The sequence below is a fragment of the Pleurodeles waltl genome, chromosome 9 (assembly GCF_031143425.1).
Source record: "Pleurodeles waltl isolate 20211129_DDA chromosome 9, aPleWal1.hap1.20221129, whole genome shotgun sequence".
Lineage (NCBI taxonomy): Eukaryota > Metazoa > Chordata > Amphibia > Caudata > Salamandridae > Pleurodeles > Pleurodeles waltl.
This window is the reverse complement of record NC_090448.1, coordinates 347,922,794-347,985,774: the sequence shown is the minus strand read 5'-3', so window position 1 is coordinate 347,985,774 and position 62,981 is coordinate 347,922,794. Positions and strand designations below refer to the sequence as shown.

Sequence of the window (62,981 nt, the reverse complement as noted above, 5' to 3'; positions counted from 1 at the left end):
CTAGTGCGGAATTACCAAGTCACACATGTATAAATCCATTCCCACAGATTAGGATATCTGGGTGCAATGCATTTGTAGTTCTTGCATTACCTAAGACTTTTTATTTATTATGAACTTTATATGTATAATATACTTATGTGTAGGGGCTTAAAGTAAATATTCTCAGCACCCCGCCCCAAAATCCTCTGCACCTCCTCCCACCTCCCCCAGCACCTTGAGACCCTCCTGGGTGAGTAGCCGTGCTTTACAAATCCCTGATTGATTGATTTCACTCAATGGTCTTTTATTGTGTAATTTACTTGTTTTCCACCCACCACATCATACAGCGCAGGCAGTGCATCCGCTTACTTCTACTGTTGGCGTATTTTTGCCCACTACATCATACAGTGCGCTGCAGTGGATCAGCCCGCTTCTGCTGTTTGCTAACGTCATTGAAGTGACGACATTCTGGCCTTTCACAAGAATCATATACACACACAAATCAGTGCCAGGGACTACTATGACAATGTGTGTCTTTTGAGACAGAAAATATTTTTGCCTTCAGCCAATTGTTTTACAATGATGAGGCAGCTTCCCAACAATAAAGTTCTGCAAAACCAATGACAAAACAAGCACTGACAAAAACATAAGATTGGTGGCTAATGCCAAACCTATTGAATTTCTCAATGCGTGTTTACCCTTTTAATAGTATATGACTACAAAAGTATTCATAATTAGTTCTTACATAAGATTTAAAAAGTAATTTTGTAAGAAGCAGTAAGATTTTTCTATGATTTTTATAGTTTAGGGTTCTTGAATGTTTTCTTGTGGCAAGTCTGTATGGTAGTTTAAGACATCGATCAGACAGCAGGACGCGTTGGAACTTTCTAGGAAATCTTTCGCTGACATGTCATTTTGAAGGGTGTTATATGGTAAATTAATATTTAAATGTCTTTTATGATTTTTGCTTTCATATAGTAAACCCACAGGATATTTTCCTACTAGTTAGGGTGAATGTGACTTGTCAGGGAAAATTACAATAGAGAATACTTTTTCTATATTTGTTCTCTGGCTCCTAAAATAATATGTGTTATTTAATATGCCTTGATGAAGGTGGTGTACACCATCACGATACCCACAGAAATGTCACGTCAACAGGAGATTTTTATTTGATGTTTTTTAATGCGATTGTACATGGACTGATATACAAATAGACCTTCGAATTTAGGGTTTTAAATTATGCTGTGTATTCAGGAATATACATATGAGAAGTATGAATGTATTGTTTTTAATCTGCAAAAGTATTTTCAATACAGTTATTAATGGTATGATCTTTTTGCCTGCAAATAAAAGATAATTTTATAGTAACACAGTGAGACAGAATTTATTAGAACTATAGCATTATAGTGTTCGGTGATGTATACAGATTTCTTGCCTTTTTCCAACCAAAATGACTAAGTTTTACTTTAATAGATGGTGGTTTAGGGTTGTACGGTTACAAGGGAAGCACAACACTGTATAAATACAAAAAGGAATTTTCTTTGTGACCAAGGAAGCAATAGATAGCTGTACTGGAAATATATGTTTTGCTGCTGGACTCTCTCAAACAAGGCCTGGAGCACTGGACCATCTTCCTTAATACAAAGGCATGGCCATGTCCGCTATTTATTGGGGTTGAAAGTTGACATGAGGTACTCAATTGTGGATTGGGGCAAATATTTTACTGGTGTTAGAAATGGAGTCTCTAGTTGGCAGTCGGTTTGCACCCTGTCCAAGTACGAACCCTCACTCTAGTCAGGATAAGGGAGATACCCGCTCAGATAACCCCTGCTCACCCCCTTGGTAGCTTGGCACGAGCAGTCAGGCTTATCTCAGAAGCAATGTGTAAAGCATTTGCATATAGCACACAGTAATAAGTGAAAAAACTACAAAAGGACACCACCAGTTTTCGAAAAATAGCCAATATTTATCTGTGCAAAACAAGACTAAAACGATAAAAATCCAACATACAGTGTTAAAGATATTAATTTTGCAAGGTTTACTCAAAAATACAGTTCCTTGAAGTCAATAGCTCCACCTGCGGCTATCATGGCGTTGTGATCAACAAAACCAACAGTTCTGGCCAGCCGCGGTGTTGCGGGCCAGCTACGGTGTCAGGAAGACCCTCAAAACAGTCCCTTTGGAATCGCAGGCCGTCGTGATCCTCACGGTGAGCTCCAAAGAGCGGCGTCGCTGGTGTTGCAGTGTCAGTTCTGGAGTTGGTGCAGGAGTTGTCAGGCCCTTGAAGTCACACGCATTGCAGATCGAACTCCGGGCTGATGAAGTCAGCAGCGCTGGCGTGGATGGCGTCGGGGCTGCGGTGCGAAGTGGGACGATGCATTGTGCGGTGCCCACAGGTCACGGTGTAGACAGTGGCTCGGTGATGGCGTCCAGTGGCATCGGTGAGACCAGGGCTGCGGTGTGAAGCGGGGCGGTGCGACATGCAGACAGTGTTGTTGCTGAAGTCTGTCGTCGGTAGGCCCAAGCCAGTGGTGTGGGACGGTGCTTCGTGACCCTCACAAGCAGTGTCCACAGGCCACGGTGCAGGCAGGGATGCCTGGTGACAACCATGGAGTCCATGGTGATGGCGTCGGTGGACCAGGGCTGCAGTGTGGGACGGGACGGTGCTTCGTGCTCCTCACGAGCAGTGTCCACAGGCCACGGTGCAGACAGCGGCACTGGTGTCAGCAGGAGCGTCGTCGTCGGGGAGGCCCAGACTCCGGTGTGAGCAGGTGATGCCGGAGTGCGGGGCCCACAGGTCGTGGTGCGAGCAGCGGCTCAGTGAAGTCATCTGATGACAGTGTCAGTGAGACCAGGGTCGCTGTGCGAAGCGAGGCAATGTGACTCCGTGCGGCAACACCAGGTCACGGTGCAGGCCAGCAGCGTCGTTAGCGGCGTCGCAGTGGTTTATCCTCTTGAGCAGCACAAAACACACAGTTCCCAGTGCTGCAGGTCAATAAAACTGAAGTCTTTGGTGTCCCTGAGACTTCTAACAGGAGGCAAGCTCTACTCCAATCCTTTGGAGAACTTTCTCAAGCAGGACACACAGCAAAGTTCACCTTTTGCACTCTTTTAAGGCAGAAGCAGCAACTGCAAGCCAGTCCAGCAAAGCAACACAGCAAAGGGACAGTACTCCTCCTCCAGCTCTTATCTTTGGCAGAGGTATCTCTTGATTCCAGAAAGATTCTAAAAGTCTGGGGTTTTGGTTCTTCTTCTAATACCCTGTTCTGCCTTTGAAGTTGGCAAACTTCAAAGCAAAGTCTCAAGTGTTTGCAAGATCCTTCCTTGTCCAGGCCAGGCCCCAGATGCACAACAGGAGGCCGGAGACTGCATTGTGTGAGGGCAGAAGGCGCCACTGGGTTCTCTTCAGACCTTTGCCTCCTGACTCTGGAGAGGATGGTTAACAGAGTCCCCTGGGGGGACTGGCCACATCTTGCCCCTCCTCCCGCCCATGATCCAGAATCATGACTAGTGCCGGCTACAGGGGCCTGTGTTTTGCTGTGGCCCTCTCATGACCACCGCAGGTTGTGTGGGATGAGGTGACTTTGGCCCGAAGACCCCAGTGTGTCGTGGTGCTGGGAGGGGTGGACATATTTGGTGCACATCAACTGTTAACTCTGTGTGAGGATGGCTCCCAACTACCTGGTGCAGTGCAATTGGGCTCACCTGCATCTCCCTACTCCTCTGACGGGGCACCTTGAACTTTTATCCACGACTGTGCCCTGCATCCTTTGTCACTGCCTAGCTGCTCATGCCCTCCCTCCATTTGACTTGGCTGGCATACTGTGGGGGGGGATTGAGGTGGGCCAGCAGTTGATGCACCACCTTTGTAGCCCTGTGGCCCCAAGGCAGACTATGACTGTGCAACTTGCCTGCTCTCCTGCTGTTGGTGACACTTGCTCATGCGGACCTCAAAATTCTTCCCTTATGGGCCATTCACATAGGCCAGCTGGTCTCCCAGTGTGTGTGACTACTGCAATGTCGTCTGACCCCCAATAGAGCTTTGCTGTAGCCCTTCACTCAGTTTAAAGTGGCCCTGTTGTAGGAAAATGGCTCCCTGTTGCAGTCACCCCCCACTGCCTGATACTGATGCTGACTTGGCCGAGAAGTGTGCTGGGACCCTGCTAACCAGGCCCCAGCACAATTGTTCTTTCACCTAAAATGTACCATTGTTTCCACAACTGGCACACCCCTGGCACACAGATAAGTCCCTTGTAAAAGGTACCAGTGGTACCAAGGGCCCTGTGACCAGGGAAGGTCTCTAAGGGCTGCAGCATATGTTGTGCCACCCTAAGGGACCCCTCACCTAGCACGTGCGCACTGCCATTGTAGATTGCCTCTTTCTCCCCACCAACACATACAAAGTCAACATGGCATCCCCCTCAGGATGCCATGCCCACAAAATACTGCCTGTGGCATAGGTAAGTCACCCCTCTAGCAGGCCTTACAGCCCTGAGGCAGGGTGCACTGTACCACAGGTGAGGGCATAGCTGCATGAGCAATATGCCCCTACAGTGTCTAAGTCTATTCTTAAACATTGTAAGTACAGTGTGGCCATATTAAGTATATGATCTGGGAGTTTGTCTAAACGAACTCCATAGCTCCATAATGGCTACACTGAATACTTGGAAGTTTGGTATCACACTTCTCAGAATAATAAACTCACACTGATGCCAGTGTTGGATTTATTAAAAAATGCACACAGAGGGCATCTTAGAGATGCCCCCTGTATTTTACCCAATCCTTCAGTGCAGGACTGACTGGTCTGTGCCAGCCTGCTGCTGAGAAACAAGTTTATGACCCCCTGGGGTGAGAGCCTTTGTGCTCTCCGAGGCCAGAAACCAAGCCTGCACTGGGTGGAGATGCTTAACACATCCCCCCTACAGTAATTGTAATACCTAGGAGTGAGCCTCAAAGGCTCAAGCTTCGTGTTACACTGCCCCAGTGCACTCCAGCTAGTAGAAATACCCGCCCCCTGGACACAGCCCCCACTTTTGACAGCAAGTCCAGGGGAGATAATGAGAAAACCAAGGAGGAGTCACCCACCAGTTAGGACAGCCCCGAAGGTGTCCTGAGCTGAGGTGACCCCTGCCTTTAAAAATCCTCCATCTTGATTTTGGAGGATTCCCCAAATAGGATTAGGGATGTGCCCCCCTCCCCACAGGGAGGAGGCACAAAGAGGGTGTAGCCACCCTCAAGGACAGTAGCCATTGGCTACTGCCCTCCCAGACCTAAACACACCCTTAAATTCAGTATTTAGGGGCACCCCAGATCCCAGGAAATCAGATTCCTGCAACCTTAAGAAACAAGAAGGACTGCTGACATAAAAGCCTGCAGAGAAGGAGGAAGACGACAACTGCTTTGGCCCCAGCCCTACCGGCCTGTCTCCAGCTTCGAAAACCTGCTCCAGCGATGCATCCAACAGGGACCAGCGACCTCTGAAGCCTCAGAGGACTGCCCTGGACTAAAGGACCATGAAACTCCCGTGAACAGCAGCCCTGTTCAAAACCAGCTACTTCTTTGCAACAAAGAAGCAACTTTCAAAGACTGCACGTTTCCCGCCGGAAGCGTGAGACTTCACACTCTGCACCTGATGCCCCCGGCTCGAGATCCAGAGAACAAACACCAGAGACGACCCCCCTGAACCCCTGCAGCGACGCCTGCAGAGAGAATCCAGAGGCTCCCCCTGACCGCAACTGCCTGTAACAAGGGACTCAATGCCTGGAACCAACACTGCACCTGCAGCCCCCAGGACCTGAAGAAACCGAACTTCAGTGCAGGAGTGACCCCCAGGCGACCCTCTGCCTAGCCCAGGTGGTGGCTGTCACTAGAAGCCCCCCCTATGCCTGCCTGCACCGCTAGAGTGACCCCCCGGGTCCCTCCATTGTTTTCTACCTGAAACCCGACGCCTGCTTTGCACACTGCACCCGGCCACCCCTGTGCCGCTGAGAGTGTGTTTTGTGTGCCTACTTGTGTCCCCCCCAGTGCTCTACAAAACCCCCCTGGTCTGCCCCCGAGGACGTAGGGACTTACCTGCTGGCAGACTGGAACCGGAGCACCCCTGTTCTCCATAGGCGCCTATATGTTTTGGGCACCTCTTTGACCTCTGCACCTGACTGGCCCTGAGCTGCTGGTGTGGTAACTTTGGGGTTGCCTTGAACCCCCAACTGTGGGCTGCCTATGCCCTAGAACTGAGAATTGTAAGTGTTTTACTTACCTCTTAATCTAACCTTTACTTACCTCCCCCAGGAACTGCTGATTTTTGCACTGGGTCCACTTTGAAAATAGCTTATTGCCATTTTTACAAAGACTGTACATGATATTGTTTTCATTCAAAGTTCCTATAGTATCTAAGTGAAGTACCCAACATTTAAAGTGTTTAATGTAAATCTTGAACCTGTAGTTCTTAAAATAAACTAAGAAAAGAAAATGTTCAATATAAAAAACCTATTGGCCTGGAGTAAGTCTTTGAGTGTGTGTTCCTCATTTATTGCCTGTGTGTGTACAACAAATGCTTAACACTACCCTCTGATAAGCCTACTGCTCTACCACACTACCACAAAATAGAGCATTAGAATTATCTACTTTTGCCACTATCTTACCTCTAAGGGGAACCCCTGGACTCTGTGCACACTATTTCTTACTTTGAAATAATACATACAGAGCCAACTTCCTAACATCTGTTCTATATCTGAGGGTCAGGATAAGTTAGACTTTATACTGAAAGTCATTGCAGATACACACACAGCGCTTGAAAACAAAGTTGATGCAGTGGGGCAAGACATGAGAATATTTCAAAAGAATCAACGTAAACTTTCAGAAAAATTACATGCTACGAGTACAACGCTGCAGGCCATTCAGCCCCAAACGCTGGAGCACACCAGACTCCTGTAGGACTTGTCGGAGTTCATTCGCCACTTGGAGGATAGAGCTGGAGATGTAGAGGGAAGGGTGCGCTGAAATAACATGCATATTGGGGCTGGCTGAGGGGCTTGTGGGCTGTGACCCTATAAAGTACTTTAAGATCTGGCTTTGGACAGAGCCCCCCCCATGCCTCTCCCTTTTTTTCACAGTTGCGTGTGATCACGGGTGCCTGCCAGGCGACACCCTAAGAGAAACACACCCTAGGCCGTAGTGGTCCCATATCCTGAACTAAAGAGACACACTGCTGCAAGCTGCCAGAAAAGCAGGCTGCTTTCAAATAGAAAATGCACAAGTTATGATATTCCCGGACTACATATACCCTCCCTGTGCAACATAAAAGATCCTCTTTCACTCAAGAAGAAACTGAGAGAGGTTGGTCTCAAATATTAACTTCTATTTCCTGCTAAGCTACGAACCGCGGTAGATCAGCGCACACATGCTTTTCTGGAGCTAGAACATGCTTGGGACTGGATTGAGTAACAGCAATCCCACAGTCGCATCAACAGAAGGGGTACGCCGCAGCAAAATCCGAGGGCCCGTACACATTAATGCATCAGGAAAACTGCGCCTCCAAGACATTCTAGTGGGGACGCACAACAGATTCCAGTGGAGTGCAGGGAGGGGCTCCTTGTCTCCAGTCCCTTCAGATTTATGTGAGTAACGCTACATGTTGCAGGTACGAAGTCTTGTGGGTGGAACATAGGAGAAGTCTGTCCCATGGGGGCTGGGTTGGGGTTTCATATTGGTCATTTTAATTTTGTTGCATCTACACTTCACACAGCCTTAGTGGCGTGTAGCCGAGCGGTGGCGGAAAGGGGACGTGGGAGCGTTGTCTTCGCTCCTGTCCCCCATACAGAGCCCATTACCCCGCTACTGGTTCGCACACTACCAGTTAATCTCCTGGAATGTCAGGCACTTAAATGCACCTACTAAGTGATATAAAGTCCACTTAGTGCTAATACCCTGGAACCCTCTAATAGTGTTCTTACAAGAAACCCACCTTACACACGCTGAAGGGGTTGGATTGCAGCGCCAGTGGAGAGGACAGGTATTTACTACCATATACTCGGCATTTGATAGTAGGGCCCTGCGCTGGGTGCAGGCTGGTGGTGGAAGAGTCACACATTGATCCGAATGGCAGATATGTTCTACTATATGACAGACTGGATGGCATACGATTAGTTCTGGGATGTGTTTATGCCCCGAACATGGATCATTGCAAATACTGGATGGGAGTTCCATGGATAGTGGGAGGAGAATTCAACTGTGTTCTGGACATAGCCCTGGAGAGGTCTATACCTCCTCTTCCATGGGCAGCCCTGGCACAGCAGCCTAGAGAGATATGAAGTTGGGTGGATAGCTGGGCCCTCGTTTACATGTGGCATCACCAGTCAGAATAAGCGAGAATACTCCTTGTATTACCCATCTTACAAGATTTTCACCAGATCAGACCGAGTTGTTTGCACATCTGGGGTACTTGGCTTCTTCCAGGCTGTGGAATACAACCCCAAAGTTATCTCAGATCATAATCCAATAGTGGCAACTCTGGGGTGGGGTAAGAATCTTTCACTGATTCCGACTTGGCGCATGTAGCTTACGATGCTGGAAGATGCCCCCTTTCAGCATGATATGAAGACACATATTGAACAATTCTTCTGCGGTAAAGAGGGAACTGCCTCCTCACCGTTGAGTGGGAGGCCTTTAAGGCCTTGGTCAGGGGGCTGTGCATCTTGACATCAGTGGGGGCCCATAGGACTCTCCTCGATACTCGACACAATCTGGAATGCAAACTGCATACTGACATGACATGCATTTCTGTCACGGGGTAGACTCCTGTAACACTTTACAAACTACAGAAGTAGAATGCCACTTGCATGAAAAAATTGAGATGCCTTGATTAAGCTTCTTATGGCTAAGACACATAAGGAGCGTGACAAGGCAGGCAAACCACTGGCACCTATGCTTAAAATCCTGCACTCACGCCATACTAATCTCCATTAGGGATCATCTTGCTAACCTTGCTACACGCAAGTGGATATTAATGCTGCATTCTGTACCTTTTATCAGGATCTCTATATGAGAGGCCCTCCTCCCTTTCCAGATTCAGTTAGTGACTTTCTTGGGTAGGCCCAACTGCCACGTTTGCTGCCTGATCAGCAGCAGGAGATCAGGGGCATCCTCTGTGAATTGGCATCTGGGAAAGTCCTGACTCTGTTGGGATTTCTCCTGAATTCTCCCCCACCTACCTAATTTGATTCATAAGGACCAAAGTGGGTTTATCCCCAGGCGCAGCAAGTCTTCAAATATCAGGAGGTTTTACTCAATGCTAACCCGCTTGATATCCCAATTCAGGTTGCCTTGCCTCTGACCTTGAAAAGCCGTTTGACTCCCTGGATTGGGCATATGTGCACTCAGTCTTAAACATGTATGGGTTTGGCAACCACATCCCCACCTGGGTCTGGATATTGTAGCCTAATCCCACTGCCCAGGTGAAGCTGTGCCATTAAATATTGGCTTTTTTTATGTTACCCCCCTGCTTTAGGATCAGCCATTACTGGGCGCAGGTAACTGACACAGTGGCAGCCGCAACTGTCACACCCAACTTGCATTCGCCTGAATCGTGCTTGCTGGGCTTATTTGAAAAAGACTAAGGGGAGTAGGGCTTGGCTTCTGCTGGTGGATCTTACTCTTTTGTTGGCCCAACATGCAGTCACCATGTTTTGGGAGAGTTCTGTGCCCCCGGCCATTATTAAACGGCAAAGGGCACCAGTGCAGTGGGTTAGAGCTGAACACACATCACTCTACACTGAGGAACTAAGATGGTTGTGCAAATACCCCATAGCACAGCAACGAGAGGAACTTCTAAAACAACTGCAGGCCCACATTAAAAATGACAACAACCACCCCCCCCCGAAGGCACATAGTGTAGCTGCATTAAGGTGTACACTCCCTTTGTTCATGTAGGGGATCAGGGCTGATGGCAGCAGGGAGCCACATATGGTCCTGGCCTGCATACCAGAACATAAGTAAGCTGGGATTCACAGCTTGTAAGGGGCTTGATAGGACAGGGCTCCCCCACCAGTATTCTTAGTTTATCATCTGAGTGCACACCTTGCTGATACCTGTGTCCCGCCTGTATTCCACTTTCTCATGGTCTTCCAGAAATGGGATCTACGCTCTTAGCCTCAATTTGTGGAAGAAACTTCAAGATGCGCTTAACTTCACATTAGTGTAGTGTCAGAGTTAACTCATAGTAGGAAATTGGTCGTACAGAAAAGAAAAGAGTGTTAGGTTGAGGAAATGTTAATGCTATAGTCTGTACAATGCAAGAGGTGGTAAGTAGGAGATAGAAGAGTATTGTGGTGGTTAGAGTGGTGTCATAGCTTGAAAATAGTGCGTAAAGGGGTCTGGTGAATAGGGGGATTTCTAGAGTTCACTGGAAGAGGTAATGAAGCAACCGAGGCAGAAATCAGAGAAGACTTTAGAGGACTGATCTGAGGAAAACAGTTTAGTGCGAGCATGACAGTGAATTAGTATCTATGCGCAAGATGGGACTTTATAGTTTTCTATTTTAATGTTGATGATTTGTGGATAATGGGATGGGAAAGAGAAACCAGTGCCAATAAGATGGCATTATTGGAATGTGTGAAAAGTAAGGGTTTTTGGTAAATGGTTTGGTCTGTTGTCTCTTTGTTAGACTAAGTGAATAAGGTTCAGGATGAAGACATTGATAGTCATGCCTGGTGAATGAAGGGCTGTGGGCAACAAAAGGCTGGATGTAACCATTGTGCGACCACCATGTTAAACACACATATCCTGAAATTGCAAAGGAAGAGTTTGCTTGAAGGGACCATGGGCCATATGCACGAACACTTTTTCCCATAGACACAGAATGGGAAAAAACCTTTGCTACATCTGGCCCCATGTGTCTGAATGCCCTGGGTGAAGGAGATGGAGATCTTAAAAGTGCCACTAAAGTTGACGTCTTGGGAGAACACTGTTAACAGAAACTGATGATGGGCTCAGACCTCTGACACAGACCACCTTCCATGTTTCTTTACAGAACTAGGCACCCTAGAGCAAATGTTTGTTAATCCAGTGGCACTGAGTGAACAGCTCAAGATTAGCATGCAGCCTGTCTGAGATTGGAACAGGACATCAGCCGATGTGTGGACAGATTGACAGGTTACAGCCTGTGTTCTTATCACTCCTGGAAAGTTAGAGGTGACATGGGAGTCCTGTTCTTCTTCAGAGCTTTGTTCTGTGATTTAACTCATTAGCATCAACTCAATAGATTGGCAGAGGTAGCAAATGTGAGATCATTCGTCTTTTGATTGCTGATGACTTTAGGATTAGCCTGCGTGCTCCACTCTTAGGTCCTCAACAGCCTCTGGTTTGCTGCTGAGAGGCTATGGATAAAAGTGAAAACTTCAGACAATATACAAGGTGTACCACACCCCACTTGCTGCTATGGTGACCTCCTGATGGTTCAACACCCACCTGATGTGGAAGTACATGCTCTTCAGGATACATCTCCTCATCCTGCATTAATAGTATCAAGACTGCAAACTTTGTAGGACTTACGTTATGGATGGCCTTTCCACACTTCCTTCTCTAATAGTATTTACATATAATCCTGGCCCCCTAATATACCTCTGTAAACAGGCAAGAAAAGACACTTAAGCCCTGATTTAGATCTTGGGGGAGGGGTTACTCTGTTGCAACAGTAACGGTTATCCCACCAGCCGAAATCTGAATACCATTGTTTTCTGTGGTGTTTAGATTTCAGTGGGAGGGAAATCTATCACCGTTTCGACTGAGTAACCCCTAAACTGCGATCTAAATCGGGCCTTAAATCCTGTTTCATATTCTGTACAAGAAACGTAACCAAGAGATGCCCAGTGTTCTTATCAAGGCACATATTCTTACAGATGATGACACTACGAGCAAAACTGGAACAAAGCTTGCTGAACCTGTGAAGTTTCTAAAAGGATTTGCTGAGATAGAGGAAGAATGTGACTTTAGGGACGTAGAAAAATACCTTGGGCATGTGTGGAAAACAAGTTATGACTGTCACACATTTGACAATCTTCTGTGCAGTGAGTTCAGGAGTTCAGTCCTGCTAAGTGACCTTCCACTGATGGCATATTCTGTAAAAGGATTAAAAAACATTGCTATTTTTTTTAATTTCTATTTATGTCTCTTTTTCCTCTATTATAGCTGTGATTTTGGAAAATGGCGGAAGGGTTGCTCTGAGGACTTATATTCTGTCTCTATAAGACTACTTGGCCCCCAAAACCTATGTTTTGACACAAAATGTAAGTATATAGGTTTCATGGTTCCTGAAATATTACATCATCACTGCAAGACATCTACCATTTTTAAAAATGTCTTCCAGAAAAATATCGGCCTGGATTAGCAATGTTTACCCAAGCTAAATTACTTCTCTAATGATACAAAAACACAAATCAAAAATGAAAATATCTGGACAACAATTTTTACGGAGGTATATCAAGGGGCCAGGACTAATAGGTCTTTCACATCATGAATGTGAAGGACGTTTGTAAGAAGGTTCAATACTTCTGTCCATGTCATTAGGTACAATCTTTCTGGTCTAGGGCTGTGATTTGACAACATAATGTATTCTGGGTGTTAAAATCTGATTGTGCTTTCAGCAGTGGTGCTAGAACAGGGATACTCTTAGTACGGCCCAGGGGCCGCATGCGGTCCTCCTGGTGTTTAATTTCGGCCCCCTAGTGAACAGTAACACTCAGCTGCTATTCACTTGACAGAGCAGGAACAAACAGAAAGCTGCGACACAAAATGATTTACTATATTTACATGTTAATTAAAGTAATGGTATAGAAGAAAAGGTGTCCTATAAAACTCTCTTTAGAAACACCTTTAGTTTTAAAGAAATCTTGAACCTAACATGCCAAAACTTGAGCAACTCTGCAAACTTTAAAAAAGTGTATTTTATCAACATGCATGACCATTTTACCTTAGAAGACCAGATTATATCACTGCATTAGAGGCATTAGCAGTGACAGTTTTCAAACATGATCTTGGAAACATTCATGCTGCCCCCATTTGGAAAACAATGCCATTATTGCAAAGTGCACCTTGTAGGTAGTCTTGTTATATGATTGGAACAACATTATAGTTTTGTACAGCACACATCCTGACTTTGTATGTGTCAAGGGTCTCTTTTATGTGGTAGTGAAGAAAAAGGAGGCAAAGTTAAATTAACCAATTGCCTAGGATCACAAAATTTGGTTAGGTGGGGATGCAAGGACTGGAAACCAGATTTTCTGGTTTCACATTTTGTAATTCACCCACCAGATGAGTGTCTCTTTCCCTCTCATGTTTAACAATATATGTTAATGCTTTGACTTTAATTCTAGGGGCATGAGAATAGAGCATTGATGGCAGACAGAAACCATGGGAAGGCTCATTTTGTTGTCCATACCATGCAACTGCTTTGCGTCCCCCTGCGCTAACCTTTCATCACCCCCAACTCTCACAGTGCTGGCATCTGTGCGTCCCTCGGGCATGCCACAGACAGAACTTTTCAGCCCCCGGGGAAATGTTTGCGAGTACCCATGTGCTAGAACGATTTTCAGAGTGGGGGTGCGACCATTAATGCTACATCACTGAAATCACAGGGATGTGAAAAACTCAAGTGTCACAAAGAATCTGAGTAGCAAACGTGCCTTGTCCATTCTGCTGGAGAGGTGTAAGGTGTGGTACGTAGCCAGGGGTGCACTTTGGAGCACACTGTCACAAATATGTTACTAAATCATGGCTTAGTATAAATAAGTCATTTACAGACAGAACATTTTCCATTGAAATTGCCATAATATTTGCACTGATATGCAGTCTTTCTGATAAACATATACAGCGCACAATCAAAGGATGATGTGCAGAACCTGGGTTTCAGGAAATATTTGTCATTTGCACATCACCAAGTAGTGCTTTGGATCGTCTTGAAATATTTGTTTCCATCACACTTCCAAATTTCAAGAAAATGTGATACATTTACGCTTTCTTAAATGCTGAAATAATTTAAAATATTTGACCAGTTAATTCACAGAAATGTAAATGTTGAGTGTTTAAAAAAACTGAGAATACTAGAGACTTTCCTTCCATACTCCCAGCAAGAAGATCGATTACTTTACAAAACCCTCTAATTTTACCGTCAGGGAAAGAAAAGGTAATACCATCTTCCATGTTAAACGAATTAGCAGCAATTCGCAAGAAGATGTAACCTGGCATTTGACTTCTATCTTCGAACGCACAGGAAACGTGTCAGCAAAATTAAGGCTTCTACACTGATCATTCTGCAACTCTCAGCAGCCAACGATGGGGTGCGGCGCAGCAGTTGGTAGGCCCTAGACTTTCAAGAACTACAAAACGAACAAAACACCAGATCTCTACTGGGAACTGTGTAAAACGTGGTTCCCACAGGCCCGAATCACTTCTCAAACGCAAAACTCTGAAAGGAAACCCGCCTCCGGCAGCAGTCTCACTCGCAGTATGAATGTGAGGGCGAGTGCGCAGGCGCAGCTGGTTCAAACGCTTTGTTGGCGCGGGGTTTACATTGTTAGGAATCGAGGCGAGATTCTTACTTGCCGAGACAGCGGCATTGAGTCATCTTCAGACCCGAGGGAGGATGGGGAAGAACAGAGGTGTTTAGGGTGCACCGGCTGAATAGGCCTTAGTGCTGCGGGTTTCTGTTCCACGGAGCTGTTGTGACCATTCGGGGCAGAACGGGCGGCCGCTGGGTGCCCTAGCTTTGACGGCACTTCTGGGAAGCTGATCTCAACCAACTTGGCCTTTCCTCGAGAGACTGGGAGTAAAACCCACTCCGTACGCAATGTTGACGAACTTTCTTTTCGCCATTGCTGGGCAAAAGGCCTACCAGTATTCGTGCTTCCAATTTTTAGGTTTAGTTTTGAAACTAGCGTGATCACCTCGTCCATATGACTATAAGCACAACTCCTAAACTATAAGTGATTGCTAATGTGTTCATCTAATTAGTTCACTGGAAGCCATAGGTGCGGGGGGGGGGGGGTTGTTGAACTCCCCAAAATAACCAGCCTTGAGTTCAGAAGGTGAATGGGCAAAAAAATACGTCTTTAAAATTGTTTATTTGCTGTCACATTTGTTTTGTATTTAAAGGTAGAGGGCCAGAGTAACAAGATCTCCTCTGTTTGCACTTTTAACATGGAGATTGCATCCATGTCAACATTTTCAAATAGGGAAGTGGGAGATTTAAAAAAAAAAAAAAAAAAGATTTGGGGGAATGTATTTTGCGCACTGGATTATATCAGAAGAGATGCAATTTTAGGTCGGAGACGCCCAAAACAAAGCAGTTTTTCGCTTACTATATCAGAAGTCCCCTGCCTGGATGGGTCTATTGAGATGGGTGTTTACTTTTTTTTCTTGACCGAAAATCAGATGATTTTGTAACATTAACTTTGTGACAGTCTTGCTGGGTGGGGTACAGGGAATGTGAAAGGAAAAGCTGTAGTATCCCAGCGTTTTTTTCATAACACAACAAAATGTAAACATTTGTAAATTAACTACACAAATTATTGCAACTATCTCAGCAGTGCGTAAAGTACAAAATGAAGAATTTTTTGTAATTCCGAAGTGTGATAGCAATAAAGATTTTGATACACTAAAATGAAATCAAGATTCTCTGCTTGGTGATTCGCTGAAACCCGCTTTCCACACATTATCATTTATGCACTGTATAGTTTTATCAGTAAACTATGTATGTTTTCTTTGGAGCTAGATCGAAGGGAAAATATGGCTGGCAGCTCCTGGGCCCAATTTAAGAGCAGCACCCTCTGCTTCGGCCCAGCTCACCCATGCTAAAGGCCTGCCCTGGATGGTACTACACTTGTCAATTTATCGAAGTATTGTGGGATGTAGGAGTGAGCCGATGCAGTGCTTAACATGCTTGAAGAGAGTTTTGCTTCTGTTGGTCGCTTCGGTTGTTATAGTTTTGTAGTGGAGGCTCCGAATTAATTGGAACGTTAAATCCATTTTTTTGTCACCCCAGCGAGGGGAGAAATCACAAAGGCTGAAAAGCAGCTTTAAGGCGCATGAAGCAAAGACATCAAATCTGAGGACATTGTTTTTTTAAAAAAAACGGTAGCACAATAGTCTCCGTTAAAATAAAAATAATCCAAGATTCCAACAAGTCCCACAACTTGGAGGCGTCGTTGCCCATCAACAACTGAAAATAAAAGATAAGATCTGATCTGCAAAGCGTAGAGACCGGAAATGCCTTTTAAGGTAACCAGTTCGGAAGTGTGGTTTACTTGGCGTTAACTGCTGTAATTTCTTGCTCCTCATTTGTCTGAATTCATTTCGTTTAGATTGTGAATAACAAATACCTGTAGTTGGCATAGTGCCAGTCTGGATGGCTTTGTGAAGTTCGGAGTATAAACGGACTGGGATAGTACAATGAGTACCTGATTGCACAAGCTTTGCACAAGCGGTCCTTGTCTGTGCTGTGTAATCAGTGAGAGCACTGGAATAATGGAGACCTGAACGGGCAACACCTTCAGGCGCTGTTTTCGTTTGTGCTATGTATTTAGTGACAGTGTTGGAACAGTACTGTGGGTACCTGTTTCACATCTCTTCAAAGAGCTGCGCTTTGGCTGTTCTGTTTCTTTTGTGACGTTGTAGTTTTACAGTGTGTACTTGACTGCACAAACCTTTCATGAGCTGTGTTTAATTTGTGCTGTGTGTTCAGTAAGTTTTGGAGCAGTACAGCGATTGTCTGTGTGCACAGCTTTTCCAGAGCCGTGCTTTGTCACTGCTGTTTATTCAGTGACCGTTTTGCAATACTAGCGATTGCACAAACCTTCCATGAGCTCTGTTTTGCCTGTGTTGTGTGTTCAGTTATAGTATTGTAAGCGTACAATGAATGCCTTGAGTACATGAGTGGACAACTCTTACTTGGAATGTTCTTCCTCTGAGCTGTGTATTAAGTGATACTGTTGAAATAATTCAGTGAGTATCCGCATGCACAGCATTTCCAAGAGTTGCGGGTTGTCTCTGTTGTTTATTTAGAAACAGTTGTGCAACACTATAGGTTGTGAAAACCTTTCATGAGTTGTGCTTGGTCAGCTGCGTGTGTTCATTTATAGTGTTGGAATAGTACATAAAGTTCCTGATTGCACAACTCCTCCATGAACTGTTATTTGCATTGAATATTTAGTGATAGTTTTATCAGTGAGTATCTGACTGAGCGACCTTTCATGCACTGTTTTTGTCTGTACTGTGTATTTCGTGACAGTGTTGGAATAGTAATGTGACTATCTGATTGCACAACACTTCCACATTCTGGGTTTTGTCCGTGCTGAGTAGCCATTGTTTGTGTGTAAGCACAAAGATAGACATTCTGCTATATAGATATTGTTGCAAGTTGTGAAGAATCACTTTATTTTATCAAGGGCTTTATCTATTCTAAATAAATATGGACAGAGTGAGGCTTGGGAGCTGGCAGAGATGCAGTGGCATTATTCTGCCCTGTGTTGCAATGGAGAGATTTTGTGAAGTGTCGTTTTTCTCACCTGGGTATTAGCACACTTCTGTAGAGATTGACTATGAGTACGAATGCAGGGTAGTGGTATTTCACACAAAAAGCAGCAGGGACGTGGTTTTGGGAGTAGGTGACAATAGACATCACCTGTCAGGTATGGCATTTAGTCAGCTTTCTGCCAGCTTTTCAAGCCTGAAAGCCCATTCTTTAACCCTTAAGTTCCCCTACCCATGCCTAGGCCATTGATGAAAAAAAGTGGCAGGCTTTTTGGTATGATGCAGCAACACACGAGTTGGATACGCTCCTCGATTTCCCCGTGTGACCACACTCTGGTACCCAGGAGATTTAATTGTGCAAAGTTGTGCACGTGATAGATGTTTGAGGTTGTGAACAGTGTCTGAAGTAGAAATATAAAAGTATAGCTTCTGTTTATCTCAGAGTACCTGTTTGCGCCTGAGAAGTTCAGGTACTTTCCCATTAAAAGTCTATTTTAAATAAATTCACACAATTTAACGTTATTTCCCATGGGATTCTATTTTAAGTGCCTACCTTCATTATTTTCTGTAGGAGGGTGTTACAGTACTAGTGGTTTGCCATTTGTGGTGCAACACTTACGCACCTCTGAACTGGAGTAATTTAATACTGTGTTGGGACCCTTTTAGCTGGTAAGTGCAGTTTGTGAGTAGGAATTGGCATATTCTTGTGTTGGTGGAAGCACATTCACACTAAACCCCCCAACACTCCCTTAAGCTCCTTACTACTCCCTAAACCCCAACTTTTTTAGGGAGTACTCTCTATTTTTCACCACCCTAAACCCTCCCGGATTTACTATTAAGTAGTATGTTTACATTTGTGAGGATCTTCCCATAGAAAAGATAGGATAGGTGGAAATTTACACTTGTTAGTTTGTAATAAAAGCATTTTGTAGTGCTTTATTAGTACTGCGTTAGTACTATTAAACATGCTACAAAATGCAGTTTGTAAATAGGCGTCATTCTTGCTACCTGCCCGTATTCACCCCATGATCCCTCCCCCACTTTAAATGTCATATGTCCCTCCATTTTCTCCTGAGTCCTAATTTCTTTACCCTTTTCCATTTAAATATTTACCTAATCTGTGTAGCTAGGTCACTGCTCACCTCACTCAACCCCACACACACCGTCACAGCTGGTTTATTCGCACCTCAGCAAAACTGGACCCCTAATTCCCTAAATCCCACAATAGGTTGTCTTCGGGCTGCGTTACCATGTACCCATGCCTGTCCTAATAATGGCAGAGTTAAGGACTCACCCAACAAGGTCCAGACAAAACCTCACAAAGTCCTAAAAATGTATAGTCACTCTTCACATACATAATCAAAACCTCATTGTGGCTGAAAGTGAAGAGAGAGCAGGCCAAATCCCTATCTAAGCTACAGCGTGCTGGGAAAAAAGGCAGGAGGGTTCCTCTCCACTGTCCTCTAGTCTTAAAACTTGTGATAGCCCTGCATTACACCTCACCTAACCTATCCCAATCTCCATAGCCTGTTAGGTCATGCCACTTGTGCTGAATCACCCTGTCGAGAACTTGCTATCCGTGCCATCCCCCAAAGCAAAAGGGCACAAATCAAGCAGACTAGTGACTGAGTGCAAAAGGACTCTTTATTAGAACACTGTCTGTCCCCGCACGCCCTTAAACCTTCTGCCAATAAACCTAATACAGCTTAGATCATCCAATTTAGTTATTCTCTTTCTGTTGTATCCACCTCTCATGCATTTGCCGATTCTAATGTCACATGTTCTTCCATATTTTGCGCCTCTCACCCCAATCCTGACCCCTCTAGCCTTCTCTATTTAAATCCCTCTTCTTGGTGAATAGCTTAATTCAGTCACCCTGAATGCCACCCGAGCACCTGAGTAAGTTGTTCCCAACCTGTCCTCAAAAGTACCCAACCCATTCCAACCAGTGGCAAAGATAAGAACTCACCGAACAGTGCACAAATTAGTCTAGCAAAGCCTCAATAAGAGCACCACCACTCTTCAAATAGTGAGTATTTGCATTTCCACATTCATATTTCAACCACTACTCCCTTCATACAAACACTTACTCTCATATAATCCATCCCGCCTTGTCTTGGCTAGCTCTGCATCCAAAGGCTGTTGGAACACAACCCTTGCTAGAACAGCCTGTGTGGAGACCTTACTCTTCCCTCTCCCTCGGGCACCTATTAGGAGGCTGCCTCCAGAGCTGTTCAATACCATATTGGTGAATACCAAGGTTGACCAGTTTAATTATATCTCAGGCCTCTTTGTTCTTCCACCCTGCAGTTCCTCTCTGTGTATCCCACTCGTGCAAGTAGATTTTCATCCCTGCTTTCCCCCATTTTCACTGTTTTCAATCTTTCTCATTGTAATTTCTACATTGTCTGCTTTTTGCTCACTTGCTCTTGGTTAAAGTCTGCTGATGAAAAATAGGTCCATGCCCCAACAATTACTGCTGGTCCCCCCCACCTGCCCAAGTTAAGCAACGCGATAATTTGCAGCATATACACTCCTAGATGCAATAAGGTTCCCTTCTTTAAAGAATGAAGGGTTTAAAAGTTATATGAACATGATAAATGAATGTAGGGACGCAAAAGTTTCCTCTGCTGCTAAAGAGACGGAGGGCACCCACCACCGCCCCCCGCAGGCCTACTACTGCATCCTCTCATTGAGCTCCATTGGGTCTCCCTGAGTCAGTTTGACTTGTGGTTAAAGTTCGGTTTAGGTTTTCGTTGTTAATCTGTGAGAGGTGATGACTCACCCGTGCATACTCATCTCCTCTCTGAGCAGAACGTGAGCCAGCCGCAGCGGGTGGGCGGTGGGGTGGTGCGGGAAGTGTCCTCATCCACCCATTCTGCTGGCTGGCTGCCTCCCAGGCACAGCGTGCTGCTGTGTTTACTTTTGGCCGTTTTCAGGGCTGGTTTGACAGTGTAGGTGCTGTTAGACCGTATGCAATCAACAGAAAAAGAACTTTAAAAGCAGTACTGAGAGGAGCTTTGACTTCACCTGCATGTTGATCTTCCTCTCTAACCGATTGGATTTGGTAGAAGTGTGCTTCCACCGAAAAAGAATGCTTGCATTGCGCTGATTGTGCTCAATATGATAGAACCTAGTTTGTTGTGATCACAGGCTAAAGATCAGGGTTGAAAAGCTATCCTCCATCTCGCTGGGTATGACTGTTCGGGCGGAAAAAGAGGAACAAACCACAGACGCTCGTCGTAAGGGATAAAAGGACGCTTTAATAGAACAGGTCTGGTATAAAACAATAACCTTGGCTTTTGCCTCACAAAACTAGAAACCTCACTATACAATATTTCTCTCCTAACCCCTCCCCCACCCTCTAAACTTTCCACTCCCCAAATCGCCCTTGAACAATTCCTTCCCCATCTGTCCTGCTGCCCACCTTCTGCAGTTACCCTTGCCTTTCCTCCCTTGTGCCCCTTGCTAAAACCTCCCTGCCCTCAAATCTTTGGTATCATCCCCTTCCCCCCCAAAGCCTTTCTGTGTATCACCCGCCGCACCAGACCTGCCTACCAGCGGCATTAATGAAACTACCCAAAATACTCAAGTAAACAATAAGTAACACTACATCATGAAAAACTTGTCCTATTATAGCCTAATTAAGCCACACAAAACAAAAACTTTTTTACCCAGAAAGAAATAAAACCACCCTTTTCCTACAAGAAAAACTCAAACTCGGAACAAAATCAAAACAACTAAATGAAGGGAGGGTGGGTGGGCCCAAAAAACAGTACCGCCTCCTGGGAGTGTACAACGGCCAAAAGAGGCCACCCACATCCAGCCCACCCATTATATACCCACCCCAAGGACACACCCCATCCTGTCAAATTACCCAATAGGTGTCCCGATCTCCCCGTGGCCCGTTCCACCCGCCCGATAAGCCCAGGGGGAGACCGGGTTAAACCTCGGCTCCCCCCAAGCCCCCATCGGGCGGAAAAAGAGGAACAAACCACAGACGCTCGTCGTAAGGGATAAAAGGCCGCTTTAATAGAACAGGTCTGGTATAAAACAATAACCTTGGCTTTTGCCTCACAAAACTACAAACCTCACTATACAATATTTCTCTCCTAACCCCTCCCCCACCCTCTAAACTTTCCACTCCCCAAATCGCCCTTGAACAATCCCTTCCCCATCTGTCCTGCTGCCCACGTTCTGCAGTTACCCTTGCCTTTACTCCCTTGTGCCCCTTGCTAAAACCTCCCTGCCCTCAAATCTTTGGCATCACCCCCTTCTCCCCCAAAGCCTTTCTGGGTAAATCCCCCGCCACCCAGGAAAACCCGCCAGGCGTTTTCCTGCCCCACCCCATGAATTAACGACCCCAAAGCTTCTCCCCCAACAAATCCGCGATCATAATCCTGAGATCCAATAAGTAGAGCTCGTTACCCATAAAAGTCAAATGAACACCATCTTGCCGAAACAACTCAACTGACGATGTAACCAAATTCTCATGCAACAAAAAGAAAAACCCCTTTTCCTGACAGAATTTCCTCATCTCCCTATTCACCTTTTTCCTTTGTTTTTCTATGCCTGAAAAAGAATATGCTCCTCTCCACACCCTCCTAGGAACCATACAAGTCCAAACTATGTGCGGACCTGCCCAACGCTCCTTAATCCTTACCAGATCCATCTTCATTGTCTTCAACAATCCTATGCCTGACAAGGAAACTAAATCATTCTCCCCAAGATGGATAACTAACAGGTCTGGGCAAATCCCTCTCTCAATCCTTCTCGAAAGAACCGACAACAACTCACCCCATCTCATGCCGCTCTTACCCACCCAAATAACCCTAATTCTCGCTCCATCTAAACCTAATTGCGTTCCAAAATGCCTGGATGCCGCTTGCTTCTCTGCCCACCGCACAAAAGAGTGCCCAACTATCCAGACGGAACAGCCTCCATTGGGTCCCCCGACACAACCTACAAGAGAACAGCGAAAAAACACACATGAAAAACCCTCAAAATACAAAATTAAGAAAGAAGGAGATAAAGAATAGCTGTAAAGAAGTTGGGAAAAAAGAAAAATAAGAATTACCAAAGCACAACAATGCACATAACCTGATAGAAAACTAACTACCCCAACAAACCTACCTGCATTACGCTAACAAATGTAGCACTTAAAACATTGTGATTTCTATCTCCCCAGACCCATAATAAAACCATCAGATTTACCGAAAGCCTTGGCTTCTGTGGCTGCTCCAATCCAAAATGAATGTGTACCATAGCACCGCAAATCCAAGCCCAACAAAACCAAGGACCTTCTCAAAACAGCCATCAATTGATTAGCCGTTAAACTTGAACCATCCTCATGAATGAACACCAACCTTGATGACGTCGGCAGAAACCTTACAAACAACCCCCACCACCTAACAGGACAAATGGAAGAGCCATTACCACCTAAAACTACCTCCTGTCCCCTCCCCAACTGATCAGTCTTAGATGCGCGCAACCAAAGAACAACAGTCCCTTGTCTTACCTGCACATCGGACTGTAAAATACCATCCTGTCCCTTCAGCCCCAAAAGCTCTGAAACCCGCACCGCTCCGTGAAAAAGCCAAGACATACAGAGCGAAAACAATTTAACCTCCCAATGAGAAAAACAAACCTCAACCAAAACCCCCAGCAAACCCTGCAATCCCTCCTCGCCCCCCCTTCCCTGGCCCAACCCGAAATCAGTCTTCTACAAAGCTCGCCCTCGACAGGATCATAACCCAAAAAATAATTCCCGTAAAAAGAAATACCAGACAACTTACCTGATATAGTAACTGCTGACAAGCCCAACTCAATTTGCAGCATTATAAAATGGATCGCATCCTCCCTCCGAATCTCACAAACCTTGACACCCCCCTCCCGTTTTACCGCACCTGACTGTAAAAACTCCAACCAGCCCTGCTCATAACTCCTCCGAGTGGACGGAGCTATGGACTGCTGAACCAGCTCCAGCATCCTCACTCTCCTAATTCCCATAACTCCCTGGGAGCCGCCGTCTTCAGCACATCCGCTCCCGGTGCCAGCCCAAGGAATCTCTGCCACTGGAAACGAGATAACGCATCAGCCAAATCGTTATTAACACCCGGAACATATTTTGCCTTGAACAACACATTAAATTGCAAACATTTTAGCAAACAGACTTGCAGAAGCCTCAGCACCTTCTCCTCCCTTGCCCTCTGTGAATTAACTAGATTAACCACTGACTGATTATCCACATTGAACAACACATTCCTGTTCGCAAAGGTCGAAACCCATGCAAACAGTGCGACCACTAAAGGAAAAAAATCCAAAAAGGCAATGCTATGCTTAGCCTTCATCCAACTTAAAGGCCAACTCTCCGCAGCCCAATGACCATCCCAAAATAACCGGAAACCATGGGCTCCAGAAGCATCTGAAAAAACTTGAATCTGCCAAATCCAATCAACATCATCAACCAACATGGTAACACCGTTAAACTTCTGTAAAAAAAACAATCCACATCCTCAAATCCTCTCTGACACTCGCCCGAAGCCGGATATGATGGTGAGGCAGCACAGCTCCTCTCATTGCAAAACCCAAACGCCTACAAAAAGCTCTGCCAACCCGAATAACTCTACAAGCAAAATTCAAAAGACCCAAGATACTCTGAGCCTGACATAACTCCAATTTCAGATTCCTAACTGCTTCCTCCAACAAAGAAATCAACAGCTGAAACTTCTCTCGTGGCAACCTCACTTCCATCTTAACCGAGTCAAATTCGATTCCCAAAAAACTCAAGCAAGTTGAATGCCCTTCCGTCTTCTCTTGAGCCAAAGGAACACCAAATTGAGCCATAGCCCTCTGAAATACTGCCAGCACCTTACCACATTCACCAGACCGAGGTCTGCCCACAAATAAGAAATCATCCCGGTAATGAGTAACAAACTTCGCCCCGCACTGACCTTGGATAAACCATTGTAAAAAAGTGCTAAACATTTAAAAAAGAGAACAAGATACCGAACAACCCATTGGTAACATCCTCTCCACGTAAATAGCATCTTCAAACTGCATACCCAACAATGAAAAATCCTCCGGGTGTACCGGCAACAGTCGAAACGCCGACTGAATATCTGATTTAGCCATTTCAGCACCATTCCCGCATCTTCTCACCAAAGAAATTGCATAATCCACTGATGCATAATGAACCACCGCATATTCAGGAGCAATAAAGTCATTTACCGATGCTCCGGCAGGCAGGACAGATGATGAATAAGGCAAAATTCCCCTTCCTGCTTCTTAGGTACAACGCCAAGTGTGAAATGGTTAGATTAGGTAAAGGCCAACTATGAAAAGGACCTACAATCCTACCTAAACCCAACTCTTTCTGGAGTTTTGCCCTTACCACATCCGGGAACTGTTTTGTTGACTTCAAATTATTGGCCCATCTCCTCACTCTCAGACCTTGATAACAAAGCTTAAAGCCTTCTTGAAAACCTCTTAACAAAGTCTTTGCCTCTTCTAAATGCGGGTAAAATTGCAACTAATAGCCTACCACCTCTAAATTAATAGGAGTAGGGCCCTTTACTTGCCAATTGTTGTCCGTGAGCCCTGCCTCTATCTGTTCCTCTACCCTGCATCCCTTGTCCTGTCCAATTAAATCAACCGAAACATTAGTAGGCCGGGTGCCTGCCTCCACAATTGGCACAATCATGTCTAAATTTGACTGTTGCCTGGTGCACAACGCACTGTTAAATGCCCTAGCATGCCCCGTTATGGGGGAACTGACCCCTGTGACTGAAACCCACCCCAAATTGGGTGGGACGGCCCTGAAAGGGCTTATATTGAACCGGTAAGCCACTAGCCGTATGTGTAGTAGGAGCATTCCTGGCAGTTCTTAACCACTGCATCCATAATTCGTTGTCAATCTCCCCCCAAACCTTCTCCGGATATATAGCTTTACGGGCCCGAAACTCCTCATCATAGCGGAACCAATCAAAGCCCCCATAATCCATCTGGGCCCTTCTCACTACAACCAAGTACTTGAACAAAGCCACACAAATATCCGGAAAACGTTCACACAATACACTTGCATAAATCAAAAAGGCAGACGTCCGATTCTCTATAGTCGTTGGCACCTTCGGTCTCCTCGCCAACTCCCGCTCCTCCTCCTTAGATCCTTCCTTTGCCTGTACTTCCCTATGTAATAATTTAAAAACATCAATAAATTCACCTTTCCACATTTTTTCCTTTAAACTCTGAGTGAGATGCGCCCCCAAAGGCATCGACACTCCCATATATGGCAGCTTCTTTCTCTTAGAACCACCTTGTCCCACCGCACCGACTCCCCTGTACTCACCTGACCCTCTACTGACTTACCCACTTGAGTAGCATTATGCAAACCTTCCGGCTTACTCTCAGTTACCCCGTCCCCCGGTTCCACCTGAATAGCCACATCCACATTCCTTGAATTAAGCCCCAATATTGATTCCCCCCTACTTGACAAACCTGCCTCCTTTGAGACCTCACCTCTGCGTAAACCGCTAGCCAATTCACGCCGTGATGACTGACTATCACCCTGGACCACCTGTCCACTCGATACTGCCTTCTGAGCCGACGCAGCCCTCACATCCAAAACCGGAACTTCGTCCTCATAATCCAACTCCTCTTCTTCAGTGACTAGACCTGAACTAGCGTTCCGGCTAGCCGGAATCATCCGAGTGGCGCGCAAAATAGGATCCGAAGACCCGTATCTTGAGCTGGTTGTCTCCCTCGCAGTCTGGCGAACCGCTCCGGCTTGCGCCCTCTCTTCAAACCGATGTACAGGAGGCGCCCTGACCTCCACCGGTACACAAAAATCAGCTGGCCGCCCGAACCGCTGATCCTCCGAGTCCAACCCATGCCACTCATGAACATGGGCCGCTTCACACCCAGAAAGGTACGCCCTTGAATCTTTCTGCCAAAAATCTAGCCGCACCAGCACAGAACCTGTCCTCCCATCTTCTCTGGTCACCCCTGAAATGGTACCCCGCAGCACCGAACACTGTTCATCCACAAACTCAATCTGCTCCCCTGCCCTTAAAACTGACTGATTGGCCACCTCCCATTCCTGCACTCTCCGCACCATGGGACTAACCACCCGGGGCACCCATTGTAATGATCTACTACCATTAGCACTCATACTTGCCTCCGACTGCTGAAGAATACCCTTCCCACCCAAGCCCTCAGCCTCCTCAATCTCCCCAATCTCCCCTTCCTCCTTTGAATCTAAAATAACAATTTCTGGATCCAACATTTTTTCTCCCCCCCTTGCTCATCCCCTAAATCCACATTATTTTGCTCCACGGAGCCAAAAACTGCACCTCCCAAGGGCGCGGCCATCTTGGCCGCCCCTCCTAATGTACTTTCCTCAGATAAAACAGTACCGCGCTCCCCACCGCTCTCTAAAGCGAGTGGGGCTTGTTTTGCCGCTTTCCGGGGCGCGTGCGCCTCAAACCCACTCGCCACCTTGCCGCGACCTATACCCGCCGACATGTCCAACGAAGAACCTCTACCCAGAGCAGCCACACGCTGCCTCAAAGACGACCCAGACCTCCTGAGCAAACGCGCGCCACCCCTGCGCACACCGCTCGCACGAGGTAATTGAAATGTTCCTTCTTCTATTAGGTCCGAACAATCCGGTGAAATGGAAACTTTTCTATCCGCCACACTCTTTTTTCTAAACTTCCTAAATTTCTTGGGGCTCTCGGGCGACGTGCAAGCCAAAACGACAGCAGACACTCGATCTGCTGAAGACCTCTTCGGTCGTTTCAGCCCCACCCACGCTTGCTCAAGAACACCCTCCTTTATTAAATCCTCCCTTCCAGCCTCCTGTAATACTCGCAACGCCTGCGCCACACTATTTGCTGCCATGACAACCACCCAAACAACCGAACACCTCTAATCAAATTGAAATAACTCCTGACCTAAAAACGCCCAGTGTGTACACCGGCCAAAAGAGGCCGCCCACATCCAGCCCACCCATTACAGTATATACCCACCCCAAGGTCCCACCCCATCCTGTCAAATTAGCCAATAGGTGTCCCGATCTCCCCGTGACCCGTTCCACCCGCCCGATAAGCCTGGGGGGAGACCGGGTTAAACCTCGGCTCCCCCCAAGCCCCCATTGAGAGATTGTTACCCGGCTCCCAGATCAAATACAGTGGGAAGAGTCTATCCCAATACGATGTCAAGAGGTTCCACATTATAAACTCTTGCAAATATAAGGAGAGGTTTTACATTGAACTGCTTGTCAAAAACCTTACAAAGTGGCTTTTCAATGTGAACTCTTTGAAAAGTACAATAGGTAGGGGTTTTATATTGTGGTCTCCTTGCAAACACCATAAACAGGGGCTTTACACTATGAACTCGGACAAATGCAAGCAGGAGCTTTACATTCTGAACACTGACAAAGGAAATAGGAAGGTTTTTTTACATTGTGAAGAATGACAAATGCAATAAGATCGGTGTTTGTCACGAACTGCAGGACAAACACCACTGGAAGAAGATTTACACGTTGACGTACTTGACAACTACAATAAGAATGCTTTTTTTTTACATTAGGAACTCTGACAAGTGGGAAGGGGTTTTGTACATTTATCCAGTTTAGGTCTGTCCACAGTAAATGCTTTCAAGTTTGACTTGAAGTCTTGAAATCCAGTAAGTATCTGTCATTTGTAATGGTAACTTTTTACTGTGACGTTATGCATTCATTACAGTCTTCTTTTTAAAGAAGCATTGGATGGACATTGATGTACTGTTATTTTTGTGCATTGCTGGATTTTGTTTTTCTAGGGCACATCACCTCCCTGAGTATTACCCTTTCTGCTTTTCCACATCACCTTGAGATTAAAAAGGGCACCTGGTTCCTAGTTCGAATGACTGAGGTACTGAGGCTCCAGCATGAAATGAAAAAGACAGCCTTTGACACAATGGGGTCTAGTAACCACCAACTGGCTTGGGGCATTCCAACCTGATGAAATTACGTAGTTGATTCTCAGTGTTGTGGTTTTAAAGACATCACTTTTATTAGGGATTTTGTGACTGTAATACCCCATCTACGATACAGCATCTGGTGTACTTGACTAGGACATCTCTTCTGCTTTTGGCATTCTGATGTATCACACATCGCACTACCAATATTCTTTGTGTTACATCATAGCAGAATATAGTGCAATATGCAACATAATAAACACCTCACATTGAAGAATAATGAATAAAATGCCCACTATTATATGTGTAAAACAAATAAAGTAATACCAAACTATATATATATATACATATATATATATATATATATATATATATATATATATATATATATATATATAAAACTAACAAAGAAATACCAAAAGAAATAAAGCATACAAGAAGCCATTAAACGTTGCAACAGTAATCGTGGTAATATACAGGAATTTTCACTACTCTGTTGCTTTTTTCTCAAGAAATCATTTGTAACATCCTCTGACACTTTCTTGTCTTAATGCACATCTGATTCCATGTTATGTTTGACCAATACGACCCTCCCTAAATTCCAGAAGGGAATGTCTTTCACCTTCACAACGTTACAGAATAATGAATTCAACTTTAATGGTGCAGAAAAATTTGACCCACTAACAACACCACCCGAATTTGTGATCCTGACAAGATCACCAACAGCAGAAACTTTGGTATGTTGCACGGTGTGCTTCTAATCAAAACACTTTTTCCTCTTGAGAATTTTTACACATTCCTTCTCCCTCCAGATCTGTGATTACTGGACCCAAAGCCTTCATTATTCATCTAAGCTAGACCGATCAAAAAAGTTAGGTCTCCTGCTCCTAACCTCTTCAAACTGTCATCAGTTATCTCAAATACAAAATGAAGGGGGTTTGCAATTTGAACTCTCTGATAAATACAGTAGGAAGGTAGTTTAAATTGTGAACTCAGCAAAACAACGTACAAAAGAGTTACGTATTGTGCACTCTGTGGCAAGTACAAAAGAAAGGGGTTTAATTTTGTGAACTCTCTGACATATGTAATAACAAAGGGGTTGCCATTTCTGACAAATACAACAGGGAGGGGTTTTACAATGTGAACTCTCCAGACAAGTCAATAAGAAGGGATTATATTTTGAAGACAACACAAATGGACTTTACATTGTGAATCTGACAAATGCAACAGAAAGTGGTTTTACATTTCGAATTCTGGCAAATAAAATTGGAAACAATTGTTCATTGTTAACTACAGGACAGACATCATAGAGAGGGGCTTTGCATTGTTAGCTACCTGACAAATATGACAGGAAGGAGATTTACATTGTGAGCTCTCTGAGAAAGGCAATATAAAGGGCTTTAATACGTATGTCCCTTTTCCTCGTCTGGAACTGAAAAATGTTTGATGTTTTGATAGAAAAATGTAATATTCATGTCAATGTTTACTTTGACTCTACCTAAATGATGGGTCTCTTTAGGCAGAGATCATGTAATCATGTTTATTTATTAGCGTGTTAATACTAACAGGCTTTCTTAATTGGTTATTAAAAGAGGGGACAAGAGCACTAGCCCTCTCATTTTGCATTGTGAATGACTTGAAAAGCATGTGCGCTTCATCTATTAGATTGTGAAAAGGCTATGTTTTTCAATAAGCACAAGTAGGACAATTGCAGTTTTTCTGTGATTAAAGCCAATTGGGGTGCAGTTAACCACCTGGTACCTGACAGGTAAGAGGAGCAAACCTAAATTGTAGGTTTAGGTGCCCCCTATGATATTTCTTTAGGGTTTGTGACTTGCACCATATTTAACCTGCAAGGCCCCTAAAGGAGGAGGTTCCCCGTTTTAGTTCCACCCAAATAATTGTCATTTTGATTAGAGTATTTATATATCTGTATATTAATTTTGTGTTCTAAAGTAAAGAAAGTAGGTGAGTATTGTTCTGACTGTATAGTCCAAAACACCTCCCCAAGTCAGCCTTGGACTGCTCCCCCTCATGTTTTACCATTTGCCAAATGCACTCGGAGCGGGTTTACATTGTAAACTCTCTGACAAATGCAAGAAGAAAGGGATTTTACACTGCAAACCTAATGTCCACTAAAATAATACCTTCCCTTTGTAAAATCCTCAACAAACATGCTAGGGAGGGGCTATACATTGTTTAACGCACTAAAAATGGAGGTGTTGATTCTAAGGAATCATCCTCAAACAGGAAACTCCATTTCATAGTCACTGTCTCTTTGCCTACTTCAGCTCTTGCTAATATGATAAAAAATGTTGGTACTACTATCAATTTTGATCTTACCTTCTTCTGCCTGTCAACACAGTCACTGGTAGGTGTCACTTCTTTTGAAGAGCTTAAGAAAAATTCTTCCTTGCCTCTTAGTTGAAGGGAGAAGGCTGATAAACCAGGGAGCCATCTCATTTTGTTTGGATTAAAGGAATGCAGTGTTACTTGGCTTACCTTAAAGTTTTATTTGCCATAATCAGATTGTTCAAATTGCATCTGCCATATCTAGTGCTTAATTTGTAAATTAAAATGTGCCGGCGCTCAAAGCCCTCCTCTTAAACATGCAGCTGCTGCAATTAAATGTGCTAACAGGGAATACTGAGGCAGCGTAATCCCGAAGCCATCTCGGGCCTCTTCAATCCATTTAAAGCCCCTCCCTGACCCTCCAGCTCACTCTTGCAGCTTTCTGCTTTCTCCCATTGTGAATATTTTTCGTGTTTCTCTTCCTCCGTCTTTCCCAAATGTGTATTTTGCTAGCTGTAAATGCTTGAGGCAGAACAATAAGCGCTGACCCTCAAAAATAAGTGCTGGTGCTTAGCACCGGTTTCAACAAGCACAAATTAAGCACTGGCCATATCTCTTACTTAATTCACCTCAATGTACTTTTGTTGAATCCTAAATGGACTTCCTCTGCAGGTTTACTAGTGAATAACCGGATCTTGTTTAAGACACTTTGAATGGTGCTTGCTGGCACTTGTCCTGAGTATCTCAGCTCTTGGCTTCTGCCCTACCTGCCGTTTCGCATACTTTGCTCCTTTTCTCATGCACTCACGGGTGTGCTCATTTTCCTTTGAACCAGAGCGGACAGACTCTTCCTGGATGCTCACTCATGTTCCCAGCACATTAGCGGTAAACAACTCTGCCTATGTTAGTTCTGGTTGACAGGTGTGCGTGTGAGAGTGCAGGGGGGCCAGCACACTAACGGCAGAACTATTAGCATTACCAGTGTTTTTTTTGGTTTCCTTTTTCAATTCTGGGAAAATGGTTGCAGTTCCTAAACCTGATCCGATGAAGAAAGAAAAAAGAAAACCAGATTCTGACGAGATTTAAACAATACAAAGCGAAGTGGCATTCCATTGCAGTCACTACTGTAATTTCAAGATGATGCTTTAAAAATAGATTTGTCTTTTTCCTTCCTCAGGACTGAGCATTCTGGGATTTGCAGTTTTATGGATGAACTTGACAATGCAACTATACTTAGTGTTTTTGGCCGAAAAACCAGCACTGACTGAAAGTCATCCACATGACCTGAGCCAGTTGAGAACTGTGTGGGTTCACAGATCGCACCGTTCTTTACCAAGTGCTCTAGTTTCCCAGTTCCATGCACAGATCTACTTTTTGCATTGTGGAATTGGTAGTTCTATCTATCACAGTATTAAATTAGGACTGCAAGTTCCAGAATGCAACGAAGGAATTTGGACTTAATGAGTTACGCACATATGGTCAAGGTAAACGCAAGAGCTCTTTCTGAAATGCTTTGCAGAAATACACTGTTTTGAGAGAAACTGGAGGAATGTTATGCCTCAAGTTCTTGTTACAGTATAAAACAGCCTACAGACAGGTTAGACTAATATGAACTGCTCTAAGTAGAGGGGATGTCTAAGGCAGAAGCAGAAAGCTAACTGAAAAAGGCCTGAGAAAAGAACAGATGTTCAAATTGCCTTTAATGTCACATTAGCCAAAATAACACAGGTATTAGAAGTGATGTCATATATATTTGTGCTCCAAACAATGTGACAGAGCTGACCTCTTCTCCTGCCCAGAGTCACTCAATAGAAACCTATTTGCTGCTGAGGGGCTAGGGTAAAGACAAAGGGCCTGATTTATAACTTGGTGAAGGGGTTACTCCATCACAATGGTGATAGATATCCTGTCCACCAAAAAAATCTAAATCCTATTGGATATAATGGAATTTAAATTTTGGTGGACAGGATATCTGTCACCGTCGTGATGGAGTAACCGGTCCACTGAGTTCTAAATCAGGCCCAAAGAGTGGAAATTGCAAGGTGTAAACATGGCGCTATTTATTATTCTGGCATTATCCAAGACCTTTTGATTTTACTAAAATTATAATATACTGTGGATGGCACCATAGGTACTGCAGTTCACTAGTGGCATTTAACGTCTAAGCCCATGGGTGCATTTTGTAGCATATAGTAGGAACTTGTAGACAAGTTAAATATGTCTATAAATACACCTATTAGGAGCAATGGGCCAGATGTATCATACAACCGATTCGCGATTCTCAAATAGCGATTTTTAAGAAATCACTATTTCAGAAATGCAAAAAGGTATGTATGATTTTTGCGATTCGGTAATAGCGATTTCTTAAAAATCGCAAATGCTATTACCGAATCGCAAAAAGAGAATCTGTCCCCTTTCGCACCTATGGGCCTGTTAACCCATATCTGCGAATTTTTTGCATTTACAAAATTGCGATTTCTTAACCAGAAATTGCAATTTTGTTAAATGCAAAACCCCAGGTTGCTGGGGGCCTAAGGCCCCCTCTGCTGCACCCTTAACATTTTTTGGGGGACATGTATGGTGCACACATGCCAAAAGGGCATCTGTGCTTTACATGTACTTTTTAAAAATGCATTTTAAGTGCACTTTTAAATTTTGCACATGATTACCACCAGGGTCAACCTGGTGGTAAATAGCGATTCCTAAATGCCCAAATCGCATTTAGGAATGGCTTCATACATGTGCTAATAAATCACAAATAAGGAATCCTTATTTGCGATTTCTTATTCAGAGAGTCGCAATTTTCGACTCTAAACAGGGTCGCAATTTTAAGGAATCACTATTTTTGCGATTCCTTAAAATTGTGTTCAGAATGTCTTTCATACATTCTGAACTGGCTTTTTGCATTCGCAAACGGGCATTCGCACTGTTTGCGAATGCAAACAACCTTGATACATCTGGCCCAATGTTCCTTATATTTGTTTCCTTTGTGTGCAGCAATGACATGTCTCTGTGCCCTGCAGGCAAGGCTATGTGGACCGGAAACATCCAGTGGCTCCCTTCCCAAGCCAGCATAGGGTTGCAAACTACAATCAGTGGAATTTGACGCTCTCTGCTTGAAATGTGAAATTTCCTGTCTATCGTGAAGGAAAATTTAAATTCTATTAAGGACACGGAGGCAAGGATTATGCAGTTCTTTCTTCGTTCTTTATTAAATAGCAAGTTCAAAGTTCAAACAAAAAACACATAACGAACTACAAATCCCATGAGTCTGCTTCCATAGCAACCATTGTCCAATAAAACTCTGATCCTGTCAACTGTATAAATGCCCTCGACCACGCCACTCTCCCTTTTTCTTCACTGCTTCAGTGACAGAAAAGTGCCCTTTCTGCCTCTGAGCGTTGCAGTATGATTGATTGTATTTGTTGACTGCTTTTATGATCTTTCTGCACGTTCGCTGTCAGTTTCAACTACTGTTGCTAGGTCTCGTTGCCTTCGTGCAGTAGACTTTTCAGCCCGAGCGCACTTTCAGCAGATTTTTTCCAGTTTCATTTAATACAAGGCTTGCCCAAAGATATTAGAGTATTTTACATCAGCACAATGCTATATTGTAGCTTTTTTAGACACAGGGACATAGTCGTTTGCTCGGAATCACAGGATGTTGACCCAAGGCATGTTTATCTGTGGCAAAGTCAGCACCAATAGCCACAAGAGCTGATTTGATTTCTTTGCAAGTCAGTGGGAACATTACTTATGCCATTTTGTTCTAAATCTTTCTTACCTTTTCCCAAAACATTAGTATGTATGTAATACCTATATACTTTACCTTATGTTGCATGCCATCAGACAGGCCAATTCCTACTACCACTACTGATGACTCAAAATGTAATGTACCCTAATAGTTACCGATTATAGACACACAAAAACATAGGCCATGGTGCACGGCGACAGATAGCATTAAGGCAACAGAAATGTTAAATCCCTCCAACCCATACTTCTCTCTCCTCTCATGATGTGCACATACAGATATCTAGTTAACACTGATTCTGGTAGTAGATGTGCAGGGGTGTGTTTTAGCTGCACTCAGCATGCTCCAGAGTGTAAGAGACCGTTTCGGAGTCTGTGTAAACTTTGGAAATAGTTTCTTGCACCACATACATTTTATATGCATTTTACATTCTCAATTGTTTCAGCTGCCCCAAGGCAGGTTGTATTTTTCCAACTGGTCTCACAGCGTTAACAGCTCAGTGCACACACCATTTAGAATGAGTAAGGTAGGGAACCACTTGTGAGCAAAGTCACAACCTATCAATGCTCTTTATCTCCTCCTCTTCCTTCAGCTAGAGGGCAAAGCCTTACAAAAGGTAAGGGCAATATTCAAAGAGTCCTCCAGCCCTATCATCTTCCATACATGGCACTTGGGGAAATTTGCTTCCAATGCTAAGCCTTAAGCTGGAAACAAACCTATTCTATGCAGGAGTTTCCCTTGCATATTGGATTCATTGAGTGGTCTACAACCCGTTTTTAACAGCGCCACAAATACACTTCATTAATATTTTATATGTGCTCTGTGGCTCTCCCATCTCTCCCCAGCATGCACCCCTCCTCCTTTTGAAACCTAGACCTCAATCCTCCCCTCAACGACCACCCACGGAGCAACTAATGGCCATCCAAAGTGGTAAGGCTGAATTGAAATGAGCCTCAACCAGATGACACGCTGGGAAACGTTTAGAAACATCACAAAATAAAATGATGGATGGAGTGTTGAAACTTTTCAAACACTCTCCCCCAGCCCCCTTGAAAACACCAGCTCTCATGCATGGCTGCACAACTTGTGCCCTGAGAGAGCAGTGATTTCCCCCATTAGGTTATTCTTGTGGCTGTGTAGTACCTCGCTTCCTGTTTGGAGCAGCATGGGTGCTCCTAAAGTGTTATTGGGCGGGGATGAAAGGTAATCTGGAGTGACCACTCCGAAAAGGCAGATTAGCTACAGTCCGCATATAATAAGGACAACATATAAGGTGCCCCCTTCTTTGAAAACTATGTATTTGGGTGGTTAAGGAGTGCATTTACTGCATTCTATTTTAAGGGTCTTAATGAATCATTTAATAAATGGTCTTAACGATCCCAGAGTTGCTCCACTTCTTGTTTGGCAAGGGCTGAATTTTGTTACCAGCTGTCTTAAGATATTCTCTCACTATATTAGACAATTATTTTCTTTCCTTAGCCAAAGTTGTTCCAACATAGTGCAATTGGTGAAAATATTTCAGAGATCGTATTGTGTCATTTAAGCTTCTTCATTTTTTCTGTTTGGTGTTGGTCCTATCAGCATTTTCCTACATCAAGATAAACATTTAAGGTCGACGTTCAGCCGTGGAAGAGAACTGTCTTGTAACATGGTAAACAATTGTTTTCGTATGCGTTTTGAGTATGTTAAAATTACTATAAAGTGTTTAAGAAAAATAATAAGCATTTGAGCTTGCTACTGAGAAAGTGTGAGGGAGATTATTGCTTTCTCTTCATTTTTCAATTCGAAATGTGCTGATAAACTTGAATAATGACAGTCTTACTGTTACCTCTCCCAGTTTCTCTTTTTGGTTTAAATTTCAGGAACAGAGTTATTCGAATGTTAGTTTTGCATATTTTCTATTTCATCATTTAGGTTGTCTGTCATGAAATTTAATGTTATTAACCACTATGCATCAGGATATTCATTTTGCACTATAATTAGTTTCTATTCTTTATTCATGGGCTTTCTCTTCTTTTTTGGCAAGAGTTTAATGTAGATGTTGATTAAAACAAAATTGCTTTGTATGAAAACATCTAGTTAATAATCTGCATTACCAAGATCCTAGGAGTATTTACTGGAAGGCAGGTCACTTCTAATTTTTAAAAAAAGGGTCTCAGTTACAAGAAACTGGCGCATTGAATCGATGCACCAGTTTTCTTGCGCTAGCCCTGGACCCCTAAATGACAAAAAGTTAGCACTGTATTTATGATACAGCAATTCAAGGCGCACTTTTCCACAGATGCATTAGTAATTTGGACGCATCTGTGGTGCCAAACAGACGCATTGCTTGACTAACATCAAAACAATGGCGTTACTCCAGCAATGCTTGGAAGGCACCTATGTTAAAAAGCCCTGTGTCAGTTTAACGCCTGCTCTGAGCGGGAATTAAAATTTTGATGCAGTGAAGTTGCAGAACGACGCAGTAAAATGTAGTAAATTTCATTTATGCATGGCTTTTCACAGGAGAACGCCCACCCTGCATACATTATAACTGGCACAGGTATAATGTGGGCAGGGCTTTATAAACTGGTGCAATGGTCCCATTGTGCCAGTTTGTAAGTGTGGTGCTGTGTAGAAGACTGCTCGCGCCACTGCAGCATCACAGAAAAGTGAGGCTACAGCAGCGTAAGAGGCTTGTAAATAAACCCTACAGACTGCTAGGCCCCCTTTTATGCGGTCTTTCTTTGCTGCTTTAAATGCATGATTGTAATATTTAATATAGCCTATCATGGAGATTTCATGTTCGATTATGTGAAACTGCTTCCAATAACTTACTACCTCTGGATCTTGTACTATCTTCGTGAGGCTGCCTACATTCCATGGAAAGAATTGTAGCTTCTCAAAGGACATGATAGAGGTTCCATGCCTTGCTGTGTGATCATGTATTCACTTTTTTGATGGACAGGTTAGCTCAAGTGCCAGCCAACTTGACTCCTTTTTTCAAATGTACTTTGTCTTGTTTTTTGCTGCAGTGCCTACTTTTAGGTTTGATCATAAAATATGGTTATGATTCATTACGTTTCTGTGCTGTTTTTTTTACTGTCTAGTCTAAAATTGAAGTTCTTCTTGTCTAGTTGCACAATTTGAAAGTCATTTTTTCTCCTAGTTTGGCATGAGGATATCTAGGTAAAGCTTTTCAATATTTCTAGTAATTGTGATTCCACAGTTCCAGAATATATGCCTTCTTGAGTAAGCATAGCTTGCAGTATCCTCTCAAAGTCAGGTAACTAATGTTGCTATGTTTATTGGTGAACCTTGTGGAGGTTGAAACTTATTTGCAACTACTTAAGTTGCACTGAAATGTGACAAGTCATCATGAACCATCAACAATTTTGCAATGTTTCCTCAGTTGAGAATGCCATGCCTTCCCTTAGATTCGTATACTGAATTAAAGAGTAATTTGTTCTGGTGCTCATATTTATTTATTTCAGCGTCGTGTATGTGGGGGTTTCACCTTGTCTGATGTTGAACCTCATTGGTCAATTTAAAGAAATGTTTCCATTCTCTCTTTGTTCTTTGCTGTCAGGAAAGAACTAGTTTGTTCCATCTTAAAATATTCACATTTTGCTCTTCCACTTTCAATGCCTTGCTATTGGTGGGCTCTGCAGAATCTTCTCACAGTAAAATAGAACCTACTTGGTTGGGTGTTCTCACACGTATTTCATGTCCCTCTTTCTGTGCCCTGCTCCCCTGCTTGTCAACCAGGCCTGCGATAATTATACTGGCTATTCATTAATTCAACTTGGTGATTTCCTTCTCCAGTAACTAGTTTGCATTTTTCTGTTACTCATTCTCCAATTGTTCCAGTATTTACTGGGTCATGTTTTGGTCATTCTGTTTACTTAAAAAAATTGGAACACATGTAAAAGTACAGTATGTAGTTTCAAATCCCTTAAGTTCTCTTTATCCTTTATGCTGTCTGCTTGTAAAAGGGCTTTGGGGGTTCTCCTTGGGACAGCACTTGATCTTCTGTCACCTTATTCCTTACTGAAGATTTAAAAAATGGTGGAGATTTTAAAACTGGGATCTTATCGCATTTATTGGAAAATGAGATTGGAATATATGCTGCACTTGATTAATGTGTAATGGTATTTGAGTGTGGTTTTGATTTTCAACACGTTCTCCTTTGGTGGTTTAAGATCTTGCTTATTTTGCCTACTTATTGCCTGAGTCAAAGTTTGGTGGACAGAGTATAGGACACTACTCCCACCACCCCAGTAAATAATCAGCCGGCAAATTCAGAGATGACTGCCAGTTCAATGGTCCTCTCTGTATGATGAACCAAACCGCTGTCACAACAGTTTGTTCCAATTTACAAAAAGTATGGTGGACAGCCACTGTTGGTTTTGACAGCCATTGTTAGACCTTGCATCTTTGGTGTCATTTCTGCTAACTTTTTGTCTTCAGACCTCATGTTTTTGCTGACTCTGTTTTTGCTGGCCTTAGTATTCTACACACTTAACCACTGCTAACCACTGCTGAAGTGCTTGTGCTCTTTCCCTAAAATGTGGCAACATTGGCTTATTCCCAGTTGGCATATTTATTTTACTTATAAGTGCCTATTAGAGTGCACTACATGTGCCCAGGGCCTGTAAATTAAATGCTATTATTGGGCTGTGCCACTCACTTCAGTAGCCCTTTAAACATGTCTCAGGACTTCCACTGCAGAATCTGTGTGTGTGCAGTTTTAAACAGCCATGTCGACCTTTTGCCAAGCCCGAACATTCCTTTTTAATACATATAAGTCACCTCTAAGGTAGGTCCTAGAAAACTTCATTTTTACTACTGCAAGGCCTATCTCTCCCACAGGTTAACATTGGGATTGCCTTGTTACAATTTATAAGTGTAATTCACAACCTGAAAAAGATAGACTTTTCGAGTTTGGTGTCTTTGGAATCACAACTTGAAATCACAAATGATGGTAAAGTCTGATGATTTTAAATTGCAATTCTGAAAATACAACTTTTACAAAGTTTTCATTTTCTTTTTTTTGCCATTTGGTCCCTAATGCCTGTCTTTAATCACATGCCTGGGACGAAGTGATAGCTGGCTTTTGTGTATTCCTTCTAGAGAGCCACACACAATGGGACCTTAGCTGTGACCCGATGGGACTTGACGGACTATCCTGGGCAGAATGGGAGGAAGGGGATGGGCACTGAATAGGTTGTGTCCTGTCCACACACAAAAGGCTGCATAACCCCCTGTAGTAAGTCAGGGCAGGGACTCTGCGCACTTCAATGGCATGTCTTTGAAGTCCCCCACACTTCAAAGGCCCAACTGGGTATAAGTACTGGACCTCTGACACCACCACTTCAGTACACTTCTTGATCTGTGGACAATCTGCCAGAAGAAAAGGCCTGCTGTGCTGCTGAAGGCCTGATACTTTGTTGGACTGCTGTTTACTGGACTCCTGCTTTGCTGTGCTGACTTGCTCCTGATGCCCTCTTGGCTGGAAGTGAGAAGGACTGGACCTGAATCTATCCAACCAACGACCCACAGTGACTCCAAGGGCTAGTTGGCTGACCTCCTGATCTGAAGTCTCATGAACATAACAGACTTTCAGCCACCCTGCTTCTAAACCTGGAATCTGCCATCTGTGAGTCTGTCTTGCCAAACGTGCCACCCCAGTGCTGTGCCCTTGGAAGTGGACCGAAAGTGCTTGCTCCAGCGGAACCAACACATCCTGTGCTGCATGGGCAGAACCAACCCATTGCTGCTGTTGTGTGGGCAGAATTGATGCATCACCTTTGGAACCAACACTGCGGTGCTTTTTTGGCACAAGGTCTCCTCATCCTCATCCACGACTGCCTTGACAACGATGACACTCTGCATCTCAGTCTCTACACCCATCTGAATCACAGCATTGTCTCAATGTCGACGCAGCTGGAACCCGCACCCAAACTCCACCACATTTCGGCACTGAGGCATCGCCAAAGCTACATGGTGAACTTCAACGTATCCCCTAGAATACGTGGGGGAGATCGATGCATCTCCTTAGCGACATGGTTTGTAACCAACGCTCCATAGTTATGATTTAAGGTACTTTGGGTCAGCGGGTCCAGCGGGGTCCCTGCAGCCGGTTCACCAGATATCCCAATCAAGATCGACTTATGAGGGATAAATCTATTCACATTACTTAGGACAATAAAACATCAATAATTATTGTCAAAAAGAACAATCAGTTTTATTACTTTGTACGGTTGTCAGACTTTGTAGGATTTCATATATAATCCATGTCACTACAATTCCATCAGCAAATTTGTATAAACTAGTAGATGTATCCCTCAAAACCACATGTGAAGACAGTACATACTCCTCCTTACTTTGTCCCTGTATACAGATATTTAGTAGGTGATGGCCATTATAGAAAACATCCATCTAAACTGAAAGGAAGACCCAGCACATCCAAGTATCCATTAATGTCCACAAAACTATTGTCACAGGTCTTCACAAATCACATAATTCAGAAATAAGTTCTTACAAAATCTTTTGTTCTTTATTCATCCACAATGACAATAACTAATCCATAACCATAGCAAATGCGTTTCGTCCTAACGGACTTCTTCAGGGCTATAAGAATGTAAACACATAAAATATACATCAGTATAATACTTTACCTACATCTTCCACCAATTTAAATATAAAATGCCGTGAAAAAAGTTAAAATCACCTATTGTCATCATCACAATTATTTCTTAATATTAAGTGAACTAGTGATTTGATCATAAAGACAGACATATAGGGAAAAACAATCTCATTTTATAATAAAATCTCATAATCATCTGAAATATGAATCAAATTGTCGATATTGATAAAATTGTTATATAAATCATATTTACAATAGTAAAGAGTTATTAATTATAACAATTTCCATTATTATCAATTTTTTATTTGTTTCTTCCTTTTTCTTCACTGTTTCAAAGCCACCTCAATCATCTTCTTATACATTTATTTTTTCGAGACATCCAATATTAGAACTGGTTAATTTCTTAACACAATAATGGCATGTATATAGCTTCTTACAGTTAAAAGACTCTATCCTCCTCATGTAACTTGATTTTATTTATCAATTATATTGACATGTAATTGCAACTAACGTTTCTTAAACATAGTCTGGAACACAATCTAAACCCAACCGTCCTCCAGAATACAAGTCAATAAAAATGACCAGATTTCTCCCATACCATTTATACATTATCATTAGTCATTTATATCCGGATGTCCCGCTTAAAAAGGGCCTCTTTTCAGTCCTTATGTCTTTAGCGTACATCTTTTAGTAAAACTTACTTATTGTACAAACCTTTTTTGTTAAACCAAATTAATTACATCACCCGTTAACAAAACCTCATTTGTAGCCTTATGTTTTTTAGTGGCCATTTCTTAATAGCACTTGCTTTCATACCAACAAACACTTATAACCAAACTGTTTTAGTTTAAGAACATTTTTATATTATTCTAATTCTCATCACCCAATGTTACCAAACTACTACATTTCAATTCAAAATAAAACTACATGTCAATATATGTTGTTATTTTACTGTCTATTAAGACAGAATAAAATGTGCCTGCTACAGCATATAACCATAGTGCAAATTCTTACAACAGAAACCTCAATCCATACCTCACGGTTACAGCATGTAACGCGCTCCACGGCAGAACGCCATCTGGCAACATGCCAGCGAAACCTATTGTGTTCTCACACATCGTTTTTATACTTGTAATAAGCGCTTCCACCTGGAGAATACTGAAATACCTCGTTTTAAAGCATGTAAAGATGGCGGCCATTTTGAAGTGGCACTTTTTACCACACATTTATATGCCTTCTACACAAACGATTTCCAATATTGTTTCGCGATATTGCTCCTCGATATCCTGCCCTCAGGCACCTTGCCAGAAAAGTTGTTTCCGTTCCCTGACATTGATCTTTATTTCTAACAAACGCTTCACCTAGGGAATACATCAAAAGGTCCCGTTTTGAACCATGTAACTATGGCGGCCATTTTGAAGTGGCACTTTAAACCATACGCTTATGTATCTTTCAACAAAATCACTTTATAGTATTATTTTCATTATTCATTATTTTATCTCGCATCATTTCAATACTCATAATAAACGCTTCCTCCTGATAATACATTAAGAAACTACATATTAAACCATATATCTATGGCCGCCATTTTAAAATGACAAGTAATATTTCCAATATCACATAGTTGGATAACTACTCAATCCTAAACTAATTCCAATTGTACTAAAATCCAAAAGCCAAAACACCTAACGTACAGCTTCTAATCACCTATAAAGTGTCCTTTTTTAAAAGAATTCACTATTGACATTCCAGCTTCTTTTCATTACTGATCTTTCTCATCATCAAGTCCCTAAAAAATAGTGAAATTCATTGTTGATATTTAATCCTTCTTGCACTGTTCGCAATCTACTTATCCATTTTGCCTCAGCATTTCTTAATGACAATTCTCTATTACCTCCCCTTTCATCATGAGGTACATGTTCTAATCCGTGAAACCTAATCTGAGAATTGGTTGGATGAGATAACTGTATATGTGTGGCTACAGGATATCTTATATATCTGTTTTTTATAGCTCTTATATGCTCCATCACTCTTATCTTTAAACTCCGTATACTACTACCAATATACAATTTGCCACATTAGCAACCCAAGATGTAAATCACAGATGTATTACAATTGATAAAATAATTAATGGTATATTCCTTCGGAGTATTATATTTGAACTTTTTTATTTTGTTAATTCCTATTTTACTTACAGAGCAACCCCCACATGTAAAGAAACCTTCTGGTTTCACATCCAACCATGTTCCTACCTCAGATTTGTTGTCATTGTCTTTGACATAACTAGGACATAATATATTTTTTATAGTATTACCTCTTCGGTAAACCATTTTAGGTCTCTTAGATATGGTGCCTTCTGGCAGTGTAACTGAATTCAGTATAGGCCAATTTTTTCTTAATGCATTATAGACATGACTACTACATAAGTCATATTTAGTGACAAAGCTAATTTCCCATTTTTTATCTTTCACTTCATTCATATTAACTTCTTTTTCCTTATGATTTACTTTCAATGTATCTTTCCTGTTCACTTTTTCAATTTAAATTTTTGCCTTTCTCAGGACATCCTCATTATATCATCTCTTCCGAAAGTCACACTCTATTGCCAACAACCTTTTCTCAAAATCTTTTTGTTGGCTGCAATTGCGTCTAATTCTTACCATCTCACCATATGGTATTGATTCAATAGTTTTTTTCGGGTGAGCACTAGTAGCATGGAGTACACTGTTACAAGAAGTCGGTTTTTTTAAAATCTCACTGTGTATGGCATTATTGTGACCAATAATTGTGATCAATTTTTGAATCTATGGAAGTTGTTCAGGTATAATAGCAAATCAGGCTAATCAAAGATTGCAGATAACAACTGACTTGATTCATTATTGGCATTGTTATCAAGGTGAGGGTATGAATGAATGTTTCTGAATTTATATTTGAAATCTATTGTTCTAAAAAAAAATACTTCTCCATGCACTGATTTAATCTGCAGTAGTAAGATGAAATGGTCCTGTGTGTAAATGAAAAACACTTTTTTGCAGCAAGATTTCTTTAAAAAATGAAAGTGTTCCTGCAGTTAAGCGGTTCAGGACAAATTCCTAGTGTCTAAATAAAGTATTCCCTGTTGAGTCGAGTAAACAGCAGCCTAATGCTACTGCTGCCCTGGGGGCTGCATGTAAATGTCAAAAGAGCCGCATGCGGCACCCGGGCTGTACTTTGAGTTTCACTGATATATCACATAGTTCATTCGTTTGACACTGGACCCATTTCCCTTCAACGCTTCCCCAGCCTTCCACCAAATTACAACTAAGCATTTAGCTAATGTCAGTGATGAATCGAGGAATCCATTGCCTGCATTCTCGGTTGTAGGTCTAGGGTAGGGTTCTGCAAAGTCGGTCCTGGAGAGCCGGGTCCATGCCAGATTTTTAGCATATCCACATTTAGAAACATGATGTTTCATAATTCTATATTTTTCTAAATGTGGATATGCTGAAAAACTGGCATGGACCCGGCTCTCCAGGCCCGACTTTGCTGAACCCTGGTCTAGGGTAGCCACCCAGCAAGCACACTTTGGGCTGCATGCCACCTTTTGCCCAAGGTGCTCCCCAAGTGTCAAATGACGCGCGTGGAATAAACCTGTCTCAGTGGGCATGTCCAAGTCATATGTAAAAAGTGTGTGGTCAGCGTACTACACCTGGGGCACAAACTGCAATCACCACCATATAATTGACTTATTTTATAGGGTGTAAGATAATTCTTGTATGTGGAGTTAAGATGGGTAAATGAAAGCCTAGTGCTTGAAGACACCATCTGGCAGTATGCCAGAATTCAATCCCATTCCCTATCTTTAGTGTTCCTCTCCATACTCGGCACCCACTTCACTTTCATCTTAGATAAGTCGTTATGCACTATCTTGTTTACTGCCTTATACAGCTAGGTCACCATGTGGCATCTGGCCTCCACCGTCAATAACAGCTGCAACACCTTGCATCTCCGGGGTGCCTCCATTTGTATATTCCATAATGATTCAAAAGCCCCTATTATATCCCCACACACTGACATATGGGGATATAATACGAAGCTAAACCGTACTCATCAATAAATATGTCCAAGTGGATAACCATCCCTGTTGAATAACAGTCTCCCACTGTCACTATACTAACTTTAGTCTAATATGAGAGTTGGAGCACAGTGAAAGAAGTAGAGGGCACACCATGGTGAAGCCCAACCAGAGGTAACACTGAGGGATACGGGGTGGCTGGATACCAATGTTTTCTTTAGGCATCTATGCCAGTATTTAAGCACTATGGACAATAATACAGTTGTGTTCAAGTGTTTTGAGTTTAGCATGCTTCAGTAATATTATTAAAGTGCCTTGATTCACCACCCCCCCCTCAGCTACCCCATCTCCTCCATATTTTCTCTGTTTAGCCACCTTCCCAGCCACTGCAACTGGGCTGCCAGACAATATAGCTTGTAGTTCGGTTCTCCTAAGCCTCCCTCTAGAATCAGTCTCTTAAGTGTTTCTAACAAAATGCGTTGCTGGCCACCATCACAGCCCAGGTCCCTGAAAACTGAATCCAGCTGTTCAAACCAGGTTGCCGTAACCCAAACTTGTAGATTTGTAAAGTAATATAGTAGTCTAGGGAGGAGGACCATTTTAGTGAGGGCATCACGCCATAATTGGTAGGAACAGGGAACACTAGAAAGACACATTACTCTTTAAAGCTCTAATTGCCCCACCCAAATTCCCATCCTAAGACCACTTGTGTCATGATATATGGGCACTCGGGGACTTTGTGTGTGGGGAGACCAACTCCCAGTTTTTCGAGTCCAGTTTTGTTATCCCCTGGATTGACTGGGAAAACACACGTTTTGGACTACTAACCCTGACCTCAGAGAGTACCCCAAAGTCTATCAACAGTTGTAATCAGTGGCAGATCTAACTCTCCATTTTTAACATATATTAGCAGATCATCTGCATACAGAGATATGACGTATATGGCCTCCCTCAATGGTATGCGTCTATCCCACCCCTCTACCCTACACACAGCCACAAGTGGCTCAATAGCCAGAGAAAGAGGAGGAGGGAAAGGGAACAATCCTATTGTGTACCATAAAATATTCTATATTGCTGAAATGACCCAAGCTAGTGGCATTTGTTTTATCCACCACAGAAGGGTGAAAGTCTGAGTAGAACCGCTGCGTCCATTATGGCAAACACATATTTCTGGAGTGGATGCATTAGTCACCAGTCCCAATGTGTGAATGGTTTTTCCATGTCAGAAGCAATGATCTATATGTATTGACTGCTCGTGTCACTCCTGGTCTCCATTACCTTATTACAGCCAAACTATTAAAGGTCACCACACAACTGACTGTTCATATCATTCCTTTTCTCCATTACCATATAGAGCACAAATTTGAGTCACCACTCAGTCAGCCTTTTGTGAATAGAAACACCTGTCTAGGCCCAATATCCCATGTTATGTTGTATTGGCTGCTGGAGAGTTCAGCAACCCTAAAGTAGGAGCACAGATGGTTACTATTGAGACCTAAAATATACCAGCCAAGAGGTCACAGGTCATGTGTGAAACTTTGCAACCACTTCTGGCTTTTCATCCAGCAACAAATTATATGCTGTTTTTTTAACTGTATACTTACAATGGTAAAGCACAAAATATAAATCCCAGAATGTAAAGTACTGGTGGTAGCTAAAAAGCTAGAACTGGCCGACAGTGTCACACATGGCCATAGCTATCAAGATTCCCAGATCCATGTGGGAAGTGATGCACTATTCTAGGTTTTTGATTATGAATTCTGGGGCTTGTAGTAATGTCCCGTAATGGGATAAACAAGAATACAAGTCCCAGAATTCAAGGAAAAACCCTGGACTGGAGCAACGCAACATTCATTGACCTGGGATGCTAGGCAGTGCTGCATGCCATGGGATCATTAGGTATCAGAGCTCTCAAGTTTCTTTGTTCCATGAGTGAGTAACTTACCCATACAGGGCAATAGTTTAGAAAAAGAAAGTGACCTCTATTGAAGCAGGGTCAATTTCAGACGGGAGACAGCCAAAATAAAGCCATTTGTTTCTTCAAAAATCGGGAGTCTCCTTCCTGAATCTTGTCTTTTGGCATGTATAGTTACCCAGGCCAGGGTTTTTCTTTTAACTCTGGGACTTATTGTTCTGGGTTTATAACGGTTTACATAGGATTACATAATCCCCACACTTGGCCTACTCCAATTTGTGCAATTCCACATATATATTTAGGAATGAACTTACACCAGCCGCGTGGTTGCATTTTGCAGTGGGAATACTTGGCTGGAGTTTTGTTACATGCATGGAATCTTATGTTACATCATTGACCTTGTAAATCACGGTGGTCTGTCATAAATCAAGATGACAAGGCCATAAAACATTATTACAGTGTCATAATTCATTTTGAGTGCCACACATTCTTCACATGATCATAAATCATAATTAGGAGACGGGTCATAAATCATGGTTGAAAGGTGTTGTTAGGTCATACATCATCTCCACCATACAAAAATAATTTCAACAGGATCATAAAACTTTGCTGCAACAGTTGACATGTCCTTAATCATCTCTGCCATATATATTAATTTAGTCCTTGTCATTTGCATGTCATTATTCTGACACCTTTTGTTGTTGAGGCCATCCTCCATGCCTCTTTTTGGTGTCATAAAGTTGTGTTGGTCTATTGTTGGTTCTTTCTCTGATCATGAGGGAGTAGCCTCAACTGGCTACATTGTCCGTCCATTTTGTGCCCAGATAACTGGCGGGTCTGGGCTGCGAGTGCCTTGCTCCGCTTACTCCTGTCTGCCTACTTACCCTGCCACAAGGCACCCGAGGTAACTGGCTGTCCTCCAGCACACTGCCCTTCAGTGCGTCTCCTTTACCAACCAACGTATCCCTTTTATTGCCATGCCACCTGTAGGGGTTCATATCTCCAGGTGGCACCCCCTTCCGTTCTTTGGGGTTTGCTTCTCCTTCCTCTTTTCAGTGCAGCCCTTGGCTACCCGACCGGCTCTCACTAGTGCACCTCAGTGTCCCGGCTGTCAGGCTTCCCAAGGATCACTGGTATGGCAATGCATTCTTTTCTGACGGCCTACCGCACACTTTTATGCTTATATAAAGCCATTTAAAGGTGGTCTCCCGACCTTTGCCTTCTCTTGTGGTACCTCACTCATATATTCAGCCCAGATTAACTTCTGCCTCCAGGATCCTGGGGGCTGGGGTACTCTGTCCTGGCCTCAACAAAAACTGTTGTATTCAGCCTGGTGACGGGTACTCGTTCAGCAGCAGGCCTGGCTAAGCTGCCTAAACAAGGGCCCCAGACCCATTGTAACACTGGCTGTCAGCATGGAGGAATACACCCCCGTGACTGGAGCACCAGGGACCCCTCCTTTGGTCCCCCAGTGCCATATCCCCAACTAGAGGGAGGAGGTATCCAACAGTAGCTGTCCCTGTCAGGTGTGTGGTGACTCTGATACTCAGCTTTCTTGTTGCCTCGCACCAGCTGAGTCCTAATGACCAGATAGCTGCTTATTGGAACTAGCTGTGTTCCATACTCTTCTCAGTTACTTCTACCAACATAGTTTGCTCACCCTATGAGTTTTATTAAGGACATTTCTTTCCTTCCCAGGTATGCTAATATTAATGGGTTGGAGCACGGTTATATCTCGGAACCACGGGTGCCTAAACCACCCTTGGCTCAACAACGAGGTCGGAACAACAACCTTGTTCTAACCACTAATGCCTTTACCAGGAATGCGTTTACAACGATTTTACTGTTGTAAACGCATTCCTGGTAAAGGCATTAGCAATCAGCATGCATGACCCAGCATGCTTCCACCCCAGCCCTCCACCCCACCCCTTAAACCTAAACCCTGACCCCCTACCCCCCAAACCCTAATCACCCCTAGCCCCCCACCCCACCCCAAAAACAAAAAATACCATGCGTCCCCATCCCGCCCCTATAAACTAAACACCCAACCCAATCCTTAAACCTAAACCCTGCCCCCGAAACCCTAATCACCCCGAGCCCCCTCCAAAAACAGCCCCAGTCCCAGCCCAACTTACCTCCTCCTTCACCGCGTCCACTCTGACTCCCTTCTTCTGTACCTTAACCACGCATGTACGTTGTTCAGACATGCGTGGTTAAGGTTCCAAAACCAGGAAGTCGTGGAAAACGAAAGGGTTGTTTTGCTTTAGTTTTTCACAACCACGTGGTTCCAGACTCGTTCTTCCGGGTGTTTCCCTTGGAGCACCCCCGGTTATGCTTCAACACCCGAGTAAAGCTGTCAGCGCTCCAGGCTTTTGCTTCTATTGCATTACAGGATACATGGGTGATATCTGTTGTGCTGGAAACCGGTTATCCTTGTTACTTCCTTGCAGCTCAATCGTTCTATTTGGGGAGAGCTCCCTAGTTTTTCCCTGTGTGTGTGAGAGAATCCTTCAATGCCCAGATCCCTTCCGGTAATATGGGTAGTCATTTGGGAAGTGTTTCATATAGCATGTGCTATCACTACTCCCATTTTAATTTGCAGTGACTTCAATGACGTTTTTAGTATTAGGTTTTGCCTTGAATTGATAGGACGCTGCCAGGGCCGGCTTCAGCACTGGTGGTGCCTCCCACCCCGAATTACCTGCTTCTTCCTCGACTCCCCCACTTCCGTTCTCCAGCGCTGCTCCAATCTCTCCATAGCACCGCTCTCCCATGATTTGTTTTTTACCTGTTTTAATGCACTGCTTATAACCCAGTAGGGTGTCAGAGCTGTTTGTGTCATACGCGCATTATATATAGAGACAATGAATCCTATATCTATAACTCAGTGTATAGGAAATGTTACATAAGATAAAGAAGGACTCCAAATTGTAAAATTATTCTTCCTTCGTGCACCACTGTTTTTAAAGAATGCCAGGCGAAGCACGAGCTCCGAATTTAAAAGTTACACACTGGATGGAGTTGGCTGTACCCAATATGATGTTTTAATTTCTCCTAACCTTTCTTAGCATTATTAAGATAATTATAGACTGGGGAGTCATAAAGTTCTAACCTATACCTTGCAGTTTGCATGAACCCTTTCATGCTGCCTAGATTGCCATACTCTGAGTATCACTTACACATCAACTTATGGATCCCTGTTGAGTTGACAGCAGCTACTCACACGTTATCAAGGGAAGGCCATTAAATAAATCAAGTGCTGGATTAGCAATACTAGCCATGACTGTGGTAGGGTGAAGTATGCTGGCCTTCCTCTGTAATCTTCCCCAAACGCACCGAATTAGCTCTGCTCCGTCCTCGCAGTGATGTGTGGGCACGATGGGATCATCTTCAGCCTCTCAGTGTGTTGTTTCCACTTGCAGATGTCATAAATGAAAGAAACAGGAGAGATAATCAGACATCTATTTTGGAGGAGGGATGCAGCACAGTCACCAAACAAAAAAATACATCTGCTTTACTAACGCCCATAATGGCTCACACAGGTGAGTACAAAAGTTTGTTTCCGTTAACTGCTCTATGGTGGCCTGTGGGAATGTGCATGTGCATGCATATGTGCAGCTGCAGCAAATGGTGTGGATGAAAGTATACCCTGCATACTTGCAAATACCTTGAAATGTTATATGGTACTTCTAAGCACTGAATTACAGTTATCATGTTTAAAGCCCTTAGATATAATTGGAGAAACCCAGGGTTACAAGGGAAACTATCATGGTTCAATCTGGAGTGCTGCTAAACCTGATATTGTAAGCATAACACTACATGTTCCACACTAGGGCCACCAGTCTCTGTCTGGGTGCTCATATGCCCCCATCAACTGCCTCCTTGCTGTGCAAGCATGACTGAACTGTACTGTGAGCTAGTGTCTCGGCCAGATTATCCCTGTAAATCTTACACAGCATACCAACTACCAACAACGAAAAGCAGTATTCAAATATATAATTAAAATATATAAGGCTGTTATCATCAATATCCCAGTTAATAGCCCATCCCTCACATGCTGTTGTCTAAATTGACTTACCACCAAACTACTGCCATAGTACGGCGGGGTGATGTCCTGTTTCTCCTTATTACTCACATATGCCCAGGTGCTGATAATATGAAATAGTTCCCCACTGCCACTGTATGATGCACGCACTGTGCCAGATGACCATGGGTGCTAATTAATTGATAATGGCCCTTCTTGAAGATGTCAGCCTGTTGTTGATCGTGCTTCTTGGACATATTGTTGTGATGTCAATTTCCTGATTATCCCAGAGAAACCTCATTCTCAAATGACGTTTCCACATTAACTCTGTAAAGCACACATTAATATGCTTGTTTCCTCACTGCCACATTATAGCAGACCCTCTCCTGCACCCCTAACTTGTCCCCTAAGACACATTTGCGCTACCACATGCAACCGAATACCCATTTGTGCACTCACCCTCGATAGGCGAGCCCAGTTAATAAATAACCACCAGAGCCTGCATTTCCATGTGCCTGTCCGAGCAGTGGTGATATACTCCTGCTCGGATAGAAAGGGCAGCACAAACCTCTTCACATTTATGTGGCAATTTATGTAGCACACGTTTGACCTGACTGTATTAGGGCACTTTACATGAGCATTCATTACCCAATACAAGGCACTTCACTTGCAGGGGGTGGGAGATTAAGTAGTTGTGCCCAGTATCACAGGACAGTGAAAGTTTTTCCTTGTTGCATTTATATAGCACTTCTTGTCACTCACGAGGCGCTGAGACGTCTATACTCCATGGTCCACCATATCCCTCCAACCTTCTCTCTACAAAAGGCAGCAGAGCACAAGCAGCAACCATGCAAGCACCTGTCACATCAAACTAGGAGAGCATATACAACAGCTGCGCAAAGTGTCAGATATGCAGAAAAGTTACACAAAACATTGCAGCGAGTTAACATCTCATGGGACACAGATTCACATCCCAGTAAGACGGACTTAACTTTCTCAGTTTGATGATAGCAGCTTTGTAACTGCTGGACACTAATAGCATTGAAATAGTGCAGAAAGAGGCATAGACTCTCCAGAGCTAGGGCCACATGTACAAAATACAGGTTTTGCGAGTCGCAAATTGCGAGTCAGAGAGACTCGCAATTTGCGAGTCGCAAAACCTTATGTACAACGGTGTCAATGACACTGTTTGCGATTCACAAGGGGGCCGCAAATGACCTACCTCATGAATATTCATGAGGTAGGTCGCAATTTGCAACCCCATTGGGAATGGCCACCCTCACAGGGATGGTGGTCTGCTGGAGACAGCAGACCACCATGTCTGTGACTGCTTTTAAATAAAGCAGTTTTTTAAAAAAAATGCAGCCCGTTTTCTTAAAGGAAAATGAGATGCATTTCAAAAACAAAAAATGAAGTTTTCTTTTCTGTCTGCTCTGAAAAAATATTTTCGCTGCCATTCACAAAGGGGAAGGGATCCCATGGGGACCCCTTCCCGTTTGCGAATGGGTTAGCACAGTTTGAAACTGGTGCTAACTGCGATTGTTTTGCGACCGCATTCGTGGTCACAAAACAATCATACATGGGACTGCAACTCGCAATTAGGAAAGGAACACCCCTTCCTAATTGCGACTCGCAAACCCTTTTTGCTGAATCGCAAAAATGGGTCTATATAGCCCAACATGCATTTTGCACGTCACCAACGGCCCAATTCACCGTTTGTGACGTGCAAAATGCATCGCACATGTGGCCCTTAATGCTTCCTGGCATCTCACACTGTATTTTTTTTTTTTTTAGGTCTTCGTTTTCTTGCTCAAACTTCCCTTCAGTCCGTGCCCCCTACCAGTACGCACGACAATAGCTATTGCTTTCCTCCTCATACTGCTCACCTCTGGAGCCTCTCCCAGGAAGCTTGGACAAAGTTTAAAGTACTTATCGCAGGGGGCTACACCCCGCCCACCCGAGGTGGCCAGTAACCATTAAGAAATAGGGCAAACTAAGCCTTTCATCTATCTGGAGGTTATGCAATAGGAACAGTTCTTGCTTATCTGTCGTTTTAGCGCTATTCAACACCAACAAGACACCAGACCGTGGAGCAAGTTTGTGACCCTTACTGCAAACTGGTGTAGTTGCAAACAATTAGGCTGCAGGGGCTGTAAATCATCTGAAAGCATTGGCTTACCTAGAAAAGACATTGGGATGCTTGAAGTTCAGCCGGCCTGCGCTCTCTTAAGCCACCCACAGTGAAGACAACGTCTTTGGGGGCACAGCCGGCCCCTCCCCAAACCCTGCTCATTGTGAGGTCTGCCTCCTCCCCTTGATTGCGCGCCACAGCATGTCGCTCACCCTTCTTTTGGCGGATCCTGACCTGTTCCAGTCAGCCCTGTTGTGCTGGTTCTGAGCGTTCCGTGTTTCTCCGACCATGTCGTCCTTTTCACTCTAGTCATTGCTGGAGAGGCTGCACACCTGATGCAGCGGTCCTCTGTTACTGAACCTTTGGCTGCGGCGGTCATGACAGGGAGGTAGTGTGCCAAACGTGTGGGTGCTCCCCAGATGGCTAGCCTCTTCTTTCAAAGCACTACTGCATCACTGTGGTCCACAGCGTTCCTCTGCCTTAGTTGTTGATCGAGGCCGTGGTAGTGATTGGTGCTCGGGTGAGAGTCGCATCGCTGCCGAATACAGCAGTCCCCTGGCAGCCCCAGGTGTCATATCCCAGCCAAAGTAGTGATCACAGAAAGCGCCTAAAGTTTCTTAAAGTTCTTGTTCCCTGCCCCACGAATGTACTTTCTGCAGGGGCACCGCAGTCCCCAACTGAGGGGGGTTTAGAACACAACTTGTACCTACCAAGCCCTCATTGGCCTGGTATTTTCACACCATCCTTGGCACGCTTTCTTCCCCTTGAGGGGGGAGCAGGAAACCCCTCCCCTTGTTGGTTTGTCACTAAAACAGTTTAGCCGGTAATTTCTTGGCCCCCCGCAGCTGTTATTGCACCAGCCCCTGATGCCTCCTTTGGTGGCAGCCTCTGCAAGTACCCCGCACAAACAAAAGCAAAACCTGAACTGAGTAAGTCACTCGCTCGTGGAACTAGGTGACTTGAGAATTTAGGGTAATTGTGGCCAGTGTCCTAGCACAGCTTGTGTTGGGCTACAAATTTTCCACATAGGATCCAACCGATCCCCCATCCCCTCCAGTCCACCTCCCCTGTAAACAAAGCCTTTGCAATTTTTGTCTGGAACAGGGTTGCACTGAGTGACAGTCCTGGGCTTCAAGCTTGTAAGAAGAGAGCCGGCCGAAAGAAATAGGAGTGACTGTACATGACCCCCGTTGTTTATTGCTCCTTCCGGTACTGTATGCACTGGAAGTAAGTGATGATTGACGTGAAAACAGGACGAAGGAGCCCGCCTGTAGTGAATCACTCAGCTCTTGAACCCCCAGGGCCAGGAGTGTCAGCCACGGAAACATGAGAGAGGAGGGGCGGCAGGATGGGGTGCAGCTTCCCACGGTTTCAGATAGCAGTGGGAAGGAGAGGGCTGCAAGATTAGAGAAGCTGAGGCAATGATATTCACTGCTCACTTGCAGCTTTCCGCTCTCTAGTGCAACAAAACATCAGACACCCTTACAAAGAGACTGACTGGCAGGTTCAATCTATAGCAGCCGCCTGTCCACATATTAACATGCAAGAAACCTTGAGCTAGTTCTGGCTTTTTTTATTCATTAGCACAGTGCGTGCTAATTATTTTAAGCCTATTATTGCTACTATAATAAAAGAAAAACTACAAATCCTAAACTGCTAGTGGTAAAAAGCTGAAACTGGCGAAGTCATCACGTAGGACATGAGGTCACGAATCCCCGACGTAAACTGTTTGTGGCAAATACAAAATAATCAATGTGGTATAGTTCATTCAGGCTCTTATCAGTCAGTGATGCCGCTCCCCTAAAATGCAGCAAGAGGCCCATTCAAAGTAATACATCCCCCCCCCCGGTCACCACTGCTCTGTAGATAACGTAATGCAGATGTATATGAAGTAGATCTGTCCCATCCTACTGGAATAATATGTTAAAAATAATTACAGTGCAGACATGGGCAGCACCCTTGGTCCCAAGTGCAAGATTCTGGCGCCTGAGGTGGCACAAACAGTTCAAAGGTGCAGTTTGTCCTCATGGACATTGCTTGGGCCCACTCCCTTGTTTTCAATCACTGTTTTTAATTACACTAATAATGAATTATATATTATTCACTCTTAGTGTAGTAAAAAGAAATTGAGTACATTTAGCTGGAAAATTACCCTCCTTGGTGGCTAAGGCAAGTAAAAAACACTTTTAAATGTATGTTGTGTGCATTCTTGGGGGTGAGAGCGTGCTTATGTAAAAGAGACTGTGAGCATGAGCGAATGTATGTTTGTCTAAGCATGTGTGTGTGAGTGAAAGTAAAGATGAAATGGCGTGTGATGTCACTTCCGCTACCTCTGGCATTTTGGTGAACTGACGTCCATGGTCAAGACCCAGAGTTTGGGAAACACTGATCTAATGGATTCATGTGGCTTGAAAGCCTTATGCTTTGCCTTCTCTTTGTTTAGACTCAGGCTCCGTTCATTGCAAGAGGTGGAATAAGCCCACAAATCTAGCACATTAACGCAAATAATCAACAAAGAGCCAGAAGTAATCAAGAAAGCTGTCAGCACTGGTATTGCAGCTTGGCATGTAGCCAGAGGAGGATTTTATACAAAGGATAAACAGTCATTGGTAAAATTCAGAGTTTCTGAAAGTTCTAGGAGTCTGAGGCCTGTTGAAATAGTGTCGTGTGTACTGTGATCACAGTGACCTCTGAGTGACTTGTGGTGACTTGATCATCCACCAGCTCTCTTGTGTCCAGTGCCCTGCACTTCTTGCAGTCATGTGTCAGTGAGGCAAAAATAAACCAATATTTCTAACTTGGAGGCCTGAGTCACGCCCTGTAAACTGGTGCAATAATATTGTTAAAACAGCTGAGGAAGGATGATCACCACATCCCATTGGTTCTATGGGGTTAACACAGCTCAGCTGAATCACATTAGAAGGACAGAAGGTTGATGGGAAGTATTTGGCTGTGTGGCCCACAGAATACTGAGACCCAGCTTTGCACCCTATGGATTACCTTACCCTATACTCTCCACAGTAACGGAACAAGAACTGAGCCAGGGGCTTAATTAACAGCTTGCTCATTGACTTACATCCAAGAATAAAAATATCTTCTAGATGGTTTGTCTTCTCAGCTTAAGACACAACTCAACGCTGAGTCTCTTGGCCATTTATCTAGCACGCATGGCAAACTGAACTTTCTCTTGGCACTGTTAACTCAGTGGTCCTCATCTTATTGAGCACAGAAGGCTTGAAGGCTGAATCGGCCCCAGTGTGCTGGAGCTTGCAGCATGCAGAGAGTTCATTGCCGTAGCTGTAGCTCTGTATGTGCCCACCTGTCAAGAAGCCAGGTGGAGAAAAAGTTTGTGATTACCTATCTGTGGTCATGTGATTTTCACAAGGATGGGGGTGCATGGTTATTTGTCTGCCATCAATTAGAGGTATTCAAAGGACCACTTGCATTAGTACAGGATGCACTTTTAAAACCAAGCACACCTCCCACCGTCATGACTATAAGCGTACACATTGGCTAGAACATCTGCAGAAGGGGCCTAGAGGAGTCAGTAAGTGTTCTTATGCATTGATAACAGTATTCACAGGAGTAGTCAGAATGTGCTACCTAGTGACCAGCGGAAGTAGCATATTGACTGAGGGAAGGCAGACGAAGTATATTTCAGTAGTGACACTTAATGGTTCATCAGGGTATAGCAGTAGGTGTAGTCTTGGAAAGAACAATATTGAGATAGGTGCTGCAGTGTATTCAGGGCATGACAGCCTAAGCAAGCCAGCTTAGCTACACAGGTGCTGGTACGGGCTTATCTGTCACTGCTAAGTGGGTGATGAGTGAATGATTTAGCATGGAGAGGTCACTAAGCCCCTCGTTACGACTCTGGCAGTCTTAAGACCGCCAGGGCCACGGTGGCGGTCTGACCGCCACCAATGCTAAAAAAAGGTAGTACTCAGACAGAATTCAAAATGCTCAATCTACAACCAAGGAATTTTATAAAATTCTCAATTCATTTCGAAAACCTACATGTATGGAAGGAAGTCATCCCACTACTCAAGATTTCACAAACAAATTGGCAACTCACTACAGAACCAAGACAGACACATTGGACTCCTATTTAAAACAGAAGAAAACCATCAGCACCAACCCCTTTCCTAAAATACCTTCTAAGAATAAACCAACCCAACCTCTACGGTCCTTCAAACAAATATCCCAAGGTGAATTTATGGATTTGGTCAAAGCAAGCAGACCTTCCGGTTGCCCTTCTGACCCTTGCCCACCACAAATCTTCAAGAACATTCTTCTATCTACTTCTGCTGCCACACCTGTAAGAAGAATCATCAACAACTCTTTAACTACAGGAACTTTTCCTGTAGACCTGAAATGGCATACATACGACCGTTATTAAAGAAAACAAACCTACACCCACAAGACCCCAACAACTACAGACCAATCACAAATGGACCTTTCCTGGGCAAACTGATAGTAAGAGCAGCATTCGCCCAGATGTCACAATTCATTGAAGACAATTCTATACTTTCAGACTTCCAAACTGGATTCCGCCCAGGAAGAAGCACTGAATCAGCACTTATAGCAATCTGGGATGATCTTAAAAACACAGTCAACCGCAGTGGAGTTTCTCCTCTACTTCTCTTGGACTTCTCAGCTGCCTTTGATACGGTTGACCATGACACCCTAATTCAAAGACTCCACAAAGCCGGCATACAAGGGATTGCTCTTGACTGGATTACTTCCTATCTTCAAAAAAGATCTAATACCATCCACTCGCCCCCTTCTCGTCCAAACCCTACCTCACAAAAGCATTGGTCCCTCAAGGATCAATCATCTCACCTTTGCTTTTCAACATCTACATGATATCTTTACCAGAACTGATCAATGATTTCCATCTCACATGCTACAACTATGCAGATGACACACAAATACTACTTAAATTAGAATGCCCCAAAAACATTGAAAACTCAAAAATCTTCAGTTGCCTCAGAGCTTTCAGTTGCCTCAGAGCTGTTGATCAGTGGATGACCTGGAGCCATCTCAAACTAAATACCTCCAAAACAGAAATACTCATATGTGGTGACTGGAAAAGATATGTCCCTCTGTGCGTCTGGCCTGACGATCTCGGACCACCTCCTCAATTATCCAAGGAAGTTAAAAACCTTGGAAACAACATGGATTCCAAGTTAACTATGAATGCCCAAGTGGACAAATTAGCACGAACAAGCTTCATCACCTTGAAGACTTTACGACGCATCTTCCCCCACCTCGGATTCCCACACAAGGTGCAAGCTACTATCTCATTTGTACTATCCAAACTAGATTATGCCAATGGCCTCTACCATGGATCATCTCTATCTATTATGAAAAAACTACCATATATTCAGAACTCTGCAGCCAGGCTACTATTACATGTAAAGCCGCAAGCCCACATCTCCCCTGCCTTGAGAGCACTACACTGGTTACCCGTTGCCAGAAGATGCACTTTCAAGCTGCTGTGTATCACCCACAAAGCTATACATGGAACAGGACCGCTTTTTATCAGAAACAAAATAACCAAATACATCCAACAAAGACACCTCCGCTCAAGATTAGCACCCCGCCTTAGAACCCCACCATACAAGAAAAAGACTATAGGTGGTACATCCTTCTCCGTTCAAGCAGCCAAACTATGGAATTCATTACCCCCAACTATCAGAGCCACAGATAACTTTCTTGTCTTCAGAAAACAACTCAAGAGTTGGCTCTTTCCTTCATAACCACCATATTCAAACAACTACGGACTGCATATGCCTATGTTGATAAATATTTTTTCTGATTATGTGTATATTTCTAGTTATGTATAGTTCTTTAGAAAATATGTATCGCTACTATGTCATAACAATAAAATACACACACACTCTTTAAACCTGTTTGACTAAGTATATTTACCCATGGTTCTAATTACGTATTGTATGTGCATATGTGATGTGTGTGTATTCATGTGTGTTTGTATGTATGTGTGTATGTATATATATGTATGTATGTATATATGTTGTTTCTGTGCTTGGCATGTTCGCGGGTCATTGCATGGCTGCTGGGTGGGTTGTTATACTAGATATCTATGAATCCCTGCTCTCATCTTATATCACACTTATCTACCCATCATCATATGTCATGCCTCTATCAATCTATCTTCCATTCCCACTCTGACTTATCCCAAATCCTTTCTGCTACTTTAATCTCCTAAATAACTCTGCCTAAGCTCTTCCCTCCGCTTCCACATCTAACTCACCAAACCTCACTCTACTACCATGACCTCCAACACAACCCTACTAAATTCTCCCTCATTTATCTCACCCTGCTACTATGCTCTCCCTAGACCTTCCACAGACTTTTCCCTCCTCCACCCCCCTTTACCCATCCCAACCCTTTGGGTTGAGTAAATGAAGGATATACTCCCAATTAACACTTCTGGATTTCTTTCCTCCTCCACACCTCCATTACTCCATTCAATCTAACTAACAAACTCTCATGTCCACGGCTCAAATTAACTCATAATAATACTAAAACTATACTCATATTTCCCGATGCTAATCCATCACTAATTCTTGTTGGGTTCCAGAGTAGCGTGCTAATCACCGAAAAGCACTTTGACGCCTCGTCAGGGGTAGTAAGCGCTATATAAATACTATAACAATACAATGCAGTGCAATCTGAGTGTAGAGAGAGTTGTGGTGGAGGGATGGCGGTATTTTCTGTGGCAATTACAATAATCGGGTAGTTACAATTCAGAAATATTTAGCTTGAAGCGCAGAGAGACTTCAGAATGCTTTCTCATAAATACAGAAGGCCCTGGGCTAAGCTGGGCCCCAGAAAGGGATGAGGCCCCCTGCACTGCTTGCACATAATTCATACCCATGCCCATGGCATTGGTTGCTCTAGCATCAGTAAACAAAGAGGGCGTCTATTCAACACTGTCACAATAAGGATCATCCGGAGAAGAGAAGGGAAGAGTTTTCTTGACCGATTCCTCCATCACTATCTGTCACTAACAATCAGCTCTTTAGAACGTTCCTTGGTTGGAGGGCCAGTTTGGGTGTTGAGACCTATTGTGACATCATTCACTGGATGGGCCATTTATTGAAGGCCTCTTTGTTTGGGTATGCTAATGATGTATCACCAAAGAAGGAGGTATTCTGGAATCCATATTGCTGGCGATTATTAGTGAGGTAAGGTAGTGGTGGATATGTTTGGAAAGGCAAACCCCATACCACTAAAAGGTACTGTGATACGTTACTAATGGCAAAGTATTTCCCATACAGGAGCTTATTAATAGCAATAATTGGATTTTTCAGTTGACAAATAGCCTTTTAAACGGTGCCATGGTTAATTCAGACCACTATAGTTGTCTTGTTTTTTTCCATATGAGGTAAACTTTGAGCACTGATGGGGTGAACCATTGAGAAATAAGGGGTCTGTATACAGGCCACTGCCTATGAAAGGCGAAGCTGTGACACAAGCATCCACTACTAGGTCACATTTCTGACAAGCTGGCCTTTAAGATGCATTGGTCAGTTACATAGACCAATCTGTACTTATGCAGAATGGTCCACCAAAGAGTAAAATGCAGTTTTAGGAATTTCCTTTTTTCCCGTCGGGGAAATTGCCTTTTGAGAAACAGATGGATATTATCTAAATTGTAAATCGTATAGTAATTATAATTATATAGCACCTAATACCTTTGACGATGCGTTGAAGTGTTTTGTGACACGTAGCATGCTCCTTCGGAATGGAAGATTAGAGTTTAGTAGTTAGTTGATCATAAATGTGTGTTATTTTCAAAATGCAAGCCTGATGCCCATGGACTATGCCTCCTGGCTAGCCCAGCAAATCTTGAGCGGGGACATGTCCAGAGTTGACTAAGGTGGGCGCGTTCGGCTCTCAACCTCTAGTAACCTCTACTTGACGCTAAGTCTTTGTCACTCAGCAGGAGCGGGGGATTCCCTTTGTGTCACGGATGAGCAGGATGAGCTGCACATGGCTCATGCAGGAGTGGGCTGCCTCCATTTCCTGACTCAGGCTGTTGCTATGTTGTGGAAACCGTAACTGAGAATTGCAAAGTAGCGAAGATGATGCACTGAGAAGGGGTGACTGAAACTACTTTGCTGTACGACTCTGCTTTATTGATCCCAGATCCTGCATGAGCTGGCCTCCATTCTCCCTAACTGATGTGCCCCACTGTCCTAACTCCATTATAGCTCATGGCATAGTTTAAGCAGGCCTGTCAGAAAGGGGTGGTAGAGTGCTATTAGTCTCCTGGCCCTGTGATTTTTTAGGTCCCCGCGCTCATCCTGCAACATTTAGTTAAATATTTTAAAGCACAGCTGCCGAATTAATAATGACGAGGCAACGAATGCAGCTAAGATTATTAGATGGTGCGAGAAGGCAGATCTGGAGAATATTCCTTTTCCCTGCAGGACATTTTAAGCAGGTGGATGGCCCCCACCCACCACCCCCTTCCATAGTTAGTTGACCCAGGCCATGCAAAAACCTCTGTCTTGTCTGGGTAAAGTCCTAAAAACATATGTGGGTGGAATAATTAGCACAAGTAATACACAATGACAGCACATAGAGTGATGTCAGAGGAAGTGACATCTCTGGAAGTGTTTTTTTAATTTTTAACCGGATTGAAAATGCAAAAGTTACCCCCTTGACCCATTCTCACCTTATCATGCCCAAAATACAGCCTGTATAGGATAAATAACGGGTAGTTGCCACCGCAATTAAAACAATCAGAGGTCTTATGCTGACATTTAAAAAAAAAACACCACGTGAGGGCGCATCTCAGGTGTATTGTTAATCACTCATAGGAGGCACAAGAGCAGCCATGATGGCGCACAACGTAATTCAGGGACGAGCTGCGAGTTTGCAATCATCTACAGTCTCCCCTCACTAAACATACTGGAAGGATGCTGTTTGGTCGCGTTTATCCTGATGTGTGCTCTGGCTCATGATGATGGAAACAACAAGTGTGCATTTCACTGTCTCTGAAACATCCGAGGCCGTGGGTTAGTGCTTGATTAATGCAGACATCCTCAGCACCTGTCTAGTGGGCAAGGAGGAAGACCCCTGGCTTGCCCCTTAGTATCCCAGTACTGCTTTTACAGTGCCTCTACAGCCTGCTGGGAGGCGCTTCTGACTTATTTCAAAGTAAGCTGTGATCTGTGACAAATCCAATTATATATGTAATCATAATTACACAGGTGCCTGAATTGCAATGCTTAAGGGACTATTTGACATCTCAAAAGTACATTGAATTAACACACATTAAATAATCTAGTTGCAGCTTTGCATACAAAAAGCAATATTTTGTTTTTGTTTTATTCACCGCAGAAGGCTTTTCTGTGATATTTTAGTCAGGTCTCAAAATACAAACCAGGTGTGTTTGCTTTGCAATGCTTGTCTGTTGTACGTAGGTTTTAGTCATAACATTTCTTTCCTTTTCCAACTTACAGCTTTGATTTGGCAGCAGTGCAATGCTGCTGCCCACTTTGCATTCAGTTGACACATAAAAAAATGGAAACACCAGCTCCACAAACATGTGGAATCCATTGATATATTTATGGCAGAATACCAGAAAGTGGGCATAAATTAGACACATGGGGCCTCATTAACAAGGAAATGATGCAGCTTGGCGCTGCTAGCTAACTTATTGCGCCTTGCAGCATAATTTTGAAAGCGCAGTG

At 43.6% G+C, this 62,981-nt stretch overlaps 1 long non-coding RNA gene across 3 annotated transcripts; it reads right to left on the bottom strand.

The window, feature by feature from the left end:
• Nucleotides 1–21,797: 21,797 nt before the first annotated feature.
• Nucleotides 21,798–53,418, bottom strand: LOC138259301 (uncharacterized). 3 transcript variants are annotated; one of them, XR_011198702.1, is made up of 3 exons: nucleotides 53,299–53,418; nucleotides 50,374–50,510; nucleotides 21,798–22,461 (listed from the first exon to the last, which is right to left on the bottom strand). It is a non-coding gene; the product is annotated as an uncharacterized lncRNA (long non-coding RNA). The 3 variants fall into 3 exon arrangements; XR_011198700.1 differs by lacking the exon at nucleotides 21,798–22,461 and adding an exon at nucleotides 41,015–41,110 and having other exon boundaries at nucleotides 50,275–50,510; XR_011198701.1 differs by lacking the exon at nucleotides 21,798–22,461 and adding an exon at nucleotides 41,015–41,110 and having other exon boundaries at nucleotides 50,319–50,510.
• Between the last annotated feature and the right edge of the window lie 9,563 nt (nucleotides 53,419–62,981).